The sequence below is a fragment of the Triticum aestivum genome, chromosome 2D (genome assembly GCF_018294505.1).
Source record: "Triticum aestivum cultivar Chinese Spring chromosome 2D, IWGSC CS RefSeq v2.1, whole genome shotgun sequence".
Classification (NCBI taxonomy): Eukaryota; Viridiplantae; Streptophyta; class Magnoliopsida; order Poales; family Poaceae; genus Triticum; species Triticum aestivum.
This window is the reverse complement of record NC_057799.1, coordinates 476,928,925-477,001,013: the sequence shown is the minus strand read 5'-3', so window position 1 is coordinate 477,001,013 and position 72,089 is coordinate 476,928,925. Positions and strand designations below refer to the sequence as shown.

The following is a 72,089-nucleotide window of genomic DNA, read 5'->3' as shown; positions in this document are numbered from 1 at the left end:
ATACATGTTATTGATGTGTACCTTACTAATGCTCGCAGTAGTGCCTGGGTATTTGATACTGGTTCTGTTGCTCATATTTGCAACTTGAAACAGGGACTACAGATTAAGCGAAGATTGGCTAAGGACGAGATGACGATGCACGTGGGAAATGGTTCCAAATTCGATGTGATCGCCGTCGGCACGCTACCTCTACATCTACCTTCGAGATTAGTTTTAGACCTGAATAATTGTTATTTGGTGCCAGCGTTGTTAAGCATGAACATTATATCTGGATCTTGTTTGATGCGAGACGGTTATTCATTTAAATCAGAGAATAATGGTTGTTCTATTTATATGATTAATATCTTTTATGGTCATGCACCCTTGATGAGTGGTCTATTTTTGTTGAATCTCGATAGTAGTGACACACATATTCATAGTATTGAAGCCAAAATATATAAGTTCAATAATGATAGTGCAACTTATTTGTGGCACTGCCATTTAGGTCATATTGGTGTAAAGTGCATGAAGAAACTCCATGCTGATGGGCTTTTGGAATCACTTGATTATGAATCACTTGATGCTTGCGAACCATGCCTCATGGGCAAGATGACTAAGACTCCGTTCTCCGGAACTATGGAGCGAGCAACAGACTTATTAGAAATAATACATACTGATGTATGCGGTCCGATGAGTGTTGAGGCTCGCGGCGGGTATCGTTATTTTCTGACCTTCACATATGATTTGAGCAGATATGGGTATATCTACTTAATGAAACATAAGCCTGAAACATTTGTAAAGTTCAAAGAATTTCAGAGTGAAGTGGAAAATCATCGTAACAAGATAATAAAGTTTCTACGATCTGATCGTGGAGGAGAATATTTGAGTTACGAGTTTGGTCTTCATTTGAAACAATGTGGAATAGTTTCGCAGCTCACGCCACCCGGAACACCACAGCGTAATGGTGTGTCCGAACGTCATAACCGCACTTTATTAGATATGGTGCGATCTATGATGTCTCTTACTGATTTACCGCTATCGTTTTGGGGTTATGCTTTAGAGATGGCTACATTCACATTAAATAGGGCACCATCTAAATCCGTTGAGACGACACCATATGAACTGTGGTTTGGCAAGAAACCCAAGTTGTCGTTTCTTAAAGTTTGGGGCTGCGATTCTTATGTGAAAAAGCTTCAACCTGATAAGCTCGAACCCAAATCGGAGAAATGTGTCTTCATAGGATACCCAAAGGAGACTCTTGGGTACACCTTCTATCATAGATCCGAAGGCAAGATATTTGTTGCTAAGAATGGGTCATTTCTAGAGAAGGAGTTTCTCTCAAAAGAAGTGAGTGGGAGGAAAGTAGAACTTGATGAGGTAATTGTACCTGCTCCCTTATTGGAAAGTAGTTCAACACAGAAATCGGTTCCAGTGATTCCTACACCAATTAGTGAGGAAGCTAATGATAATGATCATGAAACTTCTGATCAAGTTACTACCGAACCTCGTAGGTCAACCAGAGTAAGATCCACACCAAAGTGGTACGGTAATCCTGTTCTGGAAGTCATGTTACTTGACCATGACGAACCTACGAACTATGAGGAAGCGATGATGAGCCCAGATTCCCCGAAATGGTTTGAGGCCATGAAATCTGAGATAGGATCCATGTATGAGAACAAAGTGTGGACTTTGGTTGACTTGCCCGATGATCGGCAAGCCATAGAGAATAAATGGATCTTCAAGAAGAAGACTGACGCTGACGGTAATGTTACTGTCTATAAAGCTCGACTTGTTGCGAAAGGTTTTCGACAAGTTCAAGGAGTTGACTACGATGAGACTTTCTCACCCGTGGCGATGCTTAAGTCCGTCCGAATCATGTTAGCAATTGCCGCATTTTATGATTATGAAATTTGGCAAATGGATGTCAAAACTGCATTGCTAAATGGATTTCTGGAAGAAGAGTTTTATCGATCCAAAGGATGCTAACAAAGTGTGCAAGCTCCAGCGATCCATTTATGGACTGGTGCAACTCGGAGTTGGAATAAACATTTTGATAGTGTGATCAAAGCATATGGTTTTATACAGACTTTTGGAGAAGCCTGTATTTACAAGAAAGTGAGTGGGAGCTCTGTAGCATTTCTAATATTATATGTGGATGACATATTGTTGATTGGAAATGAAATAGAATTTCTGGATAGCATAAAAGGATACTTGAATAAGAGTTTTTCAATGAAAGGCCTCGGTGAAGCTGCTTATATATTGGGCATCAAAATCTATAGAGATAGATCAAGACGCTTAATTGGACTTTCACAAAGCACATACCTTGATAAAGTTTTGAAGAAGTTCAAAATGGATCAAGCAAAGAAAGGGTTCTTGCCTGTGTTACAAGGTGTAAAGTTGAGTCAGACTCAATGCCCGACCACTGCAGAAGATAGAGAGAAAATGAAAGTCATTCCCTATGCTTCAGCCATAGGTTCTATCATGTATGCAATGATGTGTACCAGACCTGATGTGTGCCTTGCTATTACTTTAGCAGGGAGGTACCAAAGTAATCCAGGAGTGGATCACTGGATAGCGGTCAAGAACATCCTGAAATACCTAAAGAGGACTAAGGATATGTTTCTCGTTTATGGAGGTGACAAAGAGCTCGTCATAAATGGTTACGTTGATGCAAGCTTTGACACTGATCCGGATGACTCTAAGTCACAAACCGGATACGTATTTATATTGAACGGTGGAGCTGTCAGTTGGTGCAGTCCAAGCAAAGCGTTGTGGCGGGATCTACATGTGAAGCGGAGTACATAGCTGCTTCGGAAGCAGCGAACGAAGGAGTCTGGATGAAGGAGTTCATATCTGATCTAGGTGTCATACCTAGTGCATCGGGTCCAATGAAAATCTTTTGTGACAATACTGGTGCAATTGCCTTGGCAAAGGAATCCAGATTTCACAAGAGAACCAAGCACATCAAGAGACGCTTCAATTCCATCCGTGATCAAGTCAAGGAGGGAGACATAGAGATTTGCAAAATACATACGGATCTGAATGTTGCAGACCCGTTGACTAAGCCTCTCTCACGAGCAAAACATGATCAACACCAACACTCCATGGGTGTTAGAATCATTACTATGTAATCTAGATTATTGACTCTAGTGCAAGTGGGAGACTGAAGGAAATATGCCCTAGAGGCAATATTAAAGTTGTTATTTATATTTCCTTATATCATGATAAATGTTTATTATTCATGCTAGAATTGTATTAATCGGAAACTTAGTACATGTGTGAATACATAGACAAAACAGAGTGTCCCTAGTATGCCTCTACTAGACTAGCTCGTTAATCAAAGATGGTTAAGTTTCCTAGCCATGGACATGTGTTGTCATTTAATGAACGGGATCACATCATTAGAGAATGATGTGATGGACAAGACCCATCCGTTAGCTTAGCACTATGATCGTTTAGTTTATTGCTATTGCTTTCTTCATGACTTATACATGTTCCTATGACTATGAGATTATGCAACTTCCGAATATCGGAGGAACACTTAGTGTGCTATCAAACGTCACAACGTAACTGGGTGATTATAAAGATGCTCTACAGGTGTCTCTGATGGTGTTTGTTGAGTTGGCATAGATCGAGATTAGGATTTGTCACTTCGATTGTCGGAGAGGTATCTCTGGGCCCTCTCGGTAATGCACATCACTATAAGCCTTGCAAGCAATGTGACTAATGAGTTAGTTGCGGGATGATGCATTACGGAAGAAGTAAAGAGATTTGCCGGTAACGAGATTGAACTAGGTATGGTGATACCGATGATCGAATCCCGGGCAAGTAACATACCGATGACAAAGGGAACAACGTATGTTGTGCGGTTTGACCGATAAAGATCTTCGTAGAATATGTAGGAGCCAATATGAGCATCGAGGTTCCGCTATTGGTTATTGACCGGAGATGTGTCTCGTTCATGTCTACATAGTTCTCGAACCCGTAGGGTCCGCACGCTTAACATTCGATGACGATTGGTATTATGAGTTTATGTGATTTGATATACCGAAGGTTGTTTGGAGTCCCAGATGAGATCACGGACATGACGAGGAGTCTCGAAATGGTCGAGACATAAATATTGATATATTGGAAGGTTATATTCGGACACCAGAATAGTTCCGAAGTGTATCGGGTATTTTCCGGAGTACCGGGGGATTACCGGAACCCCCCGGGGTGTTATTGGGCCTTCATGGACCTTAGTGGAAGAGAGGAGGCAGCAGCCAGGAGGTGGCGCGCGCCTCCCCAAGCCCAAACCGAATTGGACTAGGGGTTGGGGGGCGGCCCCCCTTTCCTTTCTCTCCTCCTCCTCTTTCCCCCTTCTCCTTGTTGGAATAGGAAAGGGGGGCCGAATCCTACTTGGAGTAGGACTCCCCCCCCATGGCGCCCCTCTCCCCTTGGCCAGCCTCCTCCTCCCTCCCCAACACCTCGGTCATATCATCGTAGTGCTTAGGCAAAGCCCTGCGCCAGTAACTTCATCATCACCGTCGCCACGTCGTCATGCTGATGGAACTCTCCCTCGGCCTCAACTGGATCAAGAGTACGAGGGACGTCATCGAGATGAATGTGTGCTGAACACGGAGGTGCCGTATGTTCGGTGCTAGGATCGGTTGGGTCGTGAAGACGTACGACTACATCAACCATGTTGATATAACGCTTCCGCTTTCGGTCTACGAGGGTACGTGGACACACTCTCCTGCTCGTTGCTATGCATCACCTAGATAGATCTTGCGTGATCGTAGGATTTTTTTTGAAATTATTGCGTTCCCCAAACAATAGATTGGTAGGAAAAGACCATCGCTCGTCCCCGACCGCCACTCATAAGGAAGACAATCAATAAATAAATCATGCTCCGACTTCATCACATAACGGTTCACCATACATGCATGCTACGGGATTCACAAACTTTAACACAAGTATTTCTACAATCCACAATTACTCACTAGCATGACTCTAATATCACCATCTTTATATCTCAAAACAATCATAAGGAATCAAACTTCTAGTATTCAATGCACTTTATATGAAAGTTCTTATTATATCCCTCTTGGATGCCTATCATATTAGGACTAAATTTAAAACCAAAGCAAATTACCATGCTGTTTAAAGACTCTCAAAATAATATAAGTGAAGCATGAGAGTTCAATAATTTCTACAAAACAAAGCATGCTCTAAAAAGATATAAGTGAAGCACTAGAGCAAAATTGCCTAGCTCAAAAGATATAAGTAAAGCACATAGAGTATTCTAATAAATCATGATTCATGTGTGTCCCTCTCAAAAGGTGTGTACAGAAAGGATGATTGTGGCAAACTAAAAAGCAAAGACTCATATCATACAAGACGCTCCAAGCAAAACACATATCATGTGGTGAATAAAAATATAGCCTCAAGTAAAGTTACGGATAGACGAAGACGAAAGAGGGGAAGTCGGGGCATCCCCAAGCTTAGGCTCTTGGTTGTCCTTGAATATTACCTTGGGGTGCCTTGGTAATCCCCAAGCTTAGGCTCTTGCCACTCCTTATTCCATAGTCCATCAAATCCTTACCCAAAACTTGAAAACTTCACAACACAAAACTCAACAGAAAATCTCATAAGCTCCGTTAGTATAAGAAAATAAATCACCACTTTCGGTACTGTTGTGAACTCATTATTCATTTATATAGGTGTAATATCTATTGTATTCCAACTTTTCCATGGTTCATACCCCCAGATACTACCCATAGAATCATCAAAATAAGCAAACAACACATAGAAAATAGAATCTGTCAAAAACAGAACAGTCTGTAGTAATCTGTAGCTCTCGAATACTTATGTAACTCCAAAAATTCTGAAAAATTAGGACAACCTAAGAATTTTTTTTATTAATCTTCTTCAAAAAGAATCAAATCAAAAACTCGCTTCTGTTAAAAATGAGAATTGTTTTCCTGAGCGCAAAAGTTTCTGTTTTTCAGCAAGATCAAATCAACTATCACCGTAAGCCATCCCAAAGGTCTTACTTGGCACAAACACTAATTAAAACACAAAACCACATCTAACCATAGGCTGGATGAATTATTTATTGCAAAACAGAAGCAAAAAGCAAAAAAAAATTGGGTTGCCTCCCAACAAGCGCTATTGTTTAACGCCCTTAGCTAGGCATAAAAACACGAATAGATCTAGGTATTGTCATCTTTGGTATGCAATTCTTTTCTCATCAAATCCTCCAAAACTCGTCTTAGTAAATCTATCCTTTACTTTATTTCCCTCCTAGTAGATGAACTTAAATCATGAAAAGGACTTTGATTGGTAATTTTAACATTCATAAACTCATAGTCGGGGTCATCACCATATATATCATCATATAAAACACGTATCTCGTTTCTAACGGGTTCTTTCATCATCTTATTCAATCAATCCCTATTATATCCTACATAAATTCCCCTAGTAATCCAATCAAACTCCTCATAAGCCTCAAGGTACAAAGCTTGAGAGAATTCTGAATAAGGAACTCTCCTCCTAAGATTTTCACTATAAGATTGATAATCCCTAGATTCCAAACTACACATAGTTTCTTTATCATGGAGTATATCTTCAATTGGAGGGTGTTCAACATCCTTTTTATAGAAAGAAAAAATATCCCTAGCTTCTTGTATTATAAAATCAATTTCTCGCATAAGGATAATAGTGGCAATCTTTTTAGCTATTTGATGATTAATATTGGAAAGTTCATAAAACACCTTTTGCAAAGCAGGATGGATATGCACAAATTTTCTTTCTAATTTCTCAAAGAGCATAACAACGGCATCCGCATAACAGTTTGTATCAAGAAGAATAGATCTTTTATTAATAGGCATAGATCCCGTACAATCAAAGAATTCCTGAATAACACTCTTTCCAATAATATTACCTTCTCCCAGACAATTTTTTTGTTTTGTAATTAGGAGGAGTTTCAGTTTCATGATCCAAAGAACAAGATCCAAGTTTTTCCTCAGGATTTTCAATGATCACCTCCCCAGATTCAGACATGGTAGCAACAAACCAATCTAGCAAACGAGCAAACCGAAAGCAAACCAAGAAGACAAACGGAAGAGGGGCGAAGAAAAGGCAAATCTTTTTTAAAATCGTTTTAGAAGTGGGGGAGAGGAAAACGAGAGGCGAATGGCGAATAATGTAATGCAAGAGATGAGAGTTTATGATGGGTATTTGGTATGTCCCTACTTGGCGTAGATCTCCCCGGCAACGGCGCCAGAAATTCTTCCTGCTACTTCTTGAGCTTGCGTTGGTTATTCCCTTGAAGAGGAAAGGGTGATGCAGCAAAGTAGATATAAGTATTTCCCTCAGTTTGAGAACCAAGGTATCAATCCAGTAGGAGACAACGCACAAATCACCGAATACCTGCACAAACAATCAAACAACTTGCACCCAACGCGATAAAGGGGTTGTCAATCCCTTCACGGTTACTTGCAAAAGTGAGATATGATAGAGATAGATAAACGATAAAGTAAATATTTTTGGTATTTTTGGTTTACAGATCGGAAAGTAAAAGATTGCAAAATAGTAGATCGGAAACTAATATGATGGAAAATAGTAGATCGGAAACTTATATGATGGAAAATAGTCCCGGGGGCCATAGATTTCACTACAGGCTTCTCTCAAGATAGCAAATAATACAGTGGGTGAATAAATTACTGCCGAGCAATTGATAGAAAAGCACAAAGTTATGACGATATCTAAGGCAATGATCATGAATATAGGCATCACGTCTGTGTCAAGTAGATCGAAACGATTCTGCATCTACTACTATTACTCCACACATGGACCGACTCTTGCCTGCATCTAGAGTATTACGTTCATGAAGAGCAGAGTAACGCATTAAGTAAGATGACATGATGTAGAGGAATTAACTCAAGCAATATGATGAAAACCCCATCCTTTTATCCTCGATGGCAACAATACAATACGCGCCTTGCTGCCCCTACTGTCACTAGGAAAGGACACCGCAAGATTGAACCCAAAGCTAAGCACTTCTCCCATTGCAAGAAAAACCAATCTAGTTGGCCAAACCAAACCGATAGTTCGAAGAGAATTACAAAGATATCAAATCATGCATAAAATAATTCAGAGAAGATTCAAATAGTATTCATAGATAAGCTGATCATAAATCCACAATTCATCGGATCTCGGCAAACACACCGCAAAAGAGTATTACATCGGATAGATCTCCAGGAACATCAAGGAGAACATGGTATTGAGAATCAAAGAGAGAGAAGAAGCCATCTAGCTACTAGCTATGGACCCGTAGGTCTCTGGTAAACTACTCACGCTTTATCGGAAGGGCAATAGAGTTGATGTAGAAGCCCTCTGTGATCAAATCCCCCTCCGACAGGGTGCCGGAAAAGGTCCCTATATGGGATCTCACGGGCACAGAAGGTTGCGGCGGTGGAAAAGTGTTTTCGTGGATGCCTCTGGTGGTTTGGGGATATTTGGGAATATATAGGTGAAAGAATTAGGTCAGGAGGGTCACGGGGGGGGGCGCCTTACCCCCATGGGCGCGCCCTCCGTCCTTGTGGCCGCCTCGTGGCTCCTCCGACTTCATCTCCAAGTCTCCTGGTTGTCTTCTGGTCCAAGAAAAATCATCACGAAGGTTTCATTCCGTTTGGACTCCGTTTGGTATTCCTTTTCGGCAAAACTAAAAGACAAGGAAAAAACAGGAACTGGCACTGGGCCCTAGGTTAATAGGTTAGTCCAAAAAATATTATAAATAGCATATTAATGCATATAAAACATCCAAAACAGATAATATAATAGCATGGAACAATCAGAAATTATAGATACATTGGAGACGTATCACCTAGCATGCTCATATGAATATATGCAACAATGCAACCAAACCAAGAAAGAAATTTTGTTACACAAACTAGACTTTGAGAAGGCATTTGACATGCTCAGCCATGAGACCATTTTTGAGATACTCAAAGGTAAAGGATTTGGACACAAATGGATTATCTGGATCAAGCAGATTTACAGCACTCGCTACTCATCGGTTCTACTCAATGGAGTTCCTGGCAAACAATTCCTTTGCAAAAGTGGAGTAAGACAAGGGAACGCCCTCTCCCCTTTGATATTTGTTATAGCAGAAGACCTCCTCCAATCCATGATTAATTAAGCTATGAACAACTCCCTAATTGAATCCCCTCTTATGCATGCATCATGCCCAGATTTCCCAATAATTCAATATGCAGATGACACTGTGATGGTAATTCTTGCTGAAGCCAACAAGCTGATACATATCAAAAATCTACGATTGCATTTTGCCAACTACACTGGTATAAAAGTAAACTACTCCAAGTCTACTATGATTGCTATTAACACCCTTGATCCCAAGATGTTGGCCCTCTCTGCTCTTATGGGATGTCAAATTGGCTCCATGCCATTATCCTATTTAGGGATGCCACTGAGTCTACACAAGCCCAAAGTGGTAGACTATTTTCCTCTGCTTATGAGAATTGAATCAAAATTACAGGTATGCTCCACTCTGCTCTCATATGGAGATAAGCTTGCCGTGATCAAGTCATTTTTCTCAAGTAAGCCTATTCTTTTACTTGAGCATCCTATCTATGCCAATGACTGTTATCCAGCAAATCAATAAGTATATGAAGCAATGCTTCTGGAGGAAATATGGCATTGAGGAGAAAGCTCCTGCTCTGATTGCATGGGAAAAGGCTTGCTTACCAAAATCTGATGGAGGTCTAGGTATACTTGATATCTCAACATACAGTTAGGCCCTGCACATGAAGTTCCTACACAAATTTCTCAATAAGCAGGACCTCCCTTGGGTGAAGATTCTATGGGAAACCTACTATACTTTTCATACCCGAGGAGAGAGACTAATTGAATCATTTTGGTGGAAAGACATTCTCAAACTATTGCCCTCATTCCAGAGATTTGCAAAATGTAAAGTTGACATTGGTGACACTATCAGACTCTAGAAAGATCCATGGAATCTTCTCCCCCTCCAACAGCAGTACCCTGAGTTCTACTCCTTCACAATCAACTCAGACATCACATTCCACCAAGCTATCCATTCCGAGGACATGGAAAATCTTTTCCACAGACCACCGTCCATTGAAGCACATCAACAATTCACTGAAATTCAGGAAATCATCAATAATCTATCTGCGGTTAACCACAAGGACTCTTGGACTTACACCTGGACCTCACAATCCTACTCCTCCATGAAGATGTACAATTGCTTGATAGGTCCCAACAACAACCACGTCATTTTCAAGCTCCTTTGGAAAGCCTCCACCATGCTTAGGCACAAAATCTTTTTCTGGTTGCTCCTCCATGACAGAGTCAATACCATGAATCTTTTGAGAAGAAAATCTATGTTTCTAGAATCATTGAATGTGTTCTCTGCAATGACAAGGCAGAGGAAACATCTATGCACCTGTTTTGGGACCGCCCATTCTCTTTGCATTGCTGGAATGAAATCATGCCCACTAGGAGAAGAGGAATATCAAATTTTGACGAGATATGTCTGGCTATCTCAATTCTTCCAAAAGACCTGGCACTTGACATTATCATTATTGGGTGTTGGAGTCTTTGGTCTGTCCGAAATGATAAGATCTTCAATGAAGCAGTTGCTCACCCCCTGTGCTGGAAATTTCACATGAAGGAAGGACTCGCAATGTCTTTGTTGAGAGCTAAGACGACCAAAGGAAACAAGATCAAGTCCTGGATTGAAAGCAACCTGGTAATTCCATTTAATGTTTGATCGCGCTGGCATTGGTTAAGGCTTTTGTCTTCATGTAACCGTTTTGTATATACTTTTTTTTATTAATGAAAATAAACCGTAGAACAATTGTTCTACGGTTTGTCGGCCGAAAAAGAAGTGTAAGGTGTATGTCGGGCATAATCGATGTTAAACCCGCTAAAATATGTATCCATTGGAATGCACGGACAATTAACTAGTCGACATTCAAACAAATTCATCGAGGAAAAGATAAGATCTGAACAATTTTGACACTCATGGAGTATGGAACGAAGGGACCAACCTTATATGATGGAGACTAAAATTAATGGGCAAGGAGAAGAGAAAATTAAGAGTGATCTTCCTTCAGACTTGTCAAGGGAATTTAAATGGAGTGTTTTTTGCTCATTCCTTGGCGGAACCCCCAAAAAAGGACTTGATAACCAGCAAACGCCAGATTTTTAAGCATGACAAGAGAATGTTTATTATGGTAAATTATGTTGTCGTGAGGGTGAAATTTTCCTTTAGCAAGCATAGCCAAACGTCATGTTCAGTTTTTTGCCAGGATTTGCCGTGCTTATTAAATAAAATTGTCATCCTTGCGACAACATAAATTACCATAAAAACGTTCATTTTGTCAATGCTTAAAAATCCGACTACTGTTTTTTAACATATTTCCAAAAAAAAAAGATGAAAGGTTTCTCTTGGTGTACATAAAGGATTCCTATCGTCACACAATTTCTCCAAAAATGGCTTGGTTCCAAACAAAACCCTAACCCAGCACTGTGCACAATAACAGGGGTACTGTTGGAGTAGGCCATGGGCTGTCAGCCAAAGCCTAAAGAAGACAATTGGTTGTCAGTTTGTTAATATATGGCCTCGCATCGCAGCCGCACCGCTCTCCGATTGCTCCATTCATCCATTAACTCCCCACCTTCATTATGCATGCATGCTTTGCCTTCCTCCTTTATAACTCCTGCCTTGCTACCCCCCTCCCTCCCTCCCTCCTATAGCAGCAGCCAGCAGCTAAACACAAGCCTCACTTCACATCGCACTGCATCGCATCGACCGGCCTCTCCCTCCGAGGAGAGCTCCCGCGCGTCGCCGCCAGTGCGGGCGAGAGCCATGAGAGGAGGAGGAGGTGGAGGAGGAGGAGAGGACACGCGGAGGACGGCGGCCGGGCAGGCCATGGTGGAGCTGCAGGCCAACGGGGCGACCGCGACGTCGGCCAGCGGCGCGATGGTGGTGGGGCTGAGCCCGCTGAGCGAGACGCTGTGGCGGGACAGCAAGGCGATGCCCGGGGCGGGCGCGGCAGCGCTCATCGGCGAGGTGTCGGCGAGGCTGACGTGGAAGGACCTGTCGGTCACCGTGGCGCTGGGCCCCGGCAAGACGCAGACCGTGCTGGACGAGCTCACCGGCTTCGCCGAGCCCGGGTCGCTGACCGCGCTCATGGGCCCGTCCGGCTCCGGCAAGTCCACGCTCCTCGACGCCCTCGCCGGCCGCCTCGCCGCCAACGCCTTCCTCTCCGGCAGCGTCCTGCTCAACGGCCGCAAGGCCAAGCTCTCCTTCGGCGCCGCGGTACGGCCAGCCACCCCGTCTCACCCCACTCGTTTTACCTCGCTTGTTTTTATCCGACAACGAGACCGCCATTTTTGGGCATTAGACTCTCCATGTTACTTTCATCCACCTTAGTCAGTGTTCATGCCATTTCCGAGCATGTGAAAGCTAGCCATCCACCTCTGCTAGCAGATGCCATGGCGCAGTACGTTTGGAGCGGTAGAGCGCAGCCGTACGGTCGCGCTCACCGGCTAATTAATTCTACACCGGCGCGTAGTTATCGACGCCATCGAAATCCACGGGGTACGCGCGCGACCGGCTCTTGATTCGGCTCGCAGCTGTCCCAGGCGAGGAGCTGTACCCTGTACTACATGCATATGGCGCCCTGCCCCAGTACCCCTACGCTAGGAGTAGGAGCGGCTCTCCTACGGGCAGCCAGAGCGATAGCGTGCCGTGTCGAGTGGTTGGGCGGAGCAATTAATACTCGTTCAGTTTTTCTGATCCCGTTGCTGCTTTGCTTTCAATTCCATGCCCCTTCATACAGATCTCGTACGCAACGTTTCTTTCTCCCCGTCCATCGACCGATCTCAACGGCGAAATATCTTCCCTGCATGGTTCAAAGCGAAATGGCCTGCTGCGACCTACTACCTCCTAAGTGACATAAATACAGACAGTTGTGTAGTAGTAATTTGTTATTGTGGCGCTGTTCCGAATTTATGATGATCGATGTGCTGGTTTACACTTGCAGTTTGGGCATCTTTTTCTACTTATGCGGTATATTCTAGCTAGCTTGTGGTCAGTAATAAAACTGAGCGATTAGTTTTGCCAGCATGAGACGAAAAACACCGGCCCTCTGGGCGGTATGATGAGTTCGGCCAAGCCGACTTCCAGTGCCAGTACTTTGGATGCGACGAAACCACCAGAATACCACTTTTCGGATCATGGCAACATGACCGATCCTCGTAGAAGAATGTTTGCTGATGGTGTTGTGGTGTATGCATGCATACGCAGGCGTACGTGACGCAGGACGACAACCTGATCGGGACGCTGACGGTGCGGGAGACGATCGGGTACTCGGCGCTGCTGCGGCTGCCGGACAAGATGCCGCGGGACGACAAGCGCGCGCTGGTGGAGGGCACCATCGTGGAGATGGGGCTGCAGGACTGCGCCGACACCGTCATCGGCAACTGGCACCTCCGGGGCGTCAGCGGCGGCGAGAAGCGCCGGGTCAGCATCGCCCTGGAGCTCCTCATGCGGCCCCGGCTCCTCTTCCTCGACGAGCCCACCAGCGGCCTCGACAGGTACGTGGTGTTCACTAGTGCCTGTGTGGTTGTGCTGTTGGAGATCGAATTGAATTGACGGCTCTGGTTGCGCGGGCAGCTCCTCGGCCTTCTTCGTGACGCAGACGCTGCGGGGCCTGGCGAGGGATGGCAGGACAGTGATTGCGTCCATCCACCAGCCCAGCAGCGAGGTCTTCGAGCTGTTCGACATGCTCTTCCTGCTCTCCGGGGGCAAAAACGTCTACTTCGGACAGGCAGCGCAAGCATGTGAGGTAATCAATTCCTCCACGGTCCACTATCCGTTTATCACAGTAACTTCCTTCCTGCTACTCATGTAATGGCATCAGTAATCAATCACTTCGCAGTACGTAGTACCCCTGCTTCTTCTGCATCACATATGTTATGCGGTCGCTCACCTGCACCTGTTTCCTCCTGCACGCAGTTCTTCGCTGAAGTTGGGTTCCCATGCCCACCTTTGAGAAATCCCTCGGATCATTTCCTGAGGTGCGTCAACTCCGACTTCGACAAGGTGAAGGCCACCCTGAAAGGATCAATGAAAGCAAGGGTAAGGGGGAAACTGGACACATCGATAACCCGACAATTCATGTGTACATATAAATTGTGCCAGCGTGTTTACACCTGCAGGTGGTCTAATTTTCATAAACTTTGCAGATCGAAAGGTCTGATGATCCTCTGGATAAGATAACCACATCAGAGGCCATCAGGAAACTTGTCTCTGCCTACAACAGGTCGCAGTACTACTACGCTGCTAGGGAGAAAGTTAATGACATTGCGCGAATCGTACGTCCTCTCAGATTCCCTGAATGCAACATATATGGTTCTCTGTCCTTTTATTTTGTGCATCCGGACAGGCAATGAGCAAATGAAATGCATGTGTTGTTTGCTGCAGAAAGGAACGGTGATGGATTCAAGGGGCAGCCAGGCCAGCTTCTTGATGCAGGCGTGTACACTTACCAGGCGCTCATTCATCAACATGTCGCGCGACTTTGGGTACTACTGGCTCAGGCTCTTGATCTATCTCCTCGTGACCGTCTGCATCGGCACAATCTACCTGGATGTTGGCACCAAATACACATCCATCCTGGTAAGTCTGAAAGTATTGATCAGTGGTTATCTGGATCAAAATGCTATGAATTTGTTATAACAAGTAGACACTTAAGCAATGACATCATGTTCCTTCATGAAAAGTGTTCTTTGTGAGCAATGACATTACATCCCTCTTCTTCACAGGCCAGGGCAGCATGTGCAGCATTCGTCTTTGGATTCGTTACCTTCATGTCCATTGGAGGATTCCCTTCATTCGTGGAAGAAATGAAGGTGAAGCTCCAGAACTTTATCATTCCATACGGGAATTGGAACTGCTATGTACAATTTGCTCACCTGCTTCTTGACTTGTTCACAGGTTTTCCAGCGGGAACGGTTGAATGGGCACTACGGTGTTGCAGCATTTGTGATTGCCAACACCATCTCTGCTCTGCCATTCCTGGTCCTGATATGCTTCATGTCAGGGACAGTATGCTACTTCATGGTGCGCCTTCATCCTGGTTTCACACACTACATCTTCTTCGTCTTGAACCTCTACGCCAGTGTCACCGTGGTTGAGAGCTTGATGATGGCCATTGCAAGTGTCATACCCAATTTCCTCATGGGCATCATCATAGGAGCTGGAATTCAGGTACATTTTTGCCCAATTTTCATTTGGTATCCTGTACTCCTATTAATTCTAGTTGTGTCTTCAGATAACAAATATCCTTTACTGCCTGTTTCTCAAAATTATGGTCCTTGTTGCGGTAGCCAGTAAATGGAGATGATAGTTACAACTTAATAGCTTTGAATCTAGTGCAGTTCTCGTTACAGGTAGGGATTAAAGCACCTTGCTAAACTAAAGGAAAAAATAAAAAGAAGCCTGTCGTTTGTCTTTCTTACAATTTTTAAGCGTGTAGCTTGTATGGCGCAAGATGTGTTCATCAATGAGAGAACTCCAAACTTCCAAAATGTTCTCTAGAACCAGAATACATCGAAAGGCTTCGGTAAAAATCTAGTACTTCTATAAACCATCAAGCTTGACAAATGAATCAGTACTGAACCGCATTGCTACAATATACTGAAAACTAGTGTAGCTTTACTACACACTGACCAGAATAGGAGTATAACTTCATCAGCACGAGATCTCCCAATGATCTTATTATGGTTTAGGATACAGATACTGCAGGCATAGACTGTCCTATTATTGAGCTAAGTTTTTCTACCTAGAAGCTCCACATGAAGAAATTGTCTCACAATTTTTCTTGGACAGGGAATATTCATGCTTGTCTCCGGATACTTCAGGCTTCCCTATGACATCCCGAAGGTTTTCTGGAGATACCCCATGCAGTACATCAGCTTCCATTACTGGGCACTACAGGTAAATTTGAGGTTGCCATAGACCACGGCAGCATGGTGATTTCCAATATGAAATTTGACATCAAACTCTATCCATCTACAGGGCCAATGCCAGAATGACATGGACGGTCTCCTATTCGACAACCAATACCCGGACCAGCCGAAGATCCCCGGGGAGTTCATCCTGAAGTACATCTTCCAGATCAACGTGCACCGGTCGAAGTGGATCGATCTGTCGGTCATCTTCAGCATGATCTTCATCTACCGCCTGCTGTTCTTCATCATGATCAAGGTGAACGAGGACGTGATGCCCTGGATCCGGGGCTACATCGCGAGGAAGAGGCTTCAGAAGAAGGTGCCTGCCATCGGCAAGACGCCTTCCCTGAGAGGCTATGTTGTGGATCCGGAGCTTGGTCCTAACGAAGGCTAGAAAGATATAAGCTGGGGGTTGCTGGGTAGCACAAATAGGAGGGTTTCCTACCGGTTCTTGGCGTAATATGTATCTATGATCAGAGAAACTGGTAATTTTTATACGTTTTGGAAGTGAAGCTCGTTTGAGTAGAGGTACATACACACATGTAATGCGTTCAGTATGGCATCGGCGATGCAGGGTGACACATAATTGGACGTTCACAGCTTATTGCTGTCTTGAAAGGGCAGCAAAATAGGCAGAAATGGCTGGGGGCACTAATTTGGCCGCACTGTATGAGCACAGTGATTCTGCTCGCTTGCAGATTATTTACTGAGACGACAGTGTTGAAGTTACAATAAATATCCATAATTGCGGTTAGATAGATTGACAGGTTTACAAAACATTCCACATGGATTGACAGGTTCTCTAAACATTCCACATGGGGTCATTCAAGTTGTGTTTGTGAATATCTGGCCTTCCTTTTCAAAGCTATACTACTCACTGCTGCGGACCAACAATAATAAGAGGAGTGATACAGGTCACTGCTGGCCAACAATAATAGTTAATGCAGTGCAGTGAGTGTCACCACGAACTGAAGATTTAAAGCCACCCTGTGGACGCGTGTACTCTGTACAGCGTGTACAGGAAGACGTTGGTGCTAAACAGCTACAACTATATGCAGAACGATTTAGGCTGGTCCCCTTATGCCAGATTCGAAGTCGGTATATACGCCGGTAAGTCGAAGTTGCATCCAGGAGCACACAGGGTGAAAAAGAAATGCTTTTCTAACTGTCAATATGTGAATAAAATTAGACATGTCCGTGTCGTTTACATGAATGTAAAATTTCATGGAGAATAGATGAGCTTTGTGGTCTGCGTGAAAGAAAACAAATTTTATGCTCAAAAACTTGCTTCTGTTTGTTTTAGCGAGGCCCAAAACATTTCTTTTCTTCATAAATTTTCCACGCACATAAAATGCACCAACATGTACAATTCTTCATAGTTTAAAGAATGGGTTAAAAAACATTGTTGCCGAATTTACTATTCACCCCAGGAGTACGTATGCTCTAGAAGCCACTTGGCTGACTACCTGTGTCCCTGATCTTCACTAACAATTGTCACTTTCATCAAAATAAAATGGTCCCGGATCCCTTTTTGGCATGCATACGTCAGAGGGAATTCTAATAGAGTAATTTTTTGCATTTCCAAACAGTCAAAAGGGGTTGGTAATACTCCATAGACGATCAATCTTGATTGGAAGTGTTGGTCGGATAGTCATGATGACGTTAAATGCCACGATAGTATGATTGTAGTGGCATCTAGTGGTGTGTTTACTGTGTTTTCCCTGAATGAGACCATCTTTTTCTTCTTACGGAACTGAGTACTGACTGAATTCATCTAGACCAGGTGTTGTAAGTTTGTGACTTCTAAAATTTATTCATCCTTAGAATGAATGAGCGGACCTTCTCCCACCCAATTCAAAAACAAATGGCATGGTGATCAGTAGAAGCAACGAGGGGAGTAAATAAGCAACAGAGAGGATGTCATGTGCGATGCAGGGAACCGCTGTGGGTGAACATGCATGTGCTCATCAGAAAATCTGCCAGCAGGATATAAACATTGGAGAAACTGGTGGTTTCATTTAAGATGGATCTGGAGGTTTGAAGAAGCGTAGTTGGTCCAAATAGATCCCACGGAATGAAAACTCAAATTCACACATCTTGATTAAGAGCTATACCAGAAGTTTGAATCCATATATAAAGCATTGCCTAATTTCAGGACCAGCTGGTTTTCTTGGGCGTTATGCAGTACTATCTGGCGGTGTCCTAATTGTATTCGAAGCAATAGCCAAATTTAGTAAGAAATTTTCCTCGACAAATAAATAAATAAATTTAGCAAGAATTGCTTCGCAAGCTTCTATTACTAGTCAATGTGTACGTGCAATGCACGTTAATTTGGAAGTACATTAAGTGCATGCGGATATTAATTAGGATATTATTTGCGTGTTATTATGTGATTAGCACTATATTTGGCATGAAATTCATTGCACGCTAAACGCGTTGAGCGCTCGACATTGAAGCAGTCTAGGTCGTTGGATTGTCATGATTTGATGGCCGAGATTAATTGGATATGCCCCTTTGGATCTTTTTATATTGGTATAGATAAGAGTCACCATTCTTAGCAGTTGTCTAGCCTTGATAGGGATAATCCTTCATAGCAGCACATAATAGAACTACGAAGTAGGAGTACTGATGTGGACAAAAGGCATTAAATAATCTCTACTATTAAAGGGGATCGAACGTCGTGATGATTCGACCTCGATCCGCACCGAGGAAATCGCTCGTACGATCCTACCTCCCTCGCTGTGGGAGTCTCGTAAAAAATCACACCCGTCGAAATGCACGACGCGTCGTCATGGTTCGAACCCCTTCCCCACGCCACGATCCATCCACGTATACATAACAGCTCAAAGAAAATACGAGCCGGTTGGAACCCACGAACCCAACGCACGGCTCCACTCTCCAGACAACTGTTCGCTCCTCCCCATCCCGATCTCTTTCCCTCCACCGGCACGCGCTTGCCGCCGCCGCCGCCCCACCTCCACCTCCGATTCTCCCTCACCCCATCCCGCCTTCGCCCTCTCCCTACACTTGCCGCTTCTCCTCCGTGACGTGTGGCCCAGCCACCACTCGCCACCTCTCCCTCCGCTGCGGCCGCCGGGGCCACGCTCCCGTGTGCACCGCGCAATGCAAGTCTGCCGGGCCGGAGGGGTTCAAGGAGGAGCTGTGCAGGCTACTGGAGCTTCTCCTCGGGGATCTGTGGCGGTGGGCGAAGGATCACCTGGATCTCCCTGCACTGGTGGAGGTGGTAATGGACCTCGGCCACACCCCGCTCGCCCGCTTCCCTTCAGGCGACTTCCTCCTCTCCCACCGCCTCCCTCATAATCCCTCGGCACCGACATGATCGCATATTGGGTCGTTGTTCTCTGCAAACATGAGCAGTTCTTGTTGCACCCACGCGGCGCTGCCGACCGCAGCCTTCAACGCCTCCCGTGGACGTTGCCGCGCTCAACTCAGGGGAGAGCGGTCGCATCCCACCGCCACATCGGCTCCGGGCGAAAGCCACGCCGCCGGGACATCGGCTCCGGGCGAAAGCCACGCCGCCAGATCCCCCCACGCACCACCGCCTGCAAGTCATCGTCCGTTAGGGGCCTTCATACTTCCACTGCTCCACTTGTTGCACGGAGGGCTTGAATAAGGGTTTGCAAGATCCTTGGGGTGGAGGTCTTCGTTTCGAATTGCAAAGCGCGGTCCGGTAAGGATCTGATGTGTATCATCTTCAATCTATTGGAGATAACACTTATTATGCCCAAAATTTTACTGTAAAACTGATGATTAACTCCAGCTGGTTATACCAGCAAACTAACGCCATACGAACGCCAGCTCCCTGGTCTTTAACCTTTATTGAAGTCCGCACCTCTCCAAGAATAAAATTAACTTGTGTGTTCTTAAATCCTTCTATAAATTATTTGCATAAAACATTGTAATTTCCCATTTAGATGAAAAAAGGGTACAAAAATAGTGAAATGTCCCTTTTAGACGAGCCCATTATTAGCCCTACAACTTGTGTACCTTGAGTGAATCAGGATTCACAAGGCTTGACCATTAGAGTTTTTATCTATAAAGCAAAGAGCTCTATATCCCACATACATTGTGCATTCACACCACTGCATCCTGGATCTACTTATTCTTCTTTTCTCCTACGATCCTATTTAGAGCATTTACCTTTTAGGTTTAATACAAGGCATTTGTGTGGTCCAGGATTGTATCACAGGAGAACTATAAATAGTAGTCTGTCAAGACAATCTCATAGTTTTTGTTTTGTAAGATTTTGTGAGCCATTTTTGCTATTTAGAGCCATCACAGCTCTGTCAATTAATTTTGTTCTGCTCAGATGTGAAACTGCACATATTTAAAAATGTATCCAACATGAGACACTGGATATTAAGACCATCATGTGTTGTTACTTATTCTTTATGAACATGTACTAAATTTCTATTTTTTACAGATATGGGTTGCATATGTTCAGTGGAATGGACATGTGTGCCAATTTGCATATTTTTAAATTTCTTTTATCTTCAACTTTGGAACATACATGGCCACTCGAATAGATATTAAGGAAGATATAGCAGAGAAGGAGCTGGCATCTTCATGCCCTTCCAATTGGAGGTTAGTTCTTTGCATCTTTCTACATTATCCCTCAATCGTTCAAGTTCTCAGTCATTGTAGCGTACTTGCTGGCTTCTAGCTGCAATTTCATGGTGGTAGACACTGACTCAATATGGCCTGAATGTAGATTTTAAATTGTACGGACTGATTTAGAGTATGTTGACCCCTCGTGTTCGGAAGCCTTTTGTTGTATGCTTCCATTTTGAAAGAATTGAAGCAATTGTTCCATGGAGTGAAATAACACTTTCATCCTCAAACAACAGGTGTCATCATTAAGTTTCTTATTCACTAATTGAAACATGTGTCAGTAATAGCAGAACTAAAGTTGTTGAACACATTATTATAAATGATAATTATGGTCTGTATGCATTCTACAAGGATTATTTCCTGTGGAATTACAAATTATTTATCTATTTTTTAAGGATACTATTTGTGAAATTTATCTGGCCAGCTCTTTTTGTTAGGAAATGGAAGCGAGACTGTTGTATTTTCCCCTTGTAAACCAGTGATATGGGAGGACACCATTATTACAAATTTGAAGTCTGGCTGCGTGTTATTGGCAAGACACCTACCTGGATGATATCGACAAGCTCGATGGCCACAATGAACCAGCTGTTGTCGACTACATGGAGGACATCTATAAGTACTACAAGGCAGCACTGGTAACTACAATCTTCCTCTTCAGCATGTCTGTTGAAGCGACACACAACTGTACTTTCAGTCTTAATATGAAATACGAGCACATAGCCAACATCACTTAATTACTGTGCAATGGAATTTATGCTGATACAAGACAATATTTCTATGATACCTCACTAATCTAAACTAAAGACTAACTAATTCAGAAATGAAGTAGACATGTTTCAAGTCCTTTTCAAGTCAAAGTGTTTAGTTTAGGTTGATGTACAGTGAACAAGAGTAGCATTGAGTAGCACACTTTTGCTTTCTAAAACTAGGGATACACATGCTCAGATTCTCATGCAACCATCCAGTACCATTTAGATGTTCTTGGCTCTTCCTGTAGACTTCAATACTTCACAGTGGATGTGTTTAGTTTCTTGGTTTCTTTTTCTCCTTTTCGCTGAATCTACCCAATTATCCTATGGCTAGAATTGTTTTTAGAATTTAATTCTTCTAATTTTTTCCATGTGTTGCAATCTATCTAAGGTTTTCTCATGAAACCATTTGATTTGTTTCTTGCGCCTTCCATTTTTGTGTTTTCCTTAACCATCAGTTCATTTGATTCTGTATGACTGATCTCAATTGCCTGATAAACATTTGAAGTTCGGGAGTTATCAAGGGAATGTTATTTTTTCTGTATAATGACTTTCTTTTACAATTGATTTTGTAAACACAGATTTCTTACCGAAAGATATTCTTCATGCCCACTAACTGAAACGAGCTTAGTCAGTTTTGACATTTTTTATTCCGTGAAGAATACATAGTGTATTTCTTTCTTTCCTGCTGTCTCAGAGGAAGAAGAAAATCTCTGAATTACATATGTGTTTGAGCTATGAGGGACGCCTGTTATGCCATTTATTCTCTTACAGGACATCTTAGCAGCTTAGCTTCTTGAAGTTATATTTGTAAAAAGTTTCATTTCGTGTAGGACATTCAGGAGTGAGTTGTTTTCTGCGGCCAGAAAAAGAAACAATTCCAGTGAGATACTTGTATAATTCATTTGATGGCTCTTCTTTTCCTCAGGCTATTCATTCCTCGGGTTCTTATTGATCTCTTCTTTGCATGAGCTTCTGAACACACATCTGAAGATTCTAAGAAGCAAATTCCATACTCTAGCAGTGACTTGCTTTCCGGTGTTTTGGTGGGAGAAAATTTTCAGAAGCCAAGTTGTGCTATAGGACATAGGTAAACCTGCTTATCTCATTTATCTTATGTTCTTGTGAACTATCATAATATCCTCCTGATGCTTCATGTTATATTTACACATACCACTTTATGACAATGTGAAGATATATGATGGCAAGGAGCTAAAAAAGGCTCTGGTTTTATGAGTGCTCAGGCTCTGGTCTGACTTGTACAACAAAGTTTTGAAAAGGTTCAATTGTACGAAATGAATTTCTAGGTCCGGGGATTTCTTACCATCAAGTTGGTAAAAAGCCTCGATTTATTGGCAATTGCTAGAATTATGTATGATCTATTTTGGAAATCCTTTTTTGTTTAGACTGTTTTTTGTTTATGAGATAAGACTGGTCGCATGAGCTGAGTCAGAGCAAGAAACAAAGCAGTTATTCTGTGAACTGAGGGAGCATTTGACATGTATCATGTATGTCTACACACACGTCTAGATGGAATGTACTTATGTTCTAGGGCAACATTACTTGTGCCTTATTTGATTCAAAGAAATCATTGGCATGTTTGTACGCTTCATTTATTATGTTTAAGCCATATTTACTGGACTTTTTCTAGAGTCACAATGAATTCTAGAAGTTATGGAGTTAATGTTAGTCATAAGCTATTTTTTCATTTAACTTGATTCGGAACTTCAATTATGATACTGAGACTCCAAGCACAAAATATAATTGAGATAATTAAGATTCATGCTTCTGTGTCCCGATATTGAGAAACAGTATAACGCAGCTAACACCCAGCCTCCACAGTGTTTTCAGCCTGTCAGCCGTCTGATCACTTGAATCACCTCAGTCGTCCCCAGGTCGTCCTAGCGCTCCACACACCATCTCGCGGGCCGCTGCTCTGCGGAGCGAGCTCCCGTCCCTCTCCGTATTCGGGCCATCAAAGGCCCAGGTCCAACTTCCCATTCGCACGGGGCAGGTGGTCCAGTGTATTCACAGCGCTATCCCGTTCCCTCGACCTCTTCGTTTAGTGTTCCTCGGTCCACGATGAGCCACCGTTCATTCATCCGTGATGCGCCGCCGTGGTCATCTGTCCCGTCGGCGACTCTCTACTACAGGTCTATCTCCGCGTCGGTACCCTCTACTCTCTATGTATTCTTCCTCTGTAGGCCCCTTTTTACTGTTTTTAATTTCCCATCTTGCAGCGTTCCTCCATGGCAGCTGCGGCGGACAGCTGCGCCGGCGACGTCCATGGCCGGCTGTACTCCTCCTACATCCTTCTCCATACTCTCGCAGTTGTACCGCGCGTCACTTCCAATTTGAAACTGAAGCAAAAACTGCCGCGTAAGAAGGATCTCGAAAAGCTCCTAGCGGCGGCGGCGCATGGATGAGATGTCGTGCAAGATTGGACCTCGGGAAGGTCCTTTCAGCTAGCGGCGCCGGGGCATGGATTGGAGGAGGCAGATACCGACACCTTCCGCTCGACTTCCACTTCCACCGTTCCACCTCCTTCTCATGGATCTCCTATCTTCTTTGCTTTTCCAAACCCATACGTGCCTGTGGTTGATGCTGGTGAGTCCCTTTTCAGTTGCCCCTCCCATCTCCTTCCCATCACTTGTTTTTGGCATGATCATGTACTAATTTCTTCTAGGTTTCCGTTCCCGAAAAGATCAGAAGAGACTACAAGAGAATCCATCCAAAGGAACTAAGGTTGATTTCTGTATTGACATCTCTTCTTTGATTATTACTGCATTTTCTCAATAGTTAGTTTTGTAGTTTATGATGTGAAGGTTCACCCCACATATATGAAAACAATAATAATAATACTTACCATTGATTGGTCTGCTAATTGCTATCAACTTTTGCATATCTACTATCTTTGATCCTTGAAAGGAAGAGATGAAAAATATATGTTGGGACACCTTATGTGTATACTAACAAGCAATTTGATTGTTGTGTTTTACGGTGTTTCTTGGTGTGCCCTTATGCTTGACAGAGGTCTTTTGAGGTATAGGAGATCTGGAATTCTGGACATCATGAAGAACACGGGCTTCAATGCACGCTGGTTTTTCAATCAGAGTATGGGGCCTAATCACTCTTTCTCTATCTCTCTTATATGATGCCCACATCTTCTGGTATAGACGACCTTTATTAATTTGGACCTATACTAATTTTGTTGTCAATTTTATTTATTTTTATGCTTTAGTTTCACTAAGCATGTACTAAACAATGATGAGCATGCTCTGCGGATCACCTCGTACAACCAGCTATCACACACACCATTGAATGCATACGTCTTCACTATATAAACAATTGTTCATATTTTACTACAAGTGTCACCATGCACCTTTTGGAATTATCTATATCATTATTTCAAAATGAAAATGGTCAGAAGTCATGCTTTACTACCATATATTGGCATAAATTTCTATCATTCTAGCACACAAATGAACGGGCACGGCAACGCGTGCCATTATGGTTTAGTTTGTAATAAATAATAACGCTAGCTGCTCTTCTATAAATGGTTCAAATTTATGATACCCTCTTTTTCGAATTGGTTATATTATCGATTTCTCATACAACTAAAAATCTATTTTATTACTTGTGCGATGTTTTCACGGGCCCATTCACTATACAACTTCAAATCTATGTAAAGCATCACCATGTGTTTCCAATAGTAATCTATTTATTAGTTCTGTGATGTTTTCACGGGCCCATTCTCTATACATCTTCAAATCTATGTAAAGCATCACATGTGATTTCAATAGTAATCTACTCCCTCCGTCCCACAATATAGGACATTTTTACAAATTATGTTAGTTTGCAAAACGTCTTATATTATGGGACAGAGGGAGTAATTATTAGTAGTGTGATGTTTTCACGGGTTGAACCACATTAAGCCGTCGAAGGTTTGCCCCGTCTTTAGTACAAGGTAAAACAAGTGGCGAAGTTGTTGTCACTTAGGAATGGATCATGTGCAATCAAGTTGGACACATATTTCTGATTTAGAACAACTATCTAATGTGTGTTTATATGTCTTTTTATCACCCCGTTGCAACGCACGGGCATTCAACTAGTTTATATTGAAGTGGAAAAGGGGTGCATGCAACTGCAAGTGATAATCTGGAACAAAGAAACTAGCACACCAAGTATTTTCAGTGTGATATCGAGGTGCCCACACCAGAATGTCACCAACGCAAACATTCACAGTTTGCACCAAATGTTTTCCATATGAACAAGCAGATCATTGCAAGACATGAAGTTAATATATATGAAAGCCACAAACAAGTCATAAAATTAAAGGTACATCGGCTAGATAATGCTACCAAACCTAATCTACTGATACTAAAAGCAAGCAAGTACCATGCTGTGATATACTCCCTCCGTCCCATAATATAAGAGCGTTTTTTCCACTAGTGTAGTGTCAAAAATGCTCTCTTATATTATGGGACGGAGGGAGTAGTTTACTTTAGCTGGTGCCAGGGTCAAGGACTGGAAGCCTACAGTAAAAGCTGATGGATTTATCCGTCAACCGTGTTCCTGGAATGAAGTACTGGAATATCACTGTCAAGCAAGCACCATTAGGAGCAATACCTGCACAAAAAATCAAGGCAGTAGTTAATACAAATTTAGATTATTTTTCAACAGGTTGTTCTTTTGCCAAGATTTTTCAACAGGTTTACAGAAACGGCTGAAAAACAAACCATAGAAGGTACAATCTGGCTTGGCCAAATGACATTGTAGGCTCTTAACTAGGTGCTTCATGCTCACTTGCTGCGAGAAAATAGAATAACAGGCACCTGTGAACATCTGACATGAAAATAATAGAACGATGAATAAATAAATGAAGCTTAGGAGCAATACCACTGACAGTGCTTCCCCTCTCTCAACCGCCATTTCCATACGAATGGTAGCACTCACATTTTGATCAACGACAGGTGCATTTGCTGAAATAGAGAACATCGATATAAAAAAGTGAAGTGCTTTGAACACTAACGACACCTACTTCGGAATTTAAGGAAGCTAATGCTGAATGCTGATTACAGCTCCCAGCAGCCATAATTTACCACGAGCACCAAGAATCCGAAGCCTTTTGAATTCTGAACCAAGAGTAACAAGAGAAGTTGAAACTTGCAGATGGAGATCACCATATTGGGTAACAGTTACAGACAGAAGATCACCAATGTTTTTTAGACGATCCACCAAGTTCTGTAACTGTTGTAGATCTGGAACCTGGGCCAGAGTCTGCAGAAAGATAAATTTCTACTAATAAGCAGCTGACAGTAGAAAGATAACACCAACCCAGTATGAAAATCTACAACGTCCGCTATATAGCGAGTACTCGCTAATAGCAGTAAAATAAATTTCTTCTAACAATCATCCAAGTTGACGATATCTTCAAGATCGCAAGCAGTACAGACCTCTGGGTAGGTACAGATATTTCGCAGAAGAAAAATACTTAGCATTGAAGAGAACAGCTGAACTGTAGGAACTAATAAGAACTAGTATTCGATAAGCATCGTTGCTATTTTTACATTTTATACTTCTGTAACCATTTGTTGACTAATGTTACTATGAATCACATCTTTTCCAGTTTCTTGCTTGCAGATAGATAATTTTAGTAAATTTCCAAAGGTATAACAATGCAAGATAGGAATATCCACATCAATTAAAATGGACTAGACGTCTAGATCAGTGCTTCAAATAATGGGACACAATCAAACTTTACTGTCTATTAACTAAACATCTTTGCTACCAGTAAATTATGTGAATAAGTCATTCACAGATTCATATTTTTTATATTTCTACATTTCATATTTTAATTAATTGTTGACTATTGTTAAATGGCATATTTGTGTGGTATCTTGCTGGAACATGGATATCTTGAGGATTTTTCGTTACAACAAATTAAGAGTGGTTCTGTGCATCAGATTTACATTGATTAGACCTCTAGACAGTGCCAAATAATGAGACGCGAATACATGATCAAACTTGAGCATGTTAAAGCTAAATTATATTTGCTACTGGCAAATTACGTGAATATCAAGTTCAGGGGCTCAACAAACAAATTGTCGTTTGGAGGATGGATCCAGGTCATTACATTCTATGGCTCAGCCTGTATGAAACTGTGAATTGGTACCTAATTTTGTTTCCGCACTCCAGCATCACAATTAAGCCATCAGAAGTTGCATGGCCACTACCTGCTTCAATTTGACTAGTTCTTTTCGCATTTGGACAGCTAGAGTAGATTATGTTGTGAAAGCATTCAATCAGATAAACAAATAGGATAATTTTTTACCGATGAATGATAAGAAACTGGAAAATGTCATGTGAGAACTCCCCACCTCAGGAAGCTCTTGGGCGGCATCAAGTGCGTCCTGCAAGCGCGCAACATCGGAGCGTGACAGTGGCTTCGAGATGGGCACGTCCTGCACGACGGCGGAGCGAGCGCCCTTGGTCTCGAACGTGAGGAACGGGGCAGCAGAACGGGACCCGGGGGTCTGCTTGTTGACGAGCTTGACCTGAATCGCCGCGGGGGCGTCCCCGGCAGCCGGCGACTGCGCGTGGACAGCGAGCGCGCTACGGATGGCGCGATGGAGCAGCGCGACGTCGACGGAGAAGGCGACGCGGTTGCCGTCCCGCGACGACACGTTGTACTCGCGGAAGAGGAGGTCCTTGGCGAACTGCGCGACGCACTGCGGCCCGTCGCCGTCGGGCCCCGTGGAGCCGAGGAGGTTGTGGAGGAGCATGGCGTGCGTGGGGGTGAGGTAGACGTGGCACACGCGGCCCACCTTGTCGATGGCCGGGAGGAACCCTGCGGGGACGGAATTGCGGGGCGCGCGTTAGGTGTTCGGCGAATTGCGGCGGAGGGAGGGGAATTGAGGAGTGCGCCGCGCTGGGGCTTACGCTTGTCGAGCAGGGAGATGCCGTCGTCGGTGAAGGAGGCCTTGAACTTCATGGCGGCTTGCGCTCCTCAATGGACGCGGCGGCGGATTCCGGCTTCGTCTCCTCGGCTGGCGGCGAGGGACTGGTGGTGGGGTGCGCCGCGCAGCCGTGTCTTCGACTCTTCTGGTTTTTGGCGCTCCTTTTGGTTTTGAGGGGTGAATTTTTTGGCGCTCCTTTGGGAGGCTTACCGCGTAGCGTAGGCGAGGTTGTACCGGGGCACCCCTATTTCTCCCTTATTTTATTTTAGACAAATTCCGAAGCTTTTTATTCAACCGTCACAAGGTATACATATATATAATCAAGTCTATTAGGCTGACCTAACCAAACATGACGGTCATTCATTGGACATGCATGCTTCGCGAGTTTGCGAGCCACAACGTTCGAGCCCCTATTTCGCCCTTTAAGCCTCGGGGAAGCCTCGCGTCGGTGGAAGCCCAGATGGGCCGGCACAGTCGCGTGGCAGGCACCACCTGTTTTTTTTCTGTTTTCTGATCTCATTTTTTGCATTAATTTTGTACTTTATCCTGTACTTTATATTCTACATATATATATATACAAAAACACATTTGAAAAATGTTGTAAAACTAGTTAAAAAATGTTGACTAATTAATAAAAATTATTGAAAAACTATTTGAAAAATGTTGAACAAGAATTAAAAATGTTGAACAAATATTTAAAAAATATTGAATAAGTACTAAAAATAAATGAATGAGTATTTGAAAAATGTTGAACAATTTTTAAAATGTTAAAACAATTATTTAAAAAAAGTTGAATAAGTATTAAAAATGTTGAACGAGTGCTTAAAAATGTTGAATAACTATTTAAAAATGTTGAACGAGTATTTGAAAAATATTGAACAATTATTTAAACAATGTTCAAATAAGTATTAAAATATTAAATAAGTATTTGAAAAATGTTGAATAAGCGTTCGGACAATGTTGAACGTGTATGCAAAAAATGTTTATCACTTATTAAAAAATATTTTGACATATACAAAAATGTAGAGTGAAAATATGGAAATATCGGAGAAGAAGCAAAAGAAAAACATAACCAAGAAACGTGAAAAACGGTGAAGAAATAGAGGAACCTAAATACATATTAGTGCACGTGCGCTTGCAGCGCTCCTCGAGCGGCCGGCCTCACAGGTGGGATCGTGCGGTCGCGCGTCGCAGGTGGTTTTTGTCGGTTTTCGGGCGCGCCGCATCTCCCGCACACCTAGCCCGGTTGTGCCGAGGCGGCGTCGCGTACCCCCCCCCCCCCGGGGGGCCCGCCATGTCATTGACTGCAAGAGTACATCTGTTAGTGAACGTAGACAAAGTAGTGGGCGGTGGGCAGTTTCTAATTTCGTGCCACTTCCTCCGTCCCTCCATCCACCACCCGTCACCGCTCCATTCCCCTCTCCCCTCCCATCCCCTCCCGATTTGCCGGTCGTTGCGGGGTTCGCCGCTGGATCTCGTCGTCGACGCCGTCGAAAGGTGCTGAGGAGGCGGAGGCGCGGCAGGGGAGAAGCACCCGCTGCTCGTCGTCGGCTGAGGTACGCTCGCTCCTTTTCCCCCGTGCAACGTACCGATCTCGCTGCGTGCCGTACAGATGGAGGCCGCGGCCGTAATGCTCTTGCCGCGCCCCGTAGTGCTCCTGCGGCGGTCGTTGTAGGAGAGGCCTCGCCCGTTGCGCTCTCGCTGCGCCCATAGCGGGGGAAGTGGTGCTCGTACTACTCCCGACGCGCTCATAGCCGCAGAGGCCGCGACCGCAGCGCTCTCGCCGCGTCTGTAGCGTGGTAGGCTGTGTCATCTAGACTTGCTCCCGCAGCGCTCTCGCCGTGTTGGGCCGCGCGCCGTTGTGCTGTCGCCGCGCGCCGTTGTGCATAGGCCGCGACAGCTGCGCTCTCGCCCCGTCTGTAGCCGGGGAGGCCGCGCCCGCTAGACTCGCTCCGCAGTGCCTGTAGTGGGGGAGGCTTAGCCGACAGCAGATCTAGCGTCCGTGCCCCTTTTGCACAAGTGAATCGAAACCCTAGGTACCGTTGCATTTTAGTTGGTACTTTAGTTGGTAGATATTTCACCATGGCAGTTGAATCCGTTCGATTTTTTCATGCCCAGTTGCACAACGATTTGTTTGCAGTTGGCAACTGCACTATAGTAGTTGCAGAGTGAATGTTTTCATTACTTAGTTGCACAACAAGTATCTTGTAGTTGGCAGTTGCACAAATAGGAGTTGCATAACGAGTTTCGTGCTTAAACTTGACATTTGTCCAGATACCCAATTGGCAGTTCCAGCTACATCAGTTGCACACATCAGGTGCATCAGTTGCACACATCAGGTGCACACATCAGTTGCACACATCACCTGCATCAGTTGGATGCACACATCAGTTGCACACATCACCTGCATCAGTTGCACACATCAGCTGCATTAGTTGCACACATCATCTGCCATAAACACATTTTTAGCAGTTATAGGTACAATAGTTGCACATATTCAGGTATCTATATTCTGCAGGTTTTATACTTGGCATTGGACCAGTTTCCAGCTGGTAGATCTAGATTCAATAGTTGGACATAGTTGGGATATGTGTTCTTGAATTTTTGACTCAGCATTACCATATGTGAGTTGGCAGAACCAGGGTTAATGTTTGGCAAAACCAGGGTCCAGTTGGCACATGATTCTTTTTGAAATGTCTTAGTGGTGGGATGCTGGTTTTTTATGCATTTGTTTAACAAGTTTTGTTAGTGCTTTTGAGCTACAATTTTTTGTGTGTGCAATTAGAATGATTTTGTTCGGATCTGTTTTTTTTGCAGTGACAATGGTCGAAGAGGGAGATGCTGGTGGAAGTGGGGAAGAGGTTATTTTCTATAAGCTCAAAAGGGGAGAAAATATGCTCGAATATATGTGCTTGTTTTATTTTCTCTTTTTTCCTTTTCTGTTTTTGATTTTTGGTTTTTGTTTCTGTTGAGCCATGCAGAGGATTGCATCAAAGTATATACGGCGGAACAGGAAAAGGCCTGCTCAGCGGGGTCCTCGTACCGACCCCGATGATGGTCATGAAGTAGGGGTAAGTTTTCAATATGCAATGAACAATTTTGAGTTTATGTAAAAGAAATTCAATTTTTTGTTTTTTGTTTTCTCTGTTTTTTCATTGATTTTTTAACATGAGGCATCATTTTGGTTATTTTGTAGGTGGAGGATGCTACTGCATCCCGTGCTGCAAAGCGAGCCAGAACAAAAGGGAAAGGCAAGTCATCTGATGGGGGTGGCCCAACCTCTGTAGAAGCTGATGAGGTACCTTTTTTTGTACATTTTCTTTTTTCAATTGCACAGTATGTTGGTACTAGTTGGCACCTGTGCTGTTCAGTGTCGCATATGAAAAAGCATATACTTGGCTGTTGTGTTTAACCAGCATTTTTTTGGCTTACATGTTTCATGGTGCAAATTTGAAAGTGTTGTATACTACCATGTCAAATCTGAAAAGCGCTGTTTAGTGTTTTTAGTCTTTCTTTTATGATAGATTTTGGAATCTCCTTACCTACATTGTCATTTTTTGAAAGTTGGCACCAATCGAGCACACAGCTGCACAAAATCATGATACATTTTTGGACAGTTTTTTTTTTAATTTCAGAGAGTGTACATGTCAGTTGCGCAATAAGGTATAATAGTTGCACAACAATCAACCTGTGGTTACACAACAACCAACTACGTGGTCAGTTGAAGACGTATGTGCGCGCCGGGAGCACAATTTGTCTGTATTCATTTCCCTTTTTTGTCTCAGGTGGGTGAAGTTGGAGTTGAAGGGAACGAAGGAAACGTTCCTCGGCAGCGTTCACAAGCTGGAAGGATTAGGGCATCACCAGGGAGATTTGTGAAGGTGAACAACGATTTGGCACCTGTTCAAAGATCTTTCTTATATGAGAAGATGTTAGGAGGTTTGGTAAACCTAGCAGACACACTGCCTTCCGACTTGACGAAGTTCCTAGTCCAGTCATACGACCCAGCCAGTTCAGCTTTGGTATTCCCAGGCAGGGGAACTATTCCAGTAGATGCTGCTAGTGTGCATAGGAACTTTGGTCTACCAAACAGAGGGCCGCGACTGAAATACATTGTTGAAAAGGAGTCTGTTAAGGCTTTCAATGAGATGTTCAACCACGCCGGGCCACCCAAACACCCCACGGTTACCGAATTCACCAAGACAATGAAAGCTATGAAGGGCACAACTGATAACAAGTTCCTCACTGGGTGGCTTGCAGTTGCTTTCAACACCTTTTTAGCTCCCACAACTAGTCTCTCTCTGAGCCCACGTTGCTACAGCGTTGTGTTAGAACCCGATGTTCTGTTGAAGAGCAATGTGAGCTTATTTGTTGCTGACCACATAAATGAAGCATTCCGCAACATGGGTGAGGACAAGCAAACAGTCTGTTGCTGCCTGTATCATTTGATAGTGAGCTCTAATTAATTGTATTCTGTTAGACACACCTTTTTCTAGATGTTTTTTGTGCTTTTTATCACCAATGTTCTTATATGTTTATTTTCCCTTTTTTGTCTCTTGGGGATGGTGCATGTACAGATTCTCTACATTGACGCACTTGAGGTTGATTTGCGAATAAGCCACTGCGAAGTTCGAGCCAATGCCTATGATAAGAATCTAATCAACAAGATAATGAAAAAGGACTTGATTTCGCCCGGTGTCTTTGGGAAACTTCAAGTGAGTTGGAAATTCTGCTCAAAGTATGTATTTTTGCACATGATTCTTTCACATACCTGTAAGTAGTTGCACAAGTCTATATTGATAGTTGGCACGCAGACTGAATAGAGTTGCACACATGCTTGTTTCATATTTCCTCTTTACAGCAACAACTTCCAGTTGTACTTATCATAGGCATTTCAGTCAGTTTTTTTTGCTTCTGAGGGCATGTGGTAGTTGCACAAGTTGATGTTGATAGTTGGCACACAGACTTCATGAACAGTTTGCACACATGCTTGTTTCATATTTCCCTTTAAAGTCCCACTTCTTATTTGTGACTTCACATAGTATTTTTTAGTTACTTTTTTTGCTTCTAGGGCATGTGGTAGTTGCACAAGTCTATGTTGATAGTTGGCACACATGCTTGTGACAGTTGCACACATACTTGTTTCATATTTCCCTTTAAAGTCCCACTTCTCATTTGTGACTTCACATAGTATTTTTCACTTACCTTTTTTGCTTCTAGGGCATGTGGTAGTTGCACCTATATAAAGTCTTTTTCCTTTTTAGATCCAGACAATATAGACTTGTTATTGTCGAAAACATTGTTGTAAAATGATCCTTTCTTTCTGTGAACAGCTCAAGGAGCAGTATAGAACCAAAGAGGATTCAACACTCTTCGGAGGATTACTGCAGGCAGAAGCGTTTGTGGCATCAAAGGTTCCAATGAGTTACAATCCTCATGTGAGTTATCCTTTTTTGCTCACCCACACTTTTTTTATTACAACAAAAAACATGTTTTTTTGTTGGTTTTACTTTTTCCGTGCCCAATGCATGCATGAGTTGCACAGAATTATTATCTGACCTTTTTTCCTAATTGAAATCAAACTTATGTTTTCACTTACACAGATTCCATAACTCCTAGCTCCAAAATATGCTTCTTTTTTACTTCCTGCTAACTTACCCCTCTTCAGTTGCACACTTTCAGCATCTCGGTTGCACACTACTTTCATATACTTGCACCAAACTTAGGTTTGCAGTTTGCGCAGAAATATACTTTGATATACTTTTCATTATCTTAATTTTTTCTGTTTTAAATTTTAAATTTTGTTTTATCTTCTAACGTTATACAGAAGAAGTTCAAGTTAGCAGGTATGGTTCATGATCTATGTAAAGCAACATCAGACAATCTTGGCAACTTCATCGAAGGTTTTGCCAAGCTTGATGAAGAGGTACCAGATTTGTCTCCTCTGAAGGGCCCGCTAAGTGATCAAACAAAGGGTCAAAGCTCGCACACTAGGCGACGGAAGCGTCAATCTACTGCCAAGCAATCAGAAGAGGTGGAGGGAAGTGAAAAAGAAGAATTTGTAGAGGAAAGTGAGTCAGAGGAAGAAGATGTTCACCCTGGAGTTGGCAATGATTCTGAAGAAAGTGATGATTCTGAAGAAGAAGAGGAGGATCAAGAGGAAAGGGATGATGAAGAACGTGATGATGACAGTGACAATGATGATGATGATGATGACAACGACGATGACGCTAACAACAATGAAGACAATGAAGAATCTGGTAATGATGAAGTGGAAGAGGAAGAGGAAAAATATGGTATAGGCAAGGGGAAGGTGAGGATGTCGAGAACATTGATAGAGATGAGCAAGGAAAGCATGGGGGCAGTGATGATGACAGCGAGGAAACACACGACGATGACAAGGGGGCTTTGATGGAGGTAGTGACAGTGGGAAGGATGATGATGATCATGATGGTAAAGGTGGCGGTGTCAGCAGTTCAAAGAGGGCAAACACTTCTGGAGATGGAGGAAACAGCAACAGCAACAGCTCAATTGATGATAGTGTAACTCTACAATTTTTCATCCAAAAGGACATGCATCGGAAGGGTGAAGATCCCGAATCAGTTGGAACCAAAGCAGCTGTGTCAGAGGAAAGTTTCTCATTGTTTGACTTGTGTAGATCAGAGCTAGCAATCCCCAACAGATTTGACATCCCTTTGCTGGAAACTCATGCAATCTTTGACTTGAAAGAGAAGGATAATACCTTTGAAAAAATCATAAACGATGGAGTAGAAAGCACTGAGGAAGAAATGGAAGAGGCAGGAAAGGGTTTGGGCTGGATTGGCTCAAAAACCATGGTTAACAAGATATTGAAGGAAGGTGTTGCATCTGAAGATGCTTCATCGTCAGGTGGTAGCAAGAGGATGGCAGCATCCCCACCGCGCCCACCCACTGTCCCAAAGCGCAAGAAGCTTGTGACACTTAGCAAGAACCTGGTGTTGGGTCAACCAAAAGATAAGGTTGCTAGTATGGGAGAGAAAAATTTGAAGAACGGAAGTAAATCAAAGGGAAAGGAGGTGCCAACTCCAGAGCCCAAGAAGGCAAGCACTGTTATACAAGTGTCAACCGTTGCGCATGTAGATGCCAAGCTCATCTCTGGTAAAAAAAGCAACAAAACAATGTCTTTTGCCAAGGACACAAAGTTTGCAGAAATGGGAATAGAGTGGCCAAGCCATGCTATTAAGAGTGGATCAAATAGTCAAGATAAAGTTGTTAGTATGCAGTGTAGGAAGTCGGCAACCCCAACAGCAGATGTGGCAACTCCAGCTTCAAGTGAGCCAACTGTTTGTCCAAATAAGCCAACTACAGCATCAACTGCGCACAGTACACCAGCAATCAAGGAAAGTGAAACCACCACTGCGCCAACAGCAAGAGGAAGTGAGGCATCTAGAGTTGTGTCTGACCTGCCCCCATCAGTCACCACAGAACCCCAAGCTGTCAGTGTGCCAATCCCAGGGACTGCATTGCCAACTCAAGCAGTCACTGTGCCAACCACAACAGTCAGTGTACCAACTCCAACCCCAACCCATTCAGTCACCATGGAACCCTTAGTTGTCAGTAATGTTGTGCACGCTCAGAAACAACATTCGCCTACTTTTCGTGTTCTTGATCAACAGGATACCCTTACACAAGAGCAAGTTTATGACCTTGTTTCGAGGTGTATGACTACAAAAAAAATACACTTCCGTGATGATACGTGTTTGTCACAGTAGGTCGCGTTTTTTGTCATGCATGTACATCCATGACAAATTTATGACAGAATCAAGATAGTCATACCTGTGCTGTCGTAGAAGTGTTCCATGACATTACCAAAATTATCATCACGGAAGTGTCCACTTCCATGACGATAAATCGCGCGTCACAGAAGTGCTTTCGTCAAGGGTGACCGACACGTGGCATCCACCGTAACGGAACGTCGTTAAGCTATCGGGTCGGGTTTTGGATCCGATAACCCGTTAACAGCCCCGACCAATGGGGATTTTCCACGTGTAAAATCATCATTGGCTGGAGGAAACACGTGTCGGCTCATCGTTGGGACAGGTGCCATCCACTCATTGGACAGAAGGCGCCTAAGATACGTCGACACGTGGCACGGCCCAACAGAGGCCCATTCCTGTGAAAAGGCCGGTCCGTTTGACTTGGTCAAAAGGTGGCGGGCCGGCCCATGGAAAGCCTGTTAACGACCTGTTCGCATATAGCCCATTTACAGCCCGCTAACCCAAGGCCCATTACGCCCTATCCGAATTAGGCCCAGTAGCGTCATCTGGGCCATCCAATATGATTCCAGCCCGTTTTCACTTCTGGCCCATGTATGGCCCATGACGTCTTTCGGCCCATATGAGGCCCTATGTAACTCTTGGCCTATTAACGGCCCGTGGTGAAACTGGCCCGTAATGAACAGTGTATCACTTTACACCCATTAACGGCCCGTGGTGAAACTGGCCCGTAATGAACAGGGTATCACTTTATACCCATTAACGGCCCGTTATTCCGTTGGGCCGTTTCCAGCCCATGTTATCTTTCGGCCTTCTCAGAGCCCATTTATTCTTGGGCTCATTTCCAGCATTCGTTTACTTACGGCCCGTTACTGTCATTTTCCGCTTGTGGGCCAAATTCAGCCCGTGGTTACAGTCGGCCCGTTTGTGGTCTGTTAATACGTTGGGCTATTTTCATAGCGTCATCAAATACGGCCTATTAACGATGGCCCGTTATGGTCGGCCCATGAACGGACGATTCCAACTCTAGCCCGTTTACGGCCATAATGCGGCCTGTTATTGGCCCATGTTTGGCCAATCGATCATACGGCCCGTATAAGGCCCATTGATGATACGGCCCGTAGAAGGCCCATTGTTTCTACGGCCCGTAGAAGGCCCATTGTTTCTACGTCCCGTAGAAGGCCTACTGTTTCTACGGCCCGTAGAAGGCCCACTGTTTCTACGGCCCGTAGAAGGCCCAGTGTCACTACAGTAAATATTAGCCCATGGTTATTTTGGCCTAGTTTAAAAAAATAGGTTATTGCAGCCACTAGCAAACCGCGGAAAAAGAATTGCACTGACTACAAGCAAACAAATAAACAAGACAACAAGGAAATAAATAAGCAAGCAACTTATGCTAGGCTATCACGGCTATTACACATATTACATCCACTGGGCATCAAAGTTCGCCACCAGTGCAAATATAGGGAACAAAGCAGCATATAAACGCCGCAGCAAAACAAGTCCAGAACTGAAACCACTTCAGAAGAGTTCAAGAAACAATATCCTGGGTACCCATAATGCTGGCAAGATGCTTAGCAAGCTTATTAACTTTCTCTTGTTTGGCGCTTAAATCCTCCAGCGCTTGCTGTTGCACAAGAAAGTACGCATCTGAATTCTGCAGGGACTTCCTCAGTCCTTCGGCTTCTTGCCGCAGCACAGCTGACTGATGCCTTTCAGCTTGTAGTTGAGACTGAAGAAGCCGAAGTGATTCAGACAGCGAGTTCGAAGAGCTTGTGCCAGCGGTACTGGCCAGTAACTCGAACACTACATCAACGCAGGACTGTGGGGTTTTCTCACTGTCTACAAGATAGTTTTTATCACCTTTCTTGGAGACCAACAGGGTTGTCTCACTATCTTGAACCTTATCTGCATTACTTTCTCTACCATTGCATAGTGGGGTGCTCTTCTCCAATATTTTGTTTGCATACTACAAGAGAAACAAGCAGACACATCACAAGTTTAGCTTGTAGTATACGAAACTCATTTTGGTAAACCGATTCAGTAGTAAGGTGGACATGATAACAGCATGAAACAAACATATATCTATGTACTATGGTCACTGTATTGTCCATATCATTCTAGTTTATGTTCCCTAATCAAGATAGAGACACCGTTCAACTCATATATTTTTAAGACACAACAGCATAGGCAGAATATAAGTGTGAGAAACTACATAGCATTGGCAGCACTTGTAATGTGCATCACATGAGAACATAACTGTTTATACAACTTAAACTGAAATCAAGATAGAGCAACAAGTTAGAACAGCAATCCAGTTAAAGAAATAGGTTTAAAACATACCTGTTGCACCATTGGAGTTTCAATTGGATCCTTCAAATTCGAAAGTAGTTGGTATGAGTAAATACAGTGATGCAACAGCAAAGGAGTATGGACCATAGCTACGGAATCTGACCTGAGAACAGTTGCTCTTCTGCTTTAAACGTGGAGTTTGGGTTAGCTGTGGTGGTCTTCGTGCTTTGGGCACTGCAGTAGCTTTACAAACTGCTCGTGTGGGGGTACTCTGTGGTGGACATGGTGCTTTGTCAACTATAAGTGGGTTACTATCCATTGGGGTTGCGGTTAGATGGGTTGTAGCTGGTTCTCTTCCCAACGGTGTAAGTGTGCAATCTGGAAGAGTCTCGATTATGTGTGGTGGGGCTAGTTTGTGGGCCAGTACAACCATGGTTCTATCTGCATCGACGGGTAGCACTGTCTTTTGTGAAGAACGGATTTTTGCTCCCTTAGATACTGCCATCACCCCCTCCAATTCAAATGGCTAATAAACAAGAAAAGAAATTGAACGTACAGACATTGTATGATAGACAGATGTGGTAATTCACATATATGTTGTCTAACCAAACAGGACAGCATGACACAATTTCACATATATGATGCCTAACTAAACAGGATAGCATGACACAGTTTCAGATATATGATGGATAACTTAACAGGATATAATGGCATAATTCAACATATGATGAGTACCTAAACAGGATGACATGACAAAACTATATGATGTCTTTCTAAAATAGGTTGGGATGAAATAATTCACATACATGTTGTCTAAGTATACATGATGGCATGATATAATTGACATAATTGATTCATATACTAAGCAGCTGGCACTCGCATGTATGATCTCTAAACTAAGCAGATAGAATTCAATATTGTGCATATGATGTCTAAACTAAGCAATGCAAGACACCATATGCATCATATGAGAAATATAAACATTGCAACTTAGATCATACACCTCAGGTGGGATATAGGACTGGTCATCTGTCTCTGAATCCTCCTCTGAGGAGCTCCCTGTAACCATCGAGATATATGCTTCAACAGGTGCCATTGCCTGCTCTGAAGACCTTGTTTTCACTCCAGATTTTTCCATAACCGGCTCAAATGGCTGATACACATGAAGAGTAGTTCAATATACACAGATTGTCGACAAATTGAATACGTAATGAAAAAAAGATGGCATGAGATAATTCACATATATGATGCCTGGCTCCATGGCGGTGCATAATTCACATATATGATAACTGGCTGAAAAACATGGCATTGCATAATTCACATATCTGATATAGAAAGCAAACATGAGGCATTCACACAAAGCATGTCTAATCTAAGCAGATGGCATGGCAATGCAAGACACCATATGCATGATATGAGCAATATAACCCAGCCAAGTTAGAGCATGCACCTCGGGGGGGGGGAATACGACTGGTCATCTCTCTCTGAATCCTCCTCTGAGGAGCTATCTGTAACCAGCAAGAAATCTGCATCGACAGGTAGCACTGACTGCTCAGAAGACCTTGTTTTCACTCCAGATTCTCCCATGACCGACTCAAATGGCTGATGCACAGGAAGAGCAGATGAATGTATAAACATTGTTGACAAATGGAATACATTATGGAAAAAAAATATGGCACATACAATTCACATATACGATGACTGGCTAAACAGGATGGCATTGCATGATTCACGTATATGATGCCTGGCTAAAGAAGATGGCATTGCATAATTCCCATATACCCCCTCCGTTCCTAAATATTTGTCTTTTTAGAGATTTCAAATGGACTACCACATACGGATGTATATAGACATATTTTAGAGTGTAGATTCACTCATTTTGTTCCGTATGTAGTCACTTGTTGAAATCTCTAAAAAGACAAATATTTAGGAATGGTGGGAGTATGATATAGAAACCAAACAGGTGGCATTCACACAAAGCAAATCTAAACTAAGCTGATGACATATAAGATGTATAATGTAAGCAATGCAAGGCGCCATATGCATGATATGACCAACATCAGCATGCCAGGTTAGAGCAAACACCTCAGGTGGTAAACAGGCGTGGTCGGCTACTTCTGAATCTCCATCTGAACAGTTATCTTCCTCTGGAATACAATCTGGAAATGCAGGAGGGGGGCACTTCGCCCACCATGGAGCGGTGTCTGCATGACATTATATTCGCACGCAACGGTCTTCTCTTTTTCTCTACATGTTCAGTACGATTGTGTACAATATCTGACATGCATAATAAAAAAAATAGTTAGATTTTGTAAGGCCTAAGGGGTGCATGCAAAAATCAAGACTGATGGTAGCAAACGAGTGGATGGATCCAAAACTAATGATAGCAGGTAGATTATAGCTTCAGTTTAAAAAGATAGACAATGGATCATCTATTGTTTGTTGCCCACCCAACATGAACCACATAGAAGACCCCAGATGAACCAGATAGTAGACAGATACTATTCATTGCTGGCTCGATATGAGACCCATGGGCAATTCAAAACTCAAGATTGAACGATAAAGTAGCAGGTAATAATAACCGATGTATAACGTAAGCAAACACGAAAGACTGCGACCTCTCTTCCGGAACTATGTAGTCCTCAGGTTCATCTGCTCAGTCGATGATGGTAATGCAGTTAGCGTGGCTGCCGGCAACGGGGAAGATGATTTGAGGCGGCGAAAGGAAGTCTGCAGGGGGGATCTCTGCTGCAGTGAACGCTTCTGTCGATGGTGCACCTCAGGTGGGGTGGATGACGGCACGGCAGGAGCAGGACATAACACACAGAGTTTACTTTGACGCCTATCTGAAAATGAAGTAAATCTGTAAGGGCTCCTTAGAATTGGAGGATTCTATAAACACAGGGACAGGAAAAACACAGGAATAGGATAGGAATGCACGTGCAAAACAGAGCATTTGGAAACATAGGATTTCAGTCAACCTGGGTGTTTGGCTCACATGAATTGGAAGAACAGAGGAATGGAGAAACAAAGTGATGCGACGAGTGTACAACCTCTTTGGAATAGCCTTGTGGACCTCGGCATCATTGGGTTGGACGTGGAGGATGGTGATGATGCTGGTGTGACTGTCGGAGGCGGGGAAGAAGATCCGAGGCCTCTAGAAACGGCGCCGAGGGTACTGCTCCGCTGTGATGGACGGTCCCGTCGTTGGAGCAGCTCCGCTAAGGTGTACGGCGACGAGGCTGAAGCATGACAAGACAGACAACGTTAATCTGAAGTGGGACCCTAATATCATCTGTAATAGATGATGTAAAATACATCACCAAAAAGTGCTAGATGTAAAACGCATCAGCCGCACCACGGCCGCTCCGACAGATGCTGTAAGTACTGTTCACTCTGAACTTAACTGAAGAAAATGAACTTCACAGTCGAAACTGAATTTTACTGTCGAAACTGATTGAACTAGTAACAGAGCATTGCAATAGATGTTTAGGGCGTTCGAGCACTAGTAGCAGAGAAGCAGTGATCTAAATCAGCAGACGCTCGAGCAGGGAACGCACTAGTAGAGAGCAAGTCGTGCAGTAGCACCGCGAGCGAGTGCTAAAGCAGCAACTCCTGTAGCTGCCGGAGGTCGTGCATCAGCAGCAGCAGCGCAAGCGAGAGCAAGAGCAGAGCAGCAACACGAACGAAAGCAGGAGCAGTGCAGCAGCGCGACCGACAGCAAGAACAGAGCCGCAGCGCGAGCGAGAGCCGGAGCAGCTGCAGCTAGTGCCGTTGTGGAAGTCGACGCCGAGGAAGCAACGACATGGGGGAGAGACACCATGGATGATGTGGCCGGCGACGGCCCCGTCGATGGAGACACGCCATGTCTGCTCGGTATCGAGCACCGGCAGTCCCGTGAGATTGAATAAAAGATAAAATGCAGCGGTGAGTGCAGAACCTCCTTGGTGGCGCCGAGTTGGCCTCGGCTTCATCGGAGGAATTGGTGAGGGTGCTGCGGTTCCGGTGGGGCAGGTCAAGATGGCGCTGTGGGGATTGAGGTGGCGCGATAGACGAGGCGAACATCGGGGCAGCTCCTTGGAGGTGGAGGACGGGGCGGCTGATCCGGCGGGACGACGAGATCGACAACGGATCCTCATCCGGTGCGGTGGATGAGGGACGACGAGCTGTTGCGGTGGACGACGTAGTCGGGGAAGAGTCTCCGGCTGGGCGGCGGTCGGGAGGCCGACGGAGGAGCGTGGGGTTTCGTGGGTTTTGGCGGCCTCGGTGTACGAATGGGGGGCGAAGGGGGAGGGGGAGCCAAGCTTAGGGACGCGCTTGTCCGAAATGTAGGGTAAGTTACCAGCGTACCCCCACCGGTTTTGACACCGCGACGTGGAGCTTCATTTCCGGCTGAGGGGTAGAAGGGGGGTTTCGCGTGTCTGGGCTGCAGGAGCGATTTCGGATGAGGAGGGAGTTCTCGCGCGCGTCCAAATTTCGGGATAACAAGGCGCGGCGCGGGTTGAAGAAGCGGGAGTTTCAAAGCAGGTGAGACAAAAGATACTCGAGCTTGAAAATTTCGGGATAACAAGGTGCGGATTCCTTGTTCGGCAGAACAAACTTAACGTGTAAAAAAATACAAGACACAAGAGAGTCATGTCCCCTTTTACTATATTGCTATAGATGCCATTGAAAAAACTACAAGAAAAATGTAAAAAAAAATCGGGAGAACAAGATTACCCTGCACAGTACCAAATCGATTCGCACTTCCCTCAACAACAACAAAAAACAAATAAATTCCCACCAAAGAAAGAGTAATGTCCCTTTTTATATGATTACAGATGCCATGATCTCGAATTTCAATTTTTGAATCCACGTTATGTTGAATTCAAATATATCGTTAGGTGACCTTGCGGTTTATAATTGATGTAGTCGTACATTTTGATCTTCCATCATATATGAACATTTTACTCCACCATGTGAACATATATATTGTCGTCTACCATATGGATTAAATTTGAATCAATTTTCCTTATTTGAATACGATTGTTGTCAAGTTATACAATAATTTAAATATTATCTTGATAATAAAAAACATACATATAGCAGTAATCATATTTCACTATGAACTACATGTACCATACGCTCTCCAATTCAAATATTTGTATCCATTTTATGTTGAATTCAAATCATAGTACATTATTGGTCTAGGTAGCGAGATGTTTGGGATAATCTAAACCCTGTTTTCATACGTATAATTTTTGGCTGAATTGGGACAAGTTTTGGTATAAGCCTCTTGCAAAACCGGAGATTCTCTCAACAAGCCTCATGGTTCCGAGAGGGAACGTGTCACCTTTGTGTGCGAAACGATATACGCTGCCTCCCCCCTGATTTTATTTACAGAGGCAACATAGAACTATATGAGTGCCCTGTTAAATTTTGGAATTATTTCAGGTTCATTTGGCCTTTTTATACATTAATTGAGTTTCTGGACTTTTAATGTGCATAATCTAAATATGAATTGCATGCACATGCTCCGGTGCACCAAAGTGGGTTGAAAAATCACATGTGTGTCCTTGGTTGAATTTCTAGGTCCCATGGAAGAAATGAGAATGAAATTCACACATCTGGGCGTCATGACTCGGTCGAGAACATCGAGAAACTTTGATTTTAAATTCATGTAAATCCAAAACTCGCCTGGAAATCATGAAACTTGGCATGGTGTCATGTCATGGCACTAACATGTTGTGGTAAAAAATTGGGCCGATTTGGAAGCTTGTGGTTCTAAGAGGGAACGTGCCACCTTTGAGTGTGAAACGATATACGCTGCCCCCCTTGAGTTTCTTAACAAAGGCAACATAGAACTACATTAGTGCCCTGTTAAATTTTGGAATTATTCCGGGTTCGTTTGTCGTTTTTTATACATTAATTGAGTTTCTGGTCATTTAATGTGCATAAGTCAAATTTGAACTACAAGCACATGCTCTCGTGCACCAAAGTTGGTTCAAAATTCACATTTGTGTCCTCGGGTGAATTTCTAGGTCCCATGCAAGAAATGAGAATAAAATTAAAACATCTGGGCATCGTGGCTCGGCTGAGAACATTGAGAAACTTGGTTTTAAAATTCTTGTAAATCCAAAACACGTCTGAAAATCATGAAACTTGGCATGGATATCATGTCATGGTACTACCATGTTGTGGTAAAAAAATTGGCCGAATAGGAACAGATTTTGGTATAAGCTTCTTGCAAACCGAAGCTTCTCTCAAGAAGGCTCGTGGTTCTGAGAGGGAACGTGCCACCTTTGAGTGCGAAACGATATACATTGTCCCCCTTGAGTTTATTTACAAAGGCAACATAGAACTACATGAGTGCCCTGTTAAATTTTGGAATTATTCCGGCTTCGTTTGGCCTTATTTACACATTAATTGAGTTTTTGGTCATTTAATGTGCATAATTCAAATTTGAACTACAAGCACATGCTCCCGTGCACCAAAGTTGGTTGAAAAATCACATTTGTGTCCTCGGGTGAATTTCTACTCCCTCCTTCCATCTATATAGGTCCTAATGCGTTTTTCGAGGCTAACTTTGACCAAACGTTAGAGCAATAATATATGACATGCAACTTACACAAAGCATACCTTCAAATTTGTATGTCAAAGGAGCTTCCAATAATATAATTTTCATAGTATACATCTCATGTGCTATTAATCTTGTCAATAGTCAAAGGCTGTCTTGAGAAACACATTAGGCCCTATATAGATGGAAGGAGGGAGTAGGTCCCATGCAAAAAATGAGAATAAAATTCAAACATCTGGGCATCGTGGCTCGGTCGAGAACATTGAGAAACTTGGTTTTAAAATCATGAAACTTGGCATGGTGTCATGTCATGGTAGTACCATGCCGTGGTAAAAAAAATTGGCCGAATAGGAACAAATTTTGGTATAAGCTTCTTGCAAATCGGAGCTTCTCTCAAGAAGGCTCGTGGTTCTGGGAGGGAACGTGTCACCTTTGTGTGCATAATTCAAATTTGAAATACAAGCACATGTTCCAGTGCACCAAAGTTGGTTGAAAAATCACATGTGTGTCCTCGGGTAAATTTCTAGGTTCCATGCAAGAAATGGGAATGAAATTCAAAATTCTGGGCGTCGTGGCTGGGTTGGAAACATGGAGAAACTTAGTTTTTTAATTCCTGTAAATCCAAAACACGCATGAAAATAATGAAACTTGGCTTGGTACCATGACATGGCACCAACATGCTGTGGTAAATTTGCAGTCCGATTTGCGAAGGCGCACACATTAACAATCAACAAAGTCATTTTGGAACAAGTGCTGTCACGTTACAATCGGAAACACAAGTATTATTGAAACCGTGGGCGTTCTACTTACTAGTACCATTTACGTGCCGCCACGCGTCCCCATTTTTTATTAGCTAGGAGGCGCCGTGCAGGGTAGCTATTTGAGTACGAGAGGCGTGCGATCAGACCCCTGCGCGTGCTTATCGGGAGGAGAGCCCTTTGACCTCCATCTGCCGTCCACCTCTCTCCCAAGGTCTCCATTAATGGCGCCCGAGCCTCTGTTTAATGGCGTGGCTATGTCTCTTCGACTGAGATTTAAGAGAGAAAAAAGAAAATATGAAAGCACGGATCTTGATGTAAGATCCGACGGACCTATATAGCATCTACTGCGACTTATAGCAAGACTGATGAATATATAAGGACGATTAATTTTTTTGATCAAAGAAGGGCTTGCCCCTTCCGATTTTCATTACTGAAAACCACCACAATTCAGAAGAAGTTCAGCACAACTCGTTGAGAAACCACAATTCAAGGGGCGGAGGCACAAGGGGCAGTGGAGCACGGTGAGGTCCATCGAGACCTTAGAGAGCTCCATCGTCGGGTCCGGTTCGGTCTGCATGATCTCGCCCTCCTCGTGCACAACCATCTCTCGACTTGGGCCGGGGTATTACAAAGCTTTACCGTCACATATTTTATACTACTTCAAGGTGCATTAAATCAACACATGCAAGTATTAAAAGGAGAGTCACGGCATGCATGCATGCGTTGTAATTAATGCATCGGTAAACGCAAAGTATTGAAATATATCGAGGGCAGTGCTTTGATGTGTCGCGTCAACTCGTACATCAACGAGAAGTTCGATTATCCTCTCCCTCGCGGACTTAACTGCACCTGCCTTTGGCTGTATGACAGGTTGGCCACACACCTGTCGGGCCCACCTGTCATACACGCAAAGGCAGGAGCGTCCCTCCCTCGCCCATGAGCGTGGTGGCTGGCAAGACTAGGAGAAGCTTTCGCTACACGCTCTCCCTCCCGCACGCGGTGGACATGCAGCAGTTCAATCGGTGTCAGATGGCCAGAAGCGTACTGTAGTACTCCTCTAGTGCAGTAGTACTCCATCATTGTTCGACTTCCCGAAGAGGCGAAGAGCCAAGCGCAGCCCGGACGCTCGTGTGGCAGTTTCATGTGTAGAGTAGTCTAGGATAGCGTGTACCGTGCCTGTAAGCTTAAAATCGTTGGGGTCGGCTCCATGCTATGTGGCCGTCTCGAAGTTTTTTTAAAAATATTAAAATAGTCTTCTGGCCCTACCTGACACCCTGGTGATTGTAGTTTGCACGCTCATCTGGTCAAGACAGGAATATATATTTTAATGTTATTTTTCGAAAAGGGGGGACTCCCCGGCCTCTGCATCAGAACGATGCATACGACCACATATATTTTAATTTGTGGTGGGTAAATGTTAGAGGTTGCAGCACATATATTGTACACTGCGGGTCTTTCAGCCAAGTTTAGAGGCAAGCATGTGGGGCCAGTGCTATGATGTGTCGCGTCAACTCGTACAATGAGGAGAAGCTTGATTTTACTACACGCCTTCTCCCTCACCCATGCGCGCGGTTGCTCGCAAATGAGGACAGGCTTTTGCTTAGTAGTACTTCTACAACAAGCTATCTGTCCCGCTCGCGGTGGACGGACATGCAGCAGTGGATTCGACACTGTAGAAGCAGCAGTAGTAACATCATTGTTCGTCTTCTCGAAGAGGCGAAGAGCCAAGCGCAAACCGAACGTTGCAGTTGTGAACATTGGAGCACGCATATAGCCAGGCTCTTGCATGAGACAAAATTGCTATGTGAGCCCACTATTGTACTAGTACGTACAACTACTTGCTAGTATAGCCCTGTAAACCAGAAAGGAGTATTTGCCCTTCTAGAGATTTCAACAAGTCACTAGACTACACCGAGATGGAGTACATATGGAGCAAAATGAGTGAATCTGCACCGTAAATAAATACGTACTAGTTCTATCGTTTTCCTCTCCGAGGTGCACAATATTGAGTATACTGACCAGTCTCTTTTTGACACGCATTTACGTTTTTTTTACACAGTACAAACGCAAGCGCTCATATACACGCGCATACACTCACCCCTAAGAACGCACACACGCACGGCACTATCATCTTGAAATTTACGAAGTCACCATAGGCACCTCGTCGTCGACAATGTAGGAAAATTATGAGGGGGGTCTCTCCAACAGTGTTCCTTGGCTCGCACCTAACATCACGGTGGTCGAACTTGGAGTCATTCATCTGGTACACGTGGCATCTCAGATCTAGACACAAGGTGACGCGACCTCTCACTTCCTCCGCCATTTGAAGCGGCGCGCCGATGGAGGGCTAGCATACTCCAATATTAGGTTGGCTCTATGTGATCTGGCAACTTCATATACTAACCGGATGCTGGCTATACTCCCTCTGTAAATAAATACATGGTGTATTGTTTTATTCCTATCGGCGAGGTAACTTAATGTCTTTTTGCTACTTAATAGGATTACATGCAATGAACTAACCACCGCATGTGATGTTTGGTAGTCTCAAGTCATTGAAAGCATGCACGGGCACGGAGGGGGACGCAGCTTCATTGACTTACTGCACCTGCCTTTGGGTGTATGACACGTGGGTCCAACGGGTGGCTGGCCAACCTGTCATACAGCCAAAGGCAGGTGCAGTAGAGGGGCGAGGAGTAGATGGCCAACACGCACGTGAATTCAACGCAGTCTGCACTTCTCATATAAAGGCTCCCGCCAGTCCAATCTATGAAATCCTACGCACCTACGCACCTAAGGGCAAGAGTGATCACTCCAATCGCAAGATCAGTTGACTAGAAGCTAGACACATGGAGGCGATGAGCGCGAGCATCAGCCGGCTATGCCAGATGGTCCACGACGCCGGCCTGCATCCTGGCACCGAGGAATGTCTCCAGGTAGTGCTTGAGGCCGCCAGGGCGAGGGGCCGCTTGGATGACAGCTTCGTCTTCTTGTTCGACGAGGTCCTCGTCGGCTTCCTCGACAAGTTCACCGTCATCAAGAAGCTCGCGGACGACCTTGACGTACGCCTCCAGCCCATGCGCCCAGGCTCTGCGATGCCTGCCACCCTCAACAGCCTCTATGGTGACAACCTCTTCGACGCACTGGTGGCCCTGCGACTGCCTGCCGTCGCGCCGGAGAATGTCCACCTCGAGGTCGCGCTCGCCGCGCAGCGCCTGGCGTAGCAAGACACCATCAACATAATCACCCACGTCTACGCGCAAATCGTCCACAAGGACTACTACATGCAAGAGGAGGACGATAGGACGCTGGCCTTCTTGGACCGCAGGGCAACCTTAGACGGCATTTTTTAGAAGCACGTTGAGCTTGCCGCCAACGCCGCTGCTCCTCACACGTCGGTTGGTGACCCGGTGCACTAGGGCGTGAGGATGTCGTTGATGGATCCGTATGTATCTTTATCTTTCCGTCAAATCCATGTAGTAGTATATGGTACTACTAGTAATTATCTTACCTTTCGCATCACTTCATAATTTTCCTACGTACTCCATGCATGAACCGTGCCAGAACCAAACTTCTCATTACTCTAGGGAAAATCGTTATTTCTATCTATCGGTCTCCCCATGGAGCAGAACCAAATTTTACAAGTTACAAGTTCAAAAGGAAAAGCCTGCCGTGTTCGCTTCGCACCCCCATACGGTTTGTCCGGCACGCCGCTCAAGGGGGAATGCGTGCTGTGTTGCATTTTCACTTACAAGTGGGACCGCAGTTGAGCAAACCGACTATCGGCAAACCCCCACCCCGCCCACTGCGCGATGGCTGAGAAAACAGGAGGGAGAAGAGATGGCTGTAGCTAGCACGGACTCCAAGAAAATGGTGTCGGATGGGACTCGTGTGGGTGGCGTGTGCCGTACTGCTAGACATGAATGCTAGTTATGGCCCATGCCACCCCACTATATCGAGGTGCTGGTTACTCCACTATATCGAGTACGTAGAAAAAATTTCCTGGAGTCCGTGCTCGGCCCTCCTCTATCTCTCTTCTCAGCCAGCCAGCAGACGCGCGGAGCCCATCGTCTGTTTGCTCATATGCGGTCCCACATGTCAGTGAAAACGCAAGGGGACCCACTGAACCTGCACATCTTTCACCTCGACGTGCTGGTGATGAAAAACAAATCCAATAAAGATCTTCGATGGCCGCTTTTGGAGTTACTCAAGAGTAGTAAGATTCTATTTACAGTTTAACCCAAGATGCACATCACGTGGCTTCACCTACCACTCTATTTTCTTGCATGACATGACCTGGATACTGGATGTCCCACGTGTTGGCAAAAGGAGGAAGAACTCGACCAAATCTTCGATTGTGCTCTCGGATTAGACTAGTTGTGCTAACTTAAAATTTTATTGTGTAGAATGGATGCAAGTTTTGGTATTGGGAAGAAGAGTACAATGATACATTGATAGAGCACAATTTAGTAGATGTTCTAGCACTTTTAGCTAGCATAGAGGCTAGAGATGAGACTAGTGCACTTGTTGATAGAATAGAGGCTAGACACGTCTACTTCTTTACACTCGAAGAAGAAAGAAGCACGCAAGATCGAGCCTCCGCAGATCAACAATGAATGCATCAAGAAGGCACTAATCCAACTTACAGGAGCAGTTATGGAAGTTGGATATCTTCTAAAATGTATTCTTGTGGTTCTTGTTTTCTTTGGTCTTGCATTTCTAGTCAAAATTTTGGTGATGTATTTCCATGTACCAAAAAATCAATGATGAAAAAAAGATATGTGTTTGCAAAGAAAAATGTACGCGGCCGGGATGCGGTTGCGCGTTCGGCGCATGACCACCGCATCCGAGAAATGGCCCGGACACGATGCCATTGCGCTACCCAAACGGACAGAATCCGGGCAAAACAGAGGTCCGTTTGGGGTCGTGCGTTGGAGTTGGCCTTACAAGTGGGACCGCAGTTGAGAAAACCGACTATCGGCAAACCCCCACCTCGCCCGCCGCGCGATGGCTGAGTTAGAGAAACGACTAGGTTGAAGAGATTGCTGTAGCACGGACTCCAAGAAATAGGTGTCAGATGGAGGTCGTGCTGGTGGTGTGTGCCGTACTCTTGGACGTGAATGCTTGTTCTGGCCCATGCCACCCTACTACTCCTAGTACTACTTATAGTAATAGTATCGAGGATTCGAGGTGCTGGTTACGTACAGCGAACACATTAACATATGGCCCACCTCACACTGTGGCCAAATTTCCTGGAGTCTGTGCTAGGTTAAAAAGTGTTCTTTGTGAGGATGGGTGGCTGGTCTCAAGTTTAAAAATTGTTGTATTACGTATGTAGACGTAGAGATAGTGCAACATGTGAAGCTAGTACAAATAGTGTACTATTGTTGATTGGCCTCATCCGATAACCTGTTGCATTGCACGTACAATTATGTATTCGGAAAATATTTTTTTGCCTCGTCGCAGCACCCACTCAGAGAAGCGACTCGATAGCCATTCATAAATTTAGTAAGTTTATCACAGGCATATCATTTTATTATATAGAACAGGTCATCAACCCACAACAACAACGAGGATAGATTATAAATACTAAAGTTTTCATCACACAACAAATAACAAGCAATGAAATGAACTTCAACTCAACCAATCCTCGGCGTTGGAAACGCTTGCTTTGAACCACAAGTGATTCTCTGGGAAGGGCCAGCTATTGTAAATCTCGAGGCCAATGCAGGACTGATCATCTAGGCTGAAGCGGCCTACTATATCACGGCCAGGGTAGGTAACCACCGAAATGCCCGATGTATAGATACAGTTGCTTCTCATAAATGGTAGTAACGTTGTGTCAACAGCAGCTGGATCGGCTTTCACCATCATTGGATAGTTTTGTTCAAGGAAGAGCGAGTTTACTCCAAGAGTACTAATAAATAACTTTGATGTGTCCCGTCAACTCGCAGAACGACGAGAAGCTTGCTTACTACGCCTTCTCCCTCGCCAACGCGTGCACGGTGGCTCGCCGCACGAGGAGAAACTTTTGCTTACAAGCAGTGGACGTGCAGCAGTTCATTTGGTGTCAGATTGCCAGAAGTACTACTGTAGTACCATCATTATTGTTCGACTTCCGGAAGAGGAGAAGAGCCAAGCGCAAGGTCACCTACTAACCTATTACAGTACTACTATAGCCAAAGCTGGTCCACCTTTTTAGAGCATGGTTAATAAATATAGGCGGCTCTTGCAGCGGCACATCATTTAGAGCAAGTACTCTCTTCGTAGGAACAAAGGAAGTGAAACAAAAGTTGGAGTGGATGCTAGATTGCCAATTAAAAGATGATTACATAGGAAAAAATCCTATAGCATTCTATCCTATGAATCAAATGACCAGTGTAGGAAAATTATGAGGGGGGTCTCTCCAACAGTGTTCCTGGGCTCGCACCTAACATCACGGTGATCGAACTTGGAGTCATTCATCTGGTACACGTGGCATCTCAGATCTGGACACAAGGTGACGCGACCTCTCACTTCCTCCGCCATTTGAAGCGGCGCGCCGGTGGAGGGCTAGCATACTCCAATATTAGGTTGGCTCTATGTGATGTGGCAACTTCATATACTAACCGGATGCTGGCTATACTACTACGGTACTCACACTCCAAGAAGTGACTCGAAAACCATTCATAAATTGAGTCTATGACATGCATTCGCAACTGAAATGTACCATTCATTAAATACAACAAGTCATCAACACACAACGACAACGAGGATACATGTTGGATTATAGATTATTTCCAACAAAACATTCTAGCAAATACTAAAGTTTTCATCACACAACAAATAACAAGAAATGAAATGAACTTCAACTCAACCAATCCTCGGCGTTGGAAACGCTTGCTTTGAACCATAGGTGCTCTGGGAAGGGCCAGCTATTGTCAATATCGAGAGCAACGCAGGACTGATCATCCAGGCTGAAGCGGCATATATCAGGACCAGGGTAGGGAACCACCGAAATGTCCGAGGTATAGATACAATTGCTTCTCATAAATGGTAGTAACGTTGTGTCAACAGCAGCTGGATCGCCTTTCACCATCATTGGATAGTTTGGTCCAAGGAAGAGCGAGTTTGTTCCAAGACTATCAATACTGAACCAGGGAGAAGGTGTTTGTGCTAGCACACTAGTATCCATCCTGAATACCATGCAACGGGTGTTGGAATAGGTCAGGAGAGGGCGACCATGGGAGACAACACCTGCTTCCTCAGTAGTAACAGTCTGAGTGCACTGTATACAGACAAGAAGAGGTGATCCATCGAAATTAGTTGCCAGGCGCCACTGAGTATATAAGTTCTGCTCCTCCTCATGCTCGTGATCATCACCATCGTCATCTCCCCCTTGCTTATAAATTTTTTCAAGTATAGGTGGTGGAATGTTCACAGGACCTTGGAAACACAAGAAGGAGGTTAATTAGTAAAGGGAAACTTGCTAACCCGCATGCATGTGGATGAAACAATTATAATTATGGTGGAAGACAAACGTACCGAAACTACGAGGATCCCATGCAAAAACAGTGCCACGAGCGGTGGCAGCAAACACAAGATCCTCGTATTCAATTGCATCACAGTACACATCCGTGTATAGAAACTGTTTTTTGAGCAATATCCATCCAGTCGAACCATGAAGGACGGCAACAAGCTTGTCGAAGATAGCAACAACTTGATAGTTCTTGTAATTCCAAGAGCGGTTGGGAAATCGACAAATTGCTATCTTCAGTAGACGATAGTCACCATGATCGTATTTGAACGTACGTAGATCATCTGTGTGCTCAACCTCAGGGCACTCGGAGATTTTTGGAAGTGGAATCCGCTGATGAGTGTACACATTCACAAGTTCCCACTCGCAATTGTACCCAATATAAACAACCCAATCTCCATTTGTGCCAGCCCAGGACTTACCCTTAAGCGATGGCATCTTGACATCACACGTATCATTATCAAGCGGCATCAACTTGCACAAGGCGAGGCCTCCGTCGTCCGCGCCCATGCGAACATGCTTATAGCGAAGAAGATAAGGGAGATCAAACCGCTCCTGGACCCTTGGGTTCCTTGTAATGATGTTATTAGTTGAGTCGAGAATGGGCTTGAACGAACCTGCCATGCTAGCCGAGGTGATGACGTCGCACCGATCAATGAGTTCCCCCACCACATCATCTTTCAGATCGGGGCAAGAATAACGGGGTCGTTTCCGGCTTGGTCCCTCCATGGAGAAGACGATCGAAGAATGGCAGAAGGAAGGGTGAAGGCAAATGGAGGAGGGAGGAAGAGCGTGCGACAACAGTTCCAAATCGAGAGGGAAAGGCGAAGAGTCGGTGGACGGTTGCCAGTTTGCCACGGTACACGAAGAGGCGCCCTGGCCTACACGTCCTTTCATAAATTGTACAAAAGGACTCGCCGTCGTCTCACTGACATGTTGGAACGGGACCACATGTCAACGAAACATCGTGTGTAATTTCTCGTGCAAAATGCGATCTGGCCGCGTTGGCCCGAGGTGCCGCATTATTTCTCGACTTTATTTTTTAATGGCGTGTTGTTCAGTTTTGAAGCACGACTAACTGGTACTGTTTGCAGAGAAAATATAAACTACTCTACCACTACTCCACCTCTAGTACTAGTAGTATAAAAAGATATATAGGCTGGAGCTTCAGAGCTTTCTTGCTAAGGGCTGCCCACTTGCTTCTCACACTATCACCCTCTCTCCAAATCTAAAAAAGACGGCCTCTCTCTCCCTCCTCACCGGTGGCCACAGATCCGCCGGGGAAGAAAAGGACGTGCAGTGTTGACGCACTCGTCGTCAGCGAGCGAGGTCACGCACTGACGACAAGGCCGTCCTCTCAGACCTAGCGCCCGCGCGGGATGGCCTCCGTCCCCGAGCTCGTTGTCGTAGTGCGTGTGGAGGACGATGACCACGAGCGAAGCCACTTCCCGCCGACCCTCAGGTATGCTACCTCTTTTCGAACCATACCCTTGTTCTATTGCCCCATCTGCCATGTCGCTGCATGTGGATCTTTTTCCACTCCACCATATTCCCAATTTGCTATCCTCTGCTCTGCTGGTCACGCAGACGAAAACCTTAATTTGCACTATTAAAGGAAACCCTACTTCATGCAGACTAATCCATGTCTGGGTTGAATAAGGAAAGGAAGGGAGACTGTACTGTCCAAGAGAGTAGGCATCGAACCCGCATCTAGGTTGAGAAGGGGAAAATCAGTAGCTAAGGAACGAGTCTCGTGTCTCTTGGTTAAAGAAGGGTAGAAAGGCATGACAACGCAATAGAGAATGACCAGGTCGATCGGTTTGTTGTCCTCACATAGGAAAAAGGTGGCTAAACATAACAAAAATGGGACGTAATCCACATATGCTGCCTGGATATTTGTTGCTCTGGGCAACCATACCTCCCTCACCACTCTATGCATCCGTGGAGGTACATCGTACTGGTGCGCCCACTCTCCGAATGGGCCTCGCATGCTCTTAGTCTAACTTTTTTGCTGTTAGTATAACGCCAACAGTCAAGTCAAGCAATGCTACTGCTAAAGTGATGCCACATTTAACTAATGCCGCACCTCAGTCTAATGCCACCGATAAATTTAAGCAATGCCATTTAATGTCACTGGATTATTTCAGGGTTAGCTGTTGATTGTGGATGTATTAAAGATTTTTCAACTAAGGCATTCTAATGATGTTGCACAGCCAGTATACCAACGATGAAACTTGTTACTACCTTCAGATTTTTGCACTGTTAATGCTTATAGATTACATACCTCACTTTCATGAGATAAGTTAATTTTTTTGTACAGTGTCACCAAAATGCCAAGGCGCTGATGTCATTTTATTTTGGTTAAACTGCACAAAAAATTATGAAGACAAGAGGAAAGGTTAAGAGTGGGCACCTCCTCCTCCGGCTGTTCTCTTAATTCGTTCGATCAAGTTTTTATGTTTGATCGATTATCAAGATTGGGATAGCAATTTTTAAGGTCCCCCCGAGTTCGAAATGATATTTACCTTGGAGGTACATGGTTTGCAATTTTTTTATACTGTCATTACTTAATAATGCTAGTTACCTTCAGACTTTTGTATTTGGTTTAATGCTCATGCACAGCTAGTATACCAATGCTGAAATGTGTTACCTTTACATTTTGTATTGTTAATTCTTATAGAAATCTTCCAGTGCCAGAGTTTATTGAAATCTGTTCAGTAAAACCATTGTACTGTACCCTGTAATAAAATAACTACTCTACTGTTGCACTAGCCACTGGATTAGTGTATATTTGTAGTATTCGAAATTTCGAATGGTGTTGCATTAGCGTATGGACATAAATAAAGGGTGGCAAGCTTTCCCAGATATGTGCTCAAGAAAACTACTACATGTTTTTCTAAATACTAGTAGACGTTTGGGTACTTTAAACTGAACTGCAAAAACCTCTTATATTAAGGAACAGAGGGTGTAGAGTTCACTCAAATTATCCCGGTAAAGCTAGTCACACCTTTGTTAAAATTAATGTTCATTATGTTATCGGAGGAGGTCTGTAAGTTTGTCTCTAATGCCTGTCGACTACATACCTGACATCATGATGTAATGTTAAGTCATTTCCTTTTGTACAGTGTCACTGAATTGTCAAGGCGGTGATGGCATTTTATTTTAGTTGAACTGCACAAAATATGCTTAAAAGAAGAGGAAAGGTCAGGAATCGATCATTCTTTCAGAAAGAACTATATATACCTTTCTGACATCAGCCTCTGTTGCCTTATTTATTCCTTCAAAAAGGTGGTTAGAAACAGTCTTGCTACCTTTTCCCATTAAGAAATTGGAATGCTTATATTTGTGAGTCTATGCTTCAACTAGTGCCACTTTTATAGTAATCACACTTTCAATATCTATGCAAACAGGGATGCTCGAGTTTAGTGGAACTGCACAAAAAGTCCAACTGGTTCAACATTAGGAGCATGTTTTCTCCCAAACCTTTATATCCAATTGGTGGCACTATGAGCTGTTCATTAAGAAGGTACATGGTTTGCTACTATCTTGCTACTCTTTTTGTACTGTCATCAGATAGTAATACTAGTGGACCTACATTGGAGGTGCAGGACATGATTCAATGACTGGATGCTCAATTTTGGTTGTATCGATTTCACCTCTTCCATCACTGCGAACATGGATATCCTTGGTCTGATGAAGAATAGGCGCTATATTTCTGCTCTGAACAAGCAAATCAATTCAGTATGAAATTGTCCAGGGCAAAACATGACTGTATCAAATTGTCCAGTGCAAAACATGACAGATCTAAGCGGAAGAGACATGTTTAAACCGAAAATACAAGGTGGGGTATATGTTTACTAGCTGCTTGATATTTGTGCAAACAGAGATGTCTGCCCGTTGCTATTTAGCAAACACACAAAGTGACCGCAATTTTGGTTGAACTGCACAAGAGAATAGTATAGTCACTACATGCAGTGCCATTTGAAAATAGACACAGAAAGATTGGATAGTCACTTCATGGACTGCAGAAAAGTAGTACTGTACTATTTATTGGCCAACACTAGGTGCTTCATTGCTTTGGTCTGATTATACAATGGGCATCATTTTGCCTAAGTTAAAGTTTGTATTCCGAAAATAGTCTCGCCGTGTGATCGAGAGAAGACCAAATCATATTGCAGTGGATGTTCCTCCATCATGTGTGGTTCATTCCCATGGTTCCAGCTATTGGTGAAACCACTTACGTTTGCAAGAGGAATTGTAGACTTCACAAACAAATTTGTCATTCAGTCTGTACTGAATGTTGGCCAAGAGAAGCATCCATGTTAGTAGGAAGAACATATGTTTTTTCTAGATCTTTGCTTTTGGAGCTACATATTTGTATAAGATCTGTGAATCATTGAGATCCATTAACATGTTGATCTTATGTATGGGAATCGTACTAGTTGGTTTTAGTTGTGGCTGATCTTTGCTTTTGGAGCTACATATTTGTATATGATCTGTGAATCATTGAGATGCATTAACTGTTCCTTATATCTGTTCGCTCAGTGTTTACAAGTTACCGATCGATCACTAGCTAGCCTACTAATGCGCTCCTGGCTGTTTTAGTTGCGACGCAAGATCCGAAGTGGCAGTTTTTTGAATAGAAATGCCTACCTCTGAAGAAACTAACAAGCTGCTCTGAAGAAAATGCCATGCGAATCTGAAGAAACTGCTAGCAAAAACGTTCGCAAATGCCTTATCTCCTAGCTAAAGTTCATCAATTAATGCCCTCGGCTGCGACTCGTTGCATGCTGCTCCGCGTACTGGCTGCGAGCGATTTTGAGTGCCCGCATGCAGCCGGCCATAATTAAGGCAACTAACTGATGCAAAAAAAGATGTGCTTTAATTGTTGCAGGCCTTTTAAATCCGTGGAATCATTATTGACAAGGAGGGAGATGATTCGAGTGCACTCGTTTGACCGTAAGGCCGGCGTGCGACCCAGCACGGACGGGACGGGACGACATAGTCAGAATTTCAGTTTCTCTAGTTTTCCACGGCAAGCTGGCGCGCTAAGCCATGCCTGCTTCATTATGCATTGAATTCTGATGACCGTCGCGCTACCTTCCGCTTATAAGTACTGTTTCTCGGCCTTCTATGGTGGCACCGTGACCCAACTCGCCCTATCCTCATAAGCCCCCACCAGCCCGACGTTGCTCGCCACTTATCCTCGCTCTCGCCACGTCCGCCATGCCCCCGCCCGTCCGCGATAGGCGTGGCCGGAGGCGGTCACCGCCGGAACTAGTGTTCGGTTTTTCACCGGAAGGCAGACGGAGGGAGGAGGCATTCTATCGATCTTTAGATGGCAATGTGGAGATCGAGGACTTGTTGGAGCGCGACCGCCTGGCAGAGGAGCAGGAGTTGTTGGAGCGCGACCGCTTGGCGGATGAGCAGTGTATCGCCGATTTGCGCCGCCAGCGGGACATGGAGCAGCAGCGCACCGACGCTCTAAGTCGCGAGCAGAGCGCCCGCACGTGGGCCGACTACGTGGAGGCCAGCGCCCGGCAAATAGCCCTGGAGGCTGTCGGGCACGCACGCGTTTGCGACGCCGATTTTTACTACCAGCTCGCCAAGTGGGTTTCCCGCTTAGAAGCCGAAGCTTCGGTGGACCACGCCGGCATGGAAAGGGCCAACGCGCGCGAGCAACGCGCCCTATCGCACCTCTGGCAAGTCCGAGGCGAGGCGGAGGACGCCAGTGCCGGCGTTTAGCGTGTACCGCAGATGGCGGCTGGCATCGTCTAGTTAGCTAAGAGTAAGTTAGTACTTGTACGCTACTAGAGTATTAGTGGAAGTAGATAGTTAACTTGGCTATGATGGTTGTCAACGTGGAAGTTCAGTACTCTATATGTGGATCAGACCTGTTACTTTGCTCTGAATGTTGAACTTTCCATTTGAACATATGGAATGGGCTGTTATTTTTTTAAATGGGTTGTATTTGTCCTCCACGGGTTTAGAGGCTGACTTGTGGACCTAACAAGTTGACGCGTACACAACCAGGAGATGATTGTACGTGGAGAGGATGACAACAGGGACCCGCCAAGGTCATGGCAGTACGCAAGCAAAGTGCCTCCTTATTTCAATCCAATAAAAAAATGGCTCCTCGTAATGGATTTCTGACATCTGGGTCCCATGCCATTGTCAACGTAGTCAATAAACGAGAGAGTTGCACAACGAGTGGCTGACATCAGGGACCCAGCAGCTCGCCCAGTTATTTTTGTTTTGGGTTAATTTGATAAATGCCACTCCAAATATGGTGTTTCTAAGAAATGCCATTGCAATTTCCAAACTTTGGAAAATGCCATTTCATGCCATCCCCAGTGGCATTTTTCGTAGTCTGGAGTGGCGTTTTTCAAAGTTTGCAAATTGCAGTGGAATTTTCCAAAGTTTGCAAAAATTGCAGTGGCATTTTTCAAAGTTTGGAAATTGCAGTGGCATTTTTATGAATCGCCATATTTGTTGTCGCATTTATCTAATTTGTTTTTGAGACGAAGCAGGGTGTCAACTGGGCTGTGCGGGGCACTCTGGCATGTCTAAAGAGCCTTCTCTTTTATGTTTACCACAGACCAGCCCAGTAGTTTTTTTTTCTTTCTGAAAATGGCTAGCCCAGTTTTTTTGTGATTTTCCAAGTAAGTCGCTTTGTCAGGCCTATTGGGCTGCAAATCTTTCAAGACGAGGAGAGCTTCATTCGGCTGGACGAGAAAATGTCCTATCAGTAATGAGAAATGGGCTGTACATTTTTAAAACACATCAAACTGGCAATTACTTTCAAATTACTTTTTTTCATTTCAAGATTTTAAATTGCATTAATTTTTATGCGTGGACAATTTGTTGGATTTTATATTGATATACATTTATTTTTAAAATCAGTTTGAATGTGACTCAAAATTTCGGGATTAAAAATAGTTCGGACCGCACCGAAATATGTAACATTTCGTATAATTTTTTAACCGTGGCCACAATATGGGCTGTAATGCTAACAAAAAGAATATGGGCTCCAAAAAAACCTTCAGAATTAGCAAATGGGCTGTAAATTATTAGAAATAATGGCAGATGGGTTGTATGCTGTTTTCCATAGATTTGAGGCTTTCCTAAAAAAAGGTTGACGCACAAGCAGTGACTGTTGGATGTCCATCCAACGGCCGTCGTGCTTCTTCAATCTCTGCTCTTCCTGCTCCAGCCGCTCAAACAAGTGCCGGCGGGACTGCCTGCTCCCTCCTCCCCGCGGCCGGCTGTGCTACCGCGCAGGCTTCACCGCCCCACCGTACTCCCATCGCTGGCCTAGCCATCCCTCTACTCACCCACACCTGTTGTTATTCTCCGGCGACGGCAGACGAACCAGTAAACCCTCGTATAGTCGTACTCCCCTCCACGTGGGAAACAACTGCCGAGTCTTCCCTGCCTCCATGTCGTTCCCTTCCTAGGCCTCGCCGTCGTCCACCGCCCTGGTGCTCCCGGCGCGGCCTGGTCAACGTGGTCAACGACCAACATGCATCTGAAGTGGACTGTATGTGGAGAGGCTGACAGCTGGGTCCATGGCCGCACGCAAGGAAATGCCTCCTTATTACGCGCAAAATAATGATTCCTCCACCTGACATCTGGGACCCACCGAAAGGGCCTCTGTATTTCGCAAAAAAACGTTACCGCCGCTGACAGCTCAGACCCACCAGCTATATCTTCGCACGTAAGGAAGTGCGTCCTTATTACGCACAAAAAAATGAATACTCCCCCTGCTAGCTGGGACCCAGTATAGTGGCAGGCTGACTTGTGGGCCTACTAAGTTGACGGGGACGGAGGGCTTTGTTAACTTAGTCAATATGCACGATTCTAGCTCCAGTGACCGTATGATGTCCATCCAACGGCCGTAGTGCTTCTTCAACCTCTGGTCTTGTTGCTCCAGCCGCCCAAAGCAGCGCCAGTCGTGCCGCATGCTCCTGCCTCCCGTGGCCAGCTGTGCTGCCGCGGAGAACTCACCGCCCCTACTATTCCCACCGCTGGCCAGGCCCTGCGGCGACGGCGGCCTCACACCACAGCCGAACCAGTGAACTCTCGTACTCCTCTCCGCGCGGGCTTCCACTGCCGCGTCTTTCCCGGCTCCGCGTCATCCCCTTCCTAGGCCTCGCCGTCGTCCACCGCCCTGGTGCTCTCGGCGCGGCGTGGTCAACGTGGTCAAGGAACGGCTTCCATCGGACGTGGACTGTACATGGAGAGGCTGACAGCTGGGTCCACAGCCGCAGCAAGGAAGTGCCTCCTTATTACGCGGAAAATAATTATTTCCTCCACCTGACAGCGGGGACCCACCGGACGGGCCACCGTATTTCGCGAAAAAACATTTCCCCCTGACTGCAGGGACCCACCAGCTACATCTTCGCACGCAAGGAAGTGCGTCCGGGCAAAAAAAATGATTTGCCCCCCTGACTGCTGGGACCCACCAGCTACATCTTCGCAGGCAAGGAAGTGCCTGACAGTCGGGACCCACTTGGTCGAAGCGGACATAGCATTGTCATCCTGGTCGCGAACGTGTACGTACATACTGGTCGATGTAGAGGCGTGCACGTGTAGTAGTAGAGGCGCGCACGTAGCATGTACACGTACGTACAGCGGCCAGTGTGCAGGAAAGAAAATACGGCCACATACGTACATACGGGCGGGGTCTCGAACGCCTACTCGCGCATACATACGGCCAGGGCTCGTGTACATGGCTGGGTCGGAACGGAGAAACAACGTCGTCGTCGTGTTCATGGGGAGCCAACCGGCTGGGTCGGAATGAAATGCGTCGTAGTGTTCATCGGGAGGACTTGGACGGAACAACCGATGGAAACAAGGCCTGGTGTACCGCAGAACGGAGGAAACGACCTTGTGTTCGACCGGCCACGTTTGAAACGGGATCCTGTTCATCGGGAGGGGTCTGGCGTACCGCAAAATGGAGGAAATGGACCTCCTACGGTCGAAACGAGGGTCCTGTTGATCGGGAGGGGTGTGGCGTATGCAAAACGGAGGAAACAGACTTGTGTTGGAGCGCTACAGTCGAAACGGGGGTCCTGTTCATCGGGAGGGGTGTGGCGTACCGCAAAACGGGACTCCATGGGACACTGTTCATCTCCACCGTCGACCCCTTCTAGCCTCCACGGGCTACTGTTCATCCACCGTCGACCTCCTCCAGCCTCCACCTGCGACTGTTCATCCACGGGCTCCTGTTCATCCAGCCTCCACCACGCGCTACTCCACCGGCTACTGTTCAACCAGCCCTCTCCACGGGCTCCTATTCAACCACCCCTCCACGGGCTACTGTTCATCCAGCCCTCCACCGTCTACTGTTCATTCTGCCCTCCACGGGGTGGTCCTGTTCATCCTGCCCTCCACGGGGTCCTGTTCAACCAGTCCCAACTGGCTCGATCGATCGGGGTCCTGTTCATCCAGAGGCAACACCACGGGGTCCTGTTCATCCACCCCCACCAGGAACTATTCATCCAAACCCCCCCAGCAACGCTCACTGTTCATCCAGAGGCAGCATCGATCGGCTTCAGTTAGCAGCAGTAGCGAAGGAATCGCTCGATCGGGTTCAGTTAACAGCCATCGATCGATCGCTCGGGTTCAGTAACGCGTAGCCTGCAGTGCAATCACTCGGGTTCAGTTAGAGCCCAATGCCTCGCTCGGGTTAAGTTAGAGCCAACGCCTGCACACACGCGTGTATGTGTACGAGAGAAACGCGCATCGCTCGGCCCCCGACCTCCCACCATAACCGGGAACTCCTCGAAATTTTCCTCGCCCTCGCTTCTACCACGGTTTTTTTCGTCATGGACGACCCAAAGAATGTCATGCAGCTGCGTCTCCGGCCCGCCCAGGACGAAAAGCCCATTTTCTGTCATGATTTTTTGTCATAGAAGTAGGAGCCCACCACATCTATGATGATACCGGGTTTTGTCACAATTATCGTCATAGAAGTGTCATATGTATGACAGAAAAAAATTTCGTTCGGCCCAAAATGTCACGGATGTGTCTTTTTTTTGTAGTGTATACCGCCAAGACCGCCGCCAAGCATAATTGCACGAACCAAGTCAGCAGGTGATGCACCCAAGGATGTCCAAGGAGAGAATAACAGCGTACATCCCATTCGTAGAGCATCATCAGCAAGATCATATCACGGCGATGGGTTCTGCAACGCTCCACCATTTGACTTGGGTTTGGATCTTGATGATGACCCCTAGTTGCCACAGTGGACGAGCCTAACAAATCACAAGTGACACCACAAGAGGCAGGGTTATCTAAGAGCAGTGAGCTAGCTGATTGGGATTTGGAAACTGTGAGAGAGGATTGTGTTGCTGCAGATAAGGTGGTCACTGGGAAGGCACCAATTCATATCATAATTTTGGATTCTCCAGACGAGTTTCACACCCCAGATGTGACAGGTGTTCTAGGGGGTGCAAGTGGGTCCGGCAGTACCACATCCGGCCCACCAGTGCAAAAACGCACAAGGAGGATAATCAAGCCAGCTGCTGTCCAGAGGTCTCCCTACATCGACTACAATAAAACAAAGACGTTCACTTGCAATGAACAAGTGAACAGGCTTTATGCGGCAGTTCTCTATTATGTAAGGAATATACCTGGAGCAAACGTCACAAAAACAAGGTAAAACTAATGCATTTTGTGGTAAATCAGTCTGTTACGTTTGCATCTTCATGTTTTATTGATTGCTTGAAAAAAATGGTAATACAGTTGAACATCTTTTATTATCTTGTCATAGACATATGTAATGGTAGCACTACAGTAGTAATTCAATTTTTTTGCAGTTGCAGAAGTCATCTTTTGTACTTGCAGTTCCATTCAACATCACTTGCACAACAGTAGTTATACAGTTGGCACATCATGCCCTGCACACCTTAACAACAATTACTCATTTTTATTCACTTTTTCACGCGTTTTACGGCAACTAGTTAATCCTGTTTTTTGTTCTTTTTTCTTTGCCCTCGCATTGTTTTCCGAAACAGCCCTGAAATCATTAACTATGATGGGTTCTTTCTGAGCCTAAAAGAGTTGGCTGACTCAATGAAGCCTACCAAATGGCTATCTAATGGTGTTGTCGAAGCTGGTCTTATCCAGATCAGAGAAAACTTACCTAAGGACTCAAAGAAGGTCATCATGCCACTGAGGGTTGCTGTAAGTTTAATGAGAACTGTTGTTCTTGTTCATTGCAAGTTCCTTTTGTCCCTTCCTTTTTTACAATGTGTTTCCTAAGACTCATTTATTCAAATGTAGACACGCTTGCAGCAAGGGATATACAATGCTGCTGAGATACATTCTAAATTTGAGAAGATTAATCACCTAGACCGTCAAGATATGGTCAGTTTTTTCTGGCCACACAACTTTGTGTTTTTTGAACTTTTCGTGTTGCATAATAGCTCTTGGCTTTTCACTGGTCAGTTCTGGACAACTTTTTACCTTCTTTTTTCATGTGCTGTCAATATGTGCAGGTGATGCTCCCTGTGCTCGAGTTCGCTGATCCCAATGATCAAGAAGGAGGCAGACACTACTGGGTGTTTAACCTCAACTTAAGGGATCAGCGTTTCGAGGTGCTAGATTCTTGGAGGAAGCTCGACAACCTCGACTTAATGCACTGTTCTTCAACTATAGCGGGGGCGGTGAGGTGTTTATGGAAGCAGCGCTACCCAAAGCATAACATCAGTCACTTTCAGGTCGTCGACATTGATGTACCCAAGCAACTCGGGAAGTAAGTCATGCATTCACGTCATTTTCCTCTCTTTTTTGTTTTTTATAGTTGGTTAGTGCTCCTTCTAACCCATCTAGTTGCAAAAAGTAGTCATACAGTTGCACATAGATTAATGGGTAGTTGCACATTTGTTGGCACCAACCCAAACCATCAACTTGCACAAAGTATTCATACAGTTGCACACAGATCAATGGGTAGTTGCACATTTTTTGGCACCAACCAAGTTATATAGTTGCACAGAGTATTCATACAGTTGCACATATATCAATGGGTAGTTCCACATTTTTTAGGGGGACAAAGTTGCATGGTCAAGAACACGGTCTTGCAAAAGCAAGGTTGTTAGTTTTCTTTTTACGATTATGGCCCCAACTCACGTCGAATAACAAATGTCTTTTTCTTTTTTTTCTTGCACAGCAATGAATGTGGTGTGTTCATGTTGTTCAATACTAGCATTTGGAATGGGAGACAATTGCCAAACTACGAACCAAAAGAGTGCCTAAGCATGAGGAGGATAATGACCTACAAGATGGTTGACTCTACTCTCAACAAAGCCCCATGGAAGGACGTTCTACGGTACAATGAGTAAGTTCTGTTTTTGCTCCTTCTTTTATCCGATACCATCGGTCTGCATGATAGTTGCACAATGGTACTCATACAGTTGCACACCTAGCACAAGTTCAGTTGCACAATTTCATCTGGGGGTTTTTGCCCCAGGTTGCACATTCTGTTTTCTTTTGTACTGTTGTTTTGATGGTGTTATTTTCTAACCCTAAGAATGATACAATTTTATTCCTTTTCCTTTTTCTATTTTACATGGCATAGTACTTGGAGATGTTACGCTTGCACATACAGGGAAGATACTTGCACATTGATACTAATTAACTTGCACAACCCTTTTTGGTTCTGGTAAACCATCAAACAATCAATTAGTAAAGGACAACACACATAGTAACATTTTTTCTTTTTACTATGTTGCATGCGTAAATGTGTAAATTTGCCAATAGAGGCATAAATGGGTAAATAGATAGCCTCACACATAGCAAAGTGATAGCATACACGACTTTTTTAACATGAAATACAAATGGGCCAGATGCTAAGTTTAAACAACGTAAAGAAGAAGTTTCCAAAGCAGTTTTTTGTTGCTGGATCTTCATAGTTCCATCCATGTCCTAACAGTGCAAAGCCAGAATTTTTTTTGATGCTTCCTCCATTTTATCTACTGCTTATATGTCACCAAGTTGTCACGCCAACTTCGTAGGGCAGCCAGCAGCATTGCGCCTATCTGAGTTGCAGTAGCTGCACCTGTTTTTCCTTTTTGGGTGCAGTTCAAGAGCTGAATGATAGCGTCTACTCCTTGCCCTCCCTTTTGTAGTGGACTTTAGTGGATCCCTATGAGTTGCAACCTCATCGTCGTTGCTCGTAGGCGACATCCGCTCAGTGCAGTTAGTATGGCCCTGTGTTGTGTTACCCATAGGAAGAGATGCCGAAGCATTACTCACACGTGGCCCACCATGACCCATCGGAGGATTCTGTTCAGCACGACCCATGGGAGGAGGCACTGGAGCATGAGCAGCATGACCCATGGGAGGACATGGTGGACCACGACCAGCACGTTCCATGGGAGGAGGTGGTCCACCACGGCCCATGGGAGTAGGCAGTGGAGCATGTCCAGTAGGGGTAGTTGCTGGAGTAGGCCCTGTAGATGTAGGCGGCACGGGAGGATCCTGGTTGTTATCACCAGCGGACGGACCTGCCTCTCTTGCAGCCCTTTTTTTCCTTCTAGACTTGTTCAGCTGCACAATCTCTGTCTGCGCTGCACGCATGTGTTTATCAACAATGTCTTTTGCTGCATCAGAACCACAAGCAAACTTTGCTAGTTTTTGGAAGTCTGAGGTCATGTTAGCATGCCTAATTTCCTTTAGAGAGGCAGGAGGCATTACATCAGGTTGTTGGCTAGTGGCACTTGGCACACTTGGCACAGCAATTGGCGTCCAACGCGTCAACATGTACTTCTCCGGGATGACATCAAGCCCAATATGTGTGAACACTTTCAGTATGTGACAACAAAGGATGCCATCCCTCTCCATTTTGGTACACTCACACGAAAATTGTCCCTCGGGTATTTTTGCCATCACCAAGTAGTTCCTGGAACCATACTTCACAACCCATTCCGTATTTGGTCTCAGCTCAAACGTTTCCACACCAATTTGGAATGCATTGTACCGTCCAATCATCGAAAACTCATCACGGAACTTGCAGTAAAGATCTCTAGTATATGTCTTGTATGCCTGCTTCTCTATTGGGAATTGTGACCACATGTCAAGATCCAGATGTTCTGTCCTGTAGTCATTGCACCCTTCCTTGACGAGGATGCGCGTCTGTATTTTGTGGTACTGCTTGACAAAGTTCAGAATTGATTTGTGAGGGTTGACATACCGCTTCAAGACTGCATTGAACCCCTCACTTCATTGTGTAGACTGCAAGAACGGGAAAAATCTATGCTTGAAGTAACATGGCACCCAAGTGTTCCTATATTCATATAGCTTCTCAAAATGGGTGTGTGTAATTGCCTCATATTTCATCATCAACACAGCCCAATTCTGTTCAAACTCATCTGGTGTGAAACTGAAATCAACGCAAAGGTTGAAATCTTCAGACAATCCCGGGTTCCGGCCTAGCAACCATCCAATTTTCTCTTGAGCTTTTTTCATGATGTGCCACCGACAACATCAGTGTACACTTGTGGGGAATATGTTCTTTATGGACTCTTTCATTGCCACATCCTGATCAGTAATTATGTTATCTGGTGCCCTTCCATTCATAGCCTCTAGGAAAGCTCCAAAAACCCAATCAAAGCTAGTCTCCATTTCTTGCCTTACAAACGCGCAACCCAACATGAAAGATTGCCCATGATGGTTGATTCCAATGAACGAAGCAAAAGGCATGTTGTACATATTGGTCATGTAGGTTGTTTCAAAGGAGACACAATCATGATATGCCTCTGTATAAGCTTTCCGTGCCAAGCCATCCACCCAAAAAATGTTTTCTGCTCTTCCTTCGAGATCATATTTTATCTTATAGAAAAAGTCTGGATCATCTTTTTGCATCTGGTTAAAATGTTCAATTGTCTCAATACTGTCCCCCTCTTTCGTTGAGTCTTTGGAGAAGCCAGCACATAAGTTTGTTATTGCTTTAGGTCCATATGGTACATTTAGCTCCGAGCCATAAAACTCTGACATGATAGTCATCATACAGCCTACAGGGGAAGAAAGTTGATGTTAGATAGTTGCACACTTTGCAAACAACAGTTGCAGACTAAAGAACAATAGTTGCACAACTGTTGACATGTGGTTGCCATAGAACTTATTTTTTTCATTTGTTTCTCCCCTTTTTATTTGCATGATGCAAAACAATTTAGAAATTTTTGTCTAGCATCAGTTCCAGAGATATGAACACTAGTCGCAGGAAACAAGGTTCAATTGCATTGATAAGGAACACTAGTTTGCAGAACAAATACATATGGAGTTGCCATCAAAACTATGACCATTTTGTAAATCTATACATTATTCAATCAACAAGTAGTTCCAACTTGTTTGTTTTGTTCTGTGGTAGTGCTTTTTTCATAAATAACCAATCCTGGTTGCACAACACAGTGTATGTATTTGCACAACCCCCTGCTGCTAGTTGCACACTTGACATATCAGATTTAAACAACAATGTAGTTTGAAGTTTGGAGTTTTTGGGAGGTGAATGACGAACACACCTGAAGTCAGGTTGCAGTTGTAGAGTATCTCTAGCAACTTCTTTTCCTCCGGCGGTATACCCATGTGAGATCACAAGTATTTGGAGAGCGAAGGCTTGGGGACCAAAGGATGATTATGATCACGGACAAAGTGGCTTACTTCCCACCGCCCATCCTTCAATTTAACCAGCATTTTTGCCTTACATTGTGTTTGCTTTATCCTTTCTCTCAATTGCTTCTTCTTATTCTTCTTTTTTCCACTATCCTCTCCATCGAATATTGGCACTTCTTCTTTCTTCTTCTTCATCCAAAGGTTTGGGGTCTGGTATAGGATCTAGCACAGGTGGCAATTCAGCTCCTGCATCATCCTCTTTTGGCTTCCTAAACTTGTTACATGCAAATTGCTGTTTCTCCAATATGTTGGTATAAGAATTCCTCCTTGAAGTGTTCATCTTAATAGAGAAACCGATTTTTAGGGCATAATCATTGTAGTGATCCTTATCACCTTGCAGAGTGTCAAATCTCATCCCAACAAATGGCTCCATTAGCTGAGAACCAGCCTCATCTTCATCCATATCATTTTGATCAACACCAGCTGGCCCCGCCCTTAGTTCTGTTTCAGTAGGTCCTGCAACTGTTGTGTTTGTTTCCTCGAGTGTATGGCTTTCTGATTGCATGTTGACATCAACATCATTCATGAAGCCATGATCTTGATGAGGCTGTGTGAAAACCCCTGAATGTACAAACTCGACATCATCATTTGGCAACTCATTGAGATCGGGAGGTAACACATTGAGGTCTATCATCCTTGAAAGCTGCTTCAACCTGCATTTTGTTTCAACAAAAATGTCATTAACAAGATGTATTGGGGCATAGTTGCTAGCAATTTGAAGGCATGAATTTAACACCGTTACAATCATTTTCATTGTTTCGAAAACTGAAAGTGTAGTCAGTTTTTACATAGCTTTTTTTCTCCAGATACAGCTTTTTTCATAGTAGTTGCACAAAGGTGTCATAGAATTGCATAATTTTTTCATACTAGTTGGCACAAACTGTGAGCATTTTCCAAATACACAAACACAATTTTTTCACATTGTTTTATGATACAAGCTGGATAAAAATGTAGCATACCAGTTGCACACAAGTACTTTAAAAGTTGGAACAAGCATCATTCTAGTTGGACAATATAAGAATATTCAGGCAGTAGTTACAATTTATTGACCATCTTTTTTTGTTTTTTTGTATCTACAATGTGCAGTTCTAAGAAGAAAGGGAGGGCATGATTTTCTTTAGATGAATGCAAGTGGTTTAGAAAAGAACTTAGTAAGTTTTTCTCCAGATACAGTTTTTTGATAGTAGTTGCACAAAGGCAGCACAACATTTGCACAAAAGCGTCATAGAATTGCACAATTTTTTCATACCAGTTGGTCAAATTGCTGTGTAGTTCCAGTCACACAAACACATTTTTTTGACATTTTTAATGATACAAATGAAAACATACTCTTTAATGAGTCTTTTATTGTGCTAAGAAACTTTACATAATTTCTAAGCAACAATATATCATCTATATGTAAGATTAAAAAACCTAAAGAGCTCCCACTAAACTTCTTGTATACACCAGCTTCTTCATAATTTTAATGAAGCCAAACTCTTTAACCACTTCATCAAAATGTTGATTCCAGCTCCTTCATGCTTGCTTCAAACCATAGATAGATCTTTGAAGATTGCACACTTTTCCGACATCCTTAGGATCGGCAAAACCTTCTTGTTGTGTCATATACACATCCTCTTTGGGATTTCCATTTAGGAAAGAAGTTTTGACATGCCATATCTCGTAGTCGAAATATGCTGCAGTTTCCATCGTAATCCGCATAGACTTTAGCAAGGCTGTTCGGCTACTGGTGAGAAAGTTTTGTCATAATCGACTCCCTCAACCTACAAAAACCCTTTTGCAACTAGTCTTGCTTTATAGATAGTAGGATTAACATCCGTTGTTTTTCTCTTGAAAATCAATTTACATTGTATGAGTTTCACACCCTCTGGAAGATCAACCAAGTTCCAAACTTGATTCTCGTACATGGACTCCATTCCAGATTGTATGGCCTTAAGACATTCTGTTGAAGGGTGAAACCCTAGAGGGGATCTTTTCACACTTGGAGGGGGAAAATAGGAAGAACACTCAAGAACACAAGACACAAATCACTCAAACAAACCCAAATATCACATCCACTAGAGTAGCATACATGAGATCCACAAGATTACAAGGTCAATCCACGCAAACAAGCACAAAGGTAAATTTCTTCCCACTCCTAGAGGAGGTGAGGTCTTGATGATGATCTACTCCCTTGGGAGGTCTTGCAATCCACAAGGATTCTTCCCAAAGAGGGGTCTTGATCTCCAAGAGGAGGAGGATACAAGGAGCAAAGCTCTCTTTGGTGTTCTAAAATACTTTGCTGACCCTAGAAAGAAGGTGGAGGTGGTCTATTTATAGTCTAAGCCACGAAGGGGTAAGTGGGAGAGGGATACAAGGCGAAAGGCCCGCGGCTGCGCACAGGCCGAGCAGTAGTACCGGATCTCGGGCGGTAGTACCGCTTGTAAGCGGTAGTGCCGCTTGGACTGGGCGGTAGTACCGGGCCCGGGTCGCTCGAGCACAGGAGTTTGTCGGGTTGAGCGGCAGTAGAGCGGACGTTCGGCGGTAGTACCGCTTGGATGGTCTTAGCGGTAGTACCGTTTGTAGGCGGTAGTACCGCTCGTTCCAGGTCTTCTTCCTCCTTCTCGTTCTCCTCTCCTCTCCCTTGCTCCATGGATGCTCGAGTCTCCGTCTTCTCCTTCTCACGATCAACTTCCTCGTACCTAAGAATGAACAATGTTTCCGATTGAGGTAGAATCCAATTCTCACGGGAATCCAAACGAGACTCAAATAGGAAAGAGTTCACCTCGTTCTTGATGTTGCGTGCACGTGCTCTTGTCATTGGCCCTCTTGGTGCTTGCGGTGGTGATGGAGTGTCGGTGCGGGTAGTTGAGGGGTGCTCCGCATCATCCCCCCCCTTGGGAGAGATCCATCCACGGATCATGCTCTTCATCACCATGGTACTTGGCCAAGTCTTTGACGTTGAAGATGTCACTTACGTTGTACTTGTCACGTGGGATGTCGACCTTGTAGGCGTTGTCGTTGTAGCGTGCTAGCACCTTGAATGGTCCGTCAGCTCTCGGGAGTAGCTTGGACTTGCGTTCCTTGGGTAAGCGGTCCTTGCAGAGATGTATCCATACTTGATCACCCGGTTGCAACACTGTCGTGGTTCTAAGTCTGACAGTAGAATGGGGGTAGGGATGTAGAGGCAAGA

General features: G+C 44.4%; 2 protein-coding genes and 1 pseudogene across 2 annotated transcripts; 2 read left to right on the top strand and 1 right to left on the bottom strand.

Annotated features, from left to right (window-relative positions):
- The first annotated feature begins 11,745 nt into the window (after positions 1–11,745).
- LOC123053935 (ABC transporter G family member 11) lies at positions 11,746–16,565 on the top strand. The gene is made up of 10 exons (XM_044477562.1): positions 11,746–12,328; positions 13,319–13,608; positions 13,688–13,859; positions 14,030–14,152; positions 14,260–14,388; positions 14,498–14,692; positions 14,839–14,925; positions 15,011–15,283; positions 15,905–16,012; positions 16,094–16,565. The coding sequence occupies exons 1-10, from the start codon at positions 11,876–11,878 to the stop codon at positions 16,418–16,420; spliced, it is 2,157 nt and encodes a 718-aa protein (XP_044333497.1). The 5' UTR covers positions 11,746–11,875; the 3' UTR covers positions 16,421–16,565.
- A 9,065-nt stretch (positions 16,566–25,630) lies between these two features.
- Positions 25,631–28,560, bottom strand: LOC123049621 (uncharacterized). Its single transcript, XM_044472519.1, has 6 exons — positions 28,350–28,560; positions 27,788–28,257; positions 26,510–26,687; positions 26,307–26,389; positions 26,147–26,216; positions 25,631–26,036 (listed from the first exon to the last, which is right to left on the bottom strand). The coding sequence occupies exons 1-6, from the start codon at positions 28,399–28,401 to the stop codon at positions 25,912–25,914; spliced, it is 978 nt and encodes a 325-aa protein (XP_044328454.1). The 5' UTR covers positions 28,402–28,560; the 3' UTR covers positions 25,631–25,911.
- A 2,781-nt stretch (positions 28,561–31,341) lies between these two features.
- LOC123055857 (probable serine/threonine-protein kinase kinX) lies at positions 31,342–65,007 on the top strand (annotated as a pseudogene).
- Positions 65,008–72,089: the final 7,082 nt, after the last annotated feature.

What these genes read in the sequence shown, in the direction of transcription:
- LOC123053935 (XM_044477562.1), top strand. Translation starts at nt 11,876, where the DNA reads ATGAGAGGAGGAGGAGGTGGAGGAGGAGGAGAGGACACGCGGAGGACG. An exon ending in TTAATGACATTGCGCGAATC is followed by an intron (nt 14,389 to 14,497) that starts GTACGTCCTCTC and finishes TGTTTGCTGCAG; the next exon opens with AAAGGAACGGTGATGGATTC. An exon ending in TCATAGGAGCTGGAATTCAG is followed by an intron (nt 15,284 to 15,904) that starts GTACATTTTTGC and finishes TTTCTTGGACAG; the next exon opens with GGAATATTCATGCTTGTCTC.
- LOC123049621 (XM_044472519.1), bottom strand. Translation starts at nt 28,401, where the DNA reads ATGAAGTTCAAGGCCTCCTTCACCGACGACGGCATCTCCCTGCTCGAC. An exon ending in CCGCCCAAGAGCTTCCTGAG is followed by an intron (nt 26,688 to 27,787) that starts GTGGGGAGTTCT and finishes ATCTTTCTGCAG; the next exon opens with ACTCTGGCCCAGGTTCCAGA. An exon ending in TCGGATTCTTGGTGCTCGTG is followed by an intron (nt 26,390 to 26,509) that starts GTAAATTATGGC and finishes TCTCTATTTCAG; the next exon opens with CAAATGCACCTGTCGTTGAT.